The sequence below is a fragment of the Trachymyrmex cornetzi genome, unplaced genomic scaffold, assembly GCF_001594075.2.
Source record: "Trachymyrmex cornetzi isolate Tcor2-1 unplaced genomic scaffold, Tcor1.1 scaffold47, whole genome shotgun sequence".
NCBI classification, from domain to species: Eukaryota; Metazoa; Arthropoda; class Insecta; order Hymenoptera; family Formicidae; genus Trachymyrmex; species Trachymyrmex cornetzi.
In genome coordinates, this window is record NW_017299509.1 from 2038155 (window position 1) to 2110243 (window position 72089).

Below are 72089 nucleotides of genomic sequence, written 5' to 3' on the forward strand. Positions count from 1 at the left end.
ATTTGAATACACTTTGTATTAAATTGAGGTTTAATATTTCTTAGTGTTAAAATAAAAAAATAACACAATTTATGAATAACTGAACAAATAAAAATAATGTAGTTTTAAAATATAAATTCTAAGACAAATGAAAAAAAGATGAATGGGTATATGTATTAATTTAATTTAACATATTAATTTTACTAAAGAAATATGCTTCCACAACGTTTCAAAATTGTATGTCAAAGTGTTACATTGTTTAATATTATAATTTTTACATTATGTTAATGTCGCATTCTAACATAAAAATTTGAGTGTCCCCTGTTTGGGACACATGAAATATGTAAAATTTAACACAAATTTTCCAGCACCTTTGTCATGCGCACATGAAAAATGGTCGCACATAAAAGGACAGAGCGTAATCCTTTCACCGACGTGGCGTTTCGAACAGCTGGATCGGCCCGTGACTCTAATGCGAGAAAGAGGAAAGAATTATCTTCCGAATTGAGGGTACCAATAAGCAATAATTGTACGTTTAGCGACCATGCCGCGTTTGCATTCGTGTCGGCACGACAAGCCGGACCGCCGCGTCGCGGTGAGCAGGGAAGCGAGGAACAAAATGACTATATCTTAATCATCTTTGGTTATTGCCTTTCTAGACCGTGTGCTCGACTTCGCTCGTGGGAACCCATCTTGCGAATGTGGAAGAGAAAACGCTGGGATCCTTTGCCGGAAATTCGCAGCACGCATATGCTCTTATCATCCGGCAATCGATATACAAAGCGTCTACAAAGATCCACTTCGACTTCAAGAACATATCCGACGCATACAGTAGAAAAGCGGTAGAGCAATTTTCATGTTGTTTGATTGTGTAACGAAAGTTTCTGGCGCCTGTCCAAGACACTTCGATGTACGCGCCCTTTAATCGTACACGCGACCTGAGATATGAGAAAATTACGTGAAAAATATGAACACGCGTCAAATTTCGTGTTTGGGGGCGAACCGTGACGGAAAGTGATGCGTACGTGTGAGAAATCGTGTCTACATGATCCGCACGTAAAAGCATTATCGACGCCCATACCCGCAGGGTGAAACTGTCATTGATCGAGTGCGGGATCGACTCAAAAGACACCCGGTGAGGCGTGCCAAGGATAAGCTCGTTTATCGTGCCATTTCCTTGTTAAGTCTCTAAAACCGGAATTTTTTACTTATAAAAAATAATTACAGAAGCTGTACATGAAAAGCATGGATTAAATCATTGAGACTTAGTGGACATCTTGATACGTAACTTTCAAGTTCCATGGTGTTACAAACAATTAATTAATATAACGCTAAATACATAATCTTTTTTGATAACTAAAAAATATACACGATATATAAAATTAGAATTTTTTAAATAAATCAACATTTCGGTATCACTTCTCAATATAATTCAATAACTTTTTTATCTCGAAAGTAAACGATTTATTAAAATACTATAGAATTTATTATCATAAAATTGTGCAAATATATCTGACTTTATGTATCGATAAATACAAATATGGAAGCGATATACGAAGCTCGTCTATAATAGTACAATCTATTGCAACGACAAAGACATAAGCTTTAATATCTATAGACTGTTTACACAGATAGCATATAAAATACAGTTTATACAGTTTTTATATTGTATACACATAAATATAGATCATTATATTTTACGTATAAACGAATAACTCTGGTTATTATCCACCTGCGGCATTATGCTGCATCCATTTTGATCTTTCTATCTGCAGCAATGGATGGCGCCACCAACTGTTTTAAATCGGTAGAAGTAAAATCTAACAATAAGCATTCTCTCATTTGCAAGCTATACGTTATAGGATGATAAACACGATATTTTTTGCGATTACGTCATATTTTTCGTATTGTAGTAGACAAATATATATTTGAAAGATCTCCAAGAAATCCGAACTAATTATCGATTAACAAATTCGTAAGTTTATAAAACTAAATCAAGTTTGTTAAATATTTTCAAAGATATAAGAAGACAATATTTATGATAATTATAAAATTTTATAAATAAAATGTTTTCTTCCTTGTAATAATTATATGATTGAACAAAAAGCTATTAAAAATTATTTTATGACCTTTGTATGAAAAATAACATTTCAAAGAGACGTATTAATAATATTATTACCATGTCGATCTTGTGAAGATTTGCACAAATTGACATATTAATACACATATCCTCGTTTAAATAGATGACTCGTATACATCAAACGAGGGACGTGATGGAAATTCTAACGACTATGAAACGTGCTCCCATATACTCCGATAAAGTAATCTGTATGACGTTAGCGAGCAATCTCGGTTATAAGTCGGTTCGCTTTGCATTCCACGAAGAGCTTGAATTTTATTAAAACGAAAATTTTAACGGACACTTTGCTGCGTTAATGAGCCTGCAATGTCACGTTAACTAACAATGACAATATCTAATAAAAAAATTATCGATAATTACTTAAAAATATAAAAATATTTCCCGACAAATATTTCGTTTAACACATTATATACTTTGATATCGTTCTGATTTTTTAAAATTCTTTCACTTATGTACTCTGTCTCTCTCGTAATGTTTATAATATTGCAAACAGATTTTTTCTGAAACAAACTTCCTATACTCAAATAATAGGCTGACATCATTTCAGGCTATCGTCAGTATGTCATCAAAATGACGTTTAATGTTCTTTTGACGTCGAAATAATGACAAGTAATGTCAGCTTGCTCCTTGGAATATAATTACGATAATAAAATTGTAAAAAAACAAAAGTTGTAAAAATTATCTATGGAAATTGTGACGTAAAATAATTCAGAAATACCAACCAGCTTTCCGTAATTATATAGATTATAAATTTAATTATTCACATGAATTAACTGAAATAATATTTTAACTTTAAACGAAGAATTATAATAAAAGATTAATCTAGCGATTAATGTCCGTTTCTACCAACAAAGTTTAATTTTAATCTCGATGCAACTAGCTCTTCATTTTTTTTCTAATTCTTACAATTAGAACTTTGCACTATCACTGTTGTCTTAACGTTCGTCCTGATGTGGTCATTAATTGTGTCCGGCCATTTTTACATACGTAAGTTATAATTTATTGATTCACTAATTTATTAAATTTGCTGTACACATATCGTTTGTTTTTTTGACGTTCGGTTAATTTCATATAGTGCTTGATTTTTTTATCTGACTGCCAGTCATTTCACAATGATCTCATTGTCATATGACCACTTGCTTCTGTACTGTTCTATGGATTACATCGGACTTCAACACTTGTTCGATAATTCGAGTGATTTTGTAAACTACTATTCAAGCGATTGGTATGTTGTTACATTTGCGACGTATTAAATTAACGTAAGAAAAATTGTTATAATTGCGACATTTAGATTATATATCTCACCCTTACAATAATATTGTGTTCAGCATTAGAGATGATTTTATTACTATAAAAAGTGTCACATCAAAGGTTATCGAAAACACTCGCGACAAAATAGAACTCGACTATACTCGAGTATACACTCGACTTCGCCACTTCTGAAATATAAAAGCAACGCCTAGTTTTCATACCGTCACAGCTATGCACGACTTCCACTTAGTACACGATTTCTGATAGAACTTGACGACAAAATTACCGTGCAATTACGATACGCCGAACATTCGAATTTAATACTAACTCTGAAATTTTTCTCAATAGTGAAAGAAACGCGCTTCTCTCTTGGAATCATCAGTGTCATCAGGTTATCGAGCTACGACCGTTAATGTTTAAGCGGGGTTACACACCGTGCATGGCACAGTTGTTAGTCGCCCGGTATTAGTTGAGAAGGATGCGTACATTTTACACGATTCTTGTACTCGTGATCCTCTCTGTGAGCCTCGGCGAATGTTGGTCCTTCTCGAACATCGCGATGTCAATCGACAAATTGATACGACCGCAAAACACCTCGGAAGTTTTAAATGTTAACGGAAATGGCAGCGCTACATCAATGGCATCCCCGGAGGTCACGGTACAAGGAAGAATAATATTCGTACCACGAAGGAAAGTCCACTGTGAACCGGGTCATGAAGCCGATCGGCGTGGCAAATGTAGACAAGTGTGGTGAAGCTTATTTTGATAAATACTCAAGGTACATTCCTTTTAAATGCTAAACAGAAAGAAAGATTTTGTCGAAGTATCTAAAAATTTAGTTTGATACGGATCTGAAAATAATATTATTAGACTATTATAAAACGATCAGGTATACAGAATGTTCAAGCATAAACCCGGATCTACAATAGATTTTTAAGCCTTAAGCCATAAAAATGGATGAATTATAATCAATTATTCTCCTCGCATTTGACTGTAATTGGCCAATTTCTTACGACTTAAAGTTAAAACACCTATTATAAATCCGGACTGATAAGTGATGCTATGAAAGTTTTTTCTAGTAATCAATTTAAGCGTCTTACATGATTATTTTGATAGACTAACAAAATAATTTTCATCCATATAGTTAACTTTTTAGATACTTTAGCAAAACCGTTCTTTCTTTGTATACTACCATACGAACCAATATCTAATATTTTATACGATATGGATTCTAATTACTTCCTACGGAATCTGATTATTTATTTTTTCGCTATCCGTTAAGATACAGCCTTGACCAAAATATTAGGCACTTTATTAATGATTATTTAATTTTATTCTTTCTGTTTATAGTACATTTTTTAAATTAATTAGTTCTGGAGAAAAACAAGTTTAAATTAAAAATTAGGGTATATTATCGCGCATGATAATCGTGTTCAGCAATAAAAATGATTCATCATTAACATCGAAAGTTCCATCGAGTTTTATCAAGAATGCTCATAGATGCAGCAAAACAAACTTTTGCGCTTAATACATCTCTTTTAAAATCAATAATTTGAATCTAATGCATGAATTTGTAGTTTTGTACATCTTTCTTATTATACATACAGAGAAACACTGTATATTATTTTTTAAACTAATTTCGTAGAATCGTTCAACAAACGGGCCATTAACCTCGCTACACGTACTTTCAGCAGATCAATTTTATATATCGGTGACTCGTGTTCAAGTAAAGTTCAAGATTTCATCATGCAATTCTTGATATCGCAATCTCGAATCGATGAAAAATTCTGGACACGCCGGGCTGATAAGGCCCCCGACTGTCGTCTTCTCGTCGCGGATAAAGCCGGTTTGCGTACAAGGTCGATTTTAATTAACCCGCTCGTCCGTTTCCTAGTAGTTTGTTTGTGTTCATTTCGAGAAGGCAGCGACGACGGCGGTGGCAGACAGAGAATAGAGATCAATCGTCGCCGGTTCTCAATCGCGTTCACTCCTCAGCGGATGATTTTCTTGTGAAAAATGCAAGATACGAGTCAGAGTCGAGACGTGTCGAATCTAACAATAAGCTTCGTATCTCTCGCGTTCCAACGCGATGAAGCATCATCCGCCCGATAAAATTTAAAACGAAACGCTTCGTGTCGTGATTAACGAACTTTATCATTAGATAAACAGAGATAACTATTTTGAGCCACGTATTTTTGAAGCATAAGCACTCGTACGCAACAAAGTGTCGTTATTTGTAATGTGATTGTTGCATTTTATTCGAGGATAACTGTCTACATCAGCAATTTGCTATCGGTAATCGCCTGACGCCTCTTCGAGGTATGTAAAGATTATACGCGTGATTACGTATTGCGTGAGATATCTCGAATGATATATTCATTTAAATTCTTGAAAAGGTGATTACAGTCAAGAAAAAATTTATCCATGAGAATCACGCAAATATGCGATTAATTCCAACAGATTGAAAACGACGCGACGCGAGCGCAGGATAAGTTACTGAGAGGCGAGATCTGGACAGGCTTCAGTCGTTGATTGCACACTGTATACTACAGTCATACGCAACTATGAAGCTTTTATTGGCTGTAACGTTCGTGTTAGTGTTATTTTTCATCCTAACGTCGAGTACGCACGCGACCAACAAGAGCGCCTCGCGAGAAGAAAAGCGTTTTATGCGTTTCGATAGTTACAAAATCGAAGCTGGATCAATAATTAATGTTCCTATACAATGTCCACCGGACAAGGTCAAAGTTGGAAATCGCTGTCGAAACGTCTTTTAGGTAAGGGACTTTTTAAGGAGCAGAAACTCTCTTCATTACAAGTAAAGCATCAATTACTGCGTCGCACATTTGCAACGACATAAACAATATATTATTTCTATCATTAATCGTACAATCTGAAATGTCTACTTACTATCGTGTAACTTTTCTATTTATTATGTTATTTATTATTTAATTTATATTAGGGTCTACTCAAAAGGAATAGTTTCGCTAATATACTAAAAATTTCATTATAACTATAGAGCTGAAAATAATTTGTTGGACTATTAAAATAATTATGTAAAACGCTTAAACATTAATATGTAACAAAAAGTTTTAACATTCTAGCAACCAATCCTACATAATTATTTTTAAGGTCCAAACAAAATTATCTTCAAATCTATATCTAACTAAATTTCTACATAATTCAACAAAACCATCTTTTCTGTGTAAATTTATAAACAGCACTATATTGTTGATGTTTCACTTTTTGAAGTTATTACTCCAAAGTCTATTGCGCTTATGTTTATAAGTGTATCTTTTCAATAAAGATTTTTATTGCAAAATTAATTCAAATAAGTGTTCAATAAAGACTTATTGTCAGCGCATATTATAAATAAATATATAAATAAATAAGCAAGTAATAATATTTTTATAAATACTGTTACACAGTATATAACGACCTACGATGCTGACGTCAAACGCGTTCACATTTATGCCTAGTTGATTATAGCATGACGTAAACTTATTCTGACGAAGTGTAACGCTTTGAGGTTGATTTTCTTTTTGCCGGAAGTTGGTACAACTCATCAACTATTCCAGCCTACTCGTCTATCAAATGCGCACACAATCGTCACCTCGTATCGATCCCTTTCGTACTCACGTCAAACTTAAATATGCAATAACTTGCCAGATCTTTATTTATAGCGGCCACTCTATTTCCGTATACATCGTATAGCTCTTACTTCCAACCATAGAGAGATGTGTAAAATTTATATGTAAAACTCTGCGTAAAACAAATCAAAATAAACAAGATCGTGGTTTTTGTTGCAGATTCTTTATAGACAGTTGAACCACTCCTGTTTATGAAAGAAAACATCCCCGGGAAAGAGAATGATTAACAGGATTAAAAAGGAAACAAGAATATTATTCTAATTATTGGGAATAAATATCTAATTGGCATCTCTGTAGGTCTATGAAAATTATAGAAAATTAGAGAGAGAGAGAGAGATATGTATTTAATTAATTAATGATTTATGTAAGATCTATACCAGTTCATCGAATCGAATTGGCAATCGTAAATTTCATTCGAAATGCAATTAAGATGTATAGACTACAAACTAAATTATTTTGTCAAGTATGTTTATCCCTACACAAGAAATAGGCTATGATTTTATATTAAACATGACAACAATTAAATTCAAAGAGAATATAGAGTATTAAATTTTTATATACTTAAATTAAGGAATAAATAGAATATTTTATTATATTCGTGAAATCAAATTAAATTAGTTATGTTTCTTTCTGTGAACACACACGCACACAAATATATAGAAGATTATTAATGAAATATATGTATATAAATGATGTAATTATTTACATAATTCCTTTTTCTTAAATAAAAAATGTATAAGATAAATAAAATTAAAATATTCATGTATAGACAGATATACGCGTGAATATGTGTGTGTAAAACTGTTATATACCTATAAATATCACAACATGAGTAAGACGAATAAAGTACTTTAAACAGACTTGTATTATAGTTTTTTCTATCGCCTACATTTTCGCTGAGTCATAATAAAAGATTTATTGGTAATGTGCGCGTAAAATCCAGAATGTGCATAGCGTACACAATCATTTACAATAATTTGTTATCGCGCGGAAGTTTCAAGTTAACGCTCTTACGTAAGTAATCAGGATATGATTTTGACCACTAATTAACTATGACGGAGACGGAAAACCGCACTGATGAGCCTAAGTTGTATATAAATACATGCGCTATCGTTGTAGCAGCCAGTTATTAGCATATTGATGTTGCAAGCGCGTACGTGAGGAAAAGAAGAGAAACTTGACGCCAATCTGTCTGATTTCGTCTTCCTAATTTGAAATTTGAGAAAGTGATCAGGAAATCCAATATCGTCCATAATAATGGCACCCGCCCGTTTGATTCTACTGATTCTCGCGACGATAATGTTAGTATTTGCGTGCGAGGGATGGCCACTGACTTTCCCCTCAAGAAACCGGGTACCGCCGAAATGTCCGCCAGGTTATAGGCCCGCTCGTAACGGAGGATGTAGAAAGATTTTAGTGACTTCCTTGCAGGAGGTAAGTACATCCCATAACATTTCTGGATAAACACATTTTTATTCTTTTCTTATTTTTTATTTTGAAGAATATTCTACTCTGCATATAATATAATAATATAAAAATATTTAAAAAATGTTTGAGAAAAAAATATTTTGTAATTACTGTTGCATAAATTGAAGTAAATTGATTGTAATGTCCAAATATGTATTTTTCTTGATTATAGAATGAAGCAAACAATATCGCAAGACATTCTTTCCTGGAGGTGTCAAAGTAGCAACGAAATATATAATACTTTCTTCTCTCGTATTATAATATGATCGCATCTTTTGACTAGTCAGTAATATGCATTGAAGAAGAAACCAGTTTAACAAAATTTGGTAATCATCGCTCATCAGGAATCAAATAAACTTATGTAACTATGCACTACGTAAATGTTTTACCATTTGTTTATTGTATCGTGTATACTATTTGATAATTGTATTATGTACACTATTTAGATAATTTTGTTAAATAATAACGTCGGAAAAAAATAATTCTAATCATTTGTTTCCACGAATTATTCTTTTTCCTCGTATTTAAATATATATCCATTAAAGATAATAAGTGAACAAGATACGAGTATAATTAGCAATCAGAGAAACATTCTATAAAATGGTAGCATTAAATACAGCTTTGATCACAAATATTACACATAAACATTTTCTTTACTTATTTCGAAATGTTTTAAAAGCAATGTTATTATACATACGTTTAAAGGGTTCTCTTAGATAATATATTCATATATATAAGGTCCTTTCTAATTTTAATAATACTACAAATTATCAACTATTGAAATATTATTGACAAAATAATATTATAAATTTTAATAAAAGATTAGATTGTTAAAAAAAGGTGAGACAATAAAAAATACCACATTATGATTTACAAAATGTCTCAAATGTTGAAAATAATAATATATAATAACAATTTTGTTGCTCTACGTATGTCTTTAATCGATAATAAAATAAATTTCTGATTTGTTACCTATGAATGATAATATATAGTAAATAATAATATATGTACAAATATTTATTGTTTTTCATCATATTAATATAAATTGTAAATAACATTTTTTTAATTATAATAGTTTAATTAATATTTACACATTTTCCAAAATCTACTTCTATGCTTTGAATTATTAATTATTACACTATAATTGTGCTTGAAATTTTTTAATTATTTGATATAATATAATATTATAATTACCATTATCACATTTCTTTTATTTATAAAGTTTTCTTCTAATTTACCTTCCGTAGTTATCTCATGGCATTGGCAAAATACCGATCATTGAAAATTCAGTGTTAAATAAATAAAACTTCTTAGACTCGATTGTTGATAATGTAGAAAAAGTTAGTAAATATATTTGACTCAAATTTAAACAAAATATTATTTAAAAAATATTATAATTATAATAAATAATGTTTCTTCAATTCCATTAAAAATAGAAAATTATGCGTTTAACAGTTACAACTTTAAATTAATTATAAGTAATAACTTTAATATTAATATGAGAGTTTTGGAAAACAAAAATAATTATATTTTATTTTTTAATTAAAACTTTTGATATAGTTACGTATAACAGGTAAGTTTCAACTAAAAGTGTATATATATATATATATATATATATATATATATATACTCGAAAGAGTTGCGAAATATATAGGGCGGGGTTATTTTGTTACTTCTAACTTTAAACTCATGTGAATATTTACGACGAAAAATAATATTTCTTTGCACGTGCTTACAATTACATTATACAATCATGGTTGCTCCTTAAGAGCACAGCACAACCTTTAAATATTCCATGCATTCTATTCAAAAACATATATACATTACAGCAAGAAATGAACAAGAAAACTCCGCTCTATCCTATATAATATATACATTATTCTATATGTAATATTATAGATACATACTTGATAATAGCTGCATCTTTGTTACTCCAGTAAAAGAAACAACAGGCGGAAGACCATCTCAATCAATTCCAGAGAAGATATAGACACCGATCACAGATATCAATACCGAAATTATAATACGCGCACAAGAACAAATGATGCTCGCGAACGTTGCAAACGTAAAGGCCATGGCACATAAAAAAACTTAAGACGTAAGACTTAAGCAGTAAGCGAATCGACCAATCAACATGTTGATTTCGTTACTGCTTAAGTCTTACGCTTTAAGTTTTTTTATGTGCCATGGCCTTTAAGTGGAATGCGCCCTAAGTCGAACGTGTAACATCGCGAAAAATATTACGAATACTCGCGATTGTTTTTTTCTGAGCAACTATAGCAAGATATATTTCTGTGTATCAACGTTTCGTCAAAAATACTGAGCAATGAGAAAACGCTCTATCAGATGCAACGCGACTCAGTAATTAGTCTCGAATTCAAATTTTGTCAAAGCATCATGGCGATTCTTCAAGCCGAAACGGTACGCGACGTTTAGTAAAACTGCGATATTAGCGCACACCGCAATTGACGATTGACGAAGGTATGTACGTGACAAACGGCCGAACGGCGATTCGCGATTGTTTATTCCGCGCGATATTCACAGAAATAATCGCGAAAGATGTGAACAAATCGACCGACTCAAGTGTATTTCCATACGTTTATTACCACACGTTTGTCAACTGATCGAGAACGCGGCCGCGGCATTTCAAATCTATCGATGCGACGACATGGATTAACTAGCGCCATCTGCACGCGAGAGATGTAACCTCATCAGCATACCTACGAATACCTACCAATACTTATTACATTCAAAATCTTAAATTATTGTACAGATGTCTCTGTTATGTTGGTGATTCTCAAGAGTCAATAGATGTAATGATAAAATATCGCAAACTTTCTATCATTTTGACACAAAGACGCGGCCATTCTAAATTTATATATTTATATAAACGTATTTTGTGAGGAGGAATAAAGACGTGAATTATATAAATTAATTTTTTTTATAATCAGTTAATTTATGAATAAAGGAATATGTTACAAATACTTAATTTATGTATATTTTTTAGTCTATTATACAGGTTTATTTGTCGTTGGAATTTCGATACATGAAAGTGTATGAAAATATATGTAAGCGGTTCAAAATAAAATTAGTTCACATTATACAAGTAATCATTGAATAAAAAAAAATAATTTTATGAGAAGTAAATTTTAAATTTGCATAGAAAATTTTGCACAGATGAAAACAACTGCATCTAATGGGTAAATGCAATTATGCACTATGTACACTCTTCGCCATTTGACGCAAAATGTTAAGAAAATTGGATATTGCGTTATTTTATCAATTTACTTTATCAATATAGACTTTAGCGAATTCAATTAATTTATGTGCTCGCAGATATTGGCCAAATATTTACGAGTTTCCATTGCGATGCTGTTTAATATGTGCTACGTTTATTTTTATAAATCATTTTATATACGTTCCTCCTTTTACTCTTTATATAAGCGTCTGATTTATCTGCATCATTAAGACGGTTATAGATAGTTTTCCCGTCGATTGTTACCTTGAGGTGTAACGATATGAAAATTAATTTTAAAATAAGTTGATTTTATATGCAAATTTGTAAACGCCCACATTGTTCACCGAGAGCTACTCGGTATTGAAAAGCATTTACTCACCACACCTGAATTATTTTAAATTATAGTTGATGTAACGGCAAATTACAGCTGTGCAGCTTTCTCACAAATAATGTGATATCTTCCGCGATGATTATCGCTTTATTAAATAAAATGTTATCGATACCAAATGAAAGTATGACAAAATTATATTTACATCTTGATCTTGTTGATATAGATATCGTTTTTTTTTTCAAATGTAAAAATGTACTAATAACATTTACACTTTCTTACTTTAATAAGATTGACCAAAACATTTACAGTAAATATAACGTCCAGTGCCCCTTTATTACAAAAATTCAAGATTTAAAAAAGAAATTTACACTATTATTATATTTTTATTTAGATATTTAACTTGGTTATTGCTGGAAAAAATTTCGTATCGATAAATATCTATCTCATCACTCCAAATATTTATCTGTAACGCACGTTTGCATATTTTATATTCAAATTTACTCTTTAAAATATATTAATTCTAAAATAATTATAAAATATACTAATAATCGCATTAGTACACTGGAAAATTATTAGGTACATATAATAATTTATTATTAGGTACACGATAAAAATTGTTATTGCGATAAAGATTTTTTTATAAAAAAATATCCAAGTACAAGGTGTAATAGTAAAGATATGATACACAAACGAGATAAGCAATAAACTTCCTAGTTAGTCTTAATTGTAGTACGCTGCGTGTCGTATGAATCGTCGTATGGCAAAGATAAATTAGATATGACTTTTCCGCGGCATCGATTGACGCATTCGAATAATTTTACTCGAATGAAATTGAAAAGAAGAAAGCGCGTATTTTACAATTCTATGAATTTAGAAAAGTTCATTGCTTATCGCACTCGTATGTTGCATTTTTATTCGCACTATGTATTTGAATGTTTTTTCTCTATCGCAAAAACAATTTTTATCGTTGGATAAGATCTTAGGAATAAATGTTTCATACATAATTATATAAAAAATTGTCATATTTTATATAAAATATATCCACATGTATAACATTTTTTCCCTGGGATTCCAAAAGAGAAATAAGTTCTATTTTTCAAATTTTGATTTCTTTTTGTAAATCGAGAGGTGGGCAAACTGGATGTTACATTTACTACAAATTATATCTTCCGGTGTCAATCTTATTAAAATAAAAGAATTACAATAATGAAACAAAATTGAAGTAATACAGTAAACAAGCACAAGATATAAAGTTATTAAAAAAATGCAATATAAATTTATTCAAAACTAATAACAATTGAACCAATAATAACATTGTAATCGCTCGTGTTTCTCGTGTCGAAAACGCACTTGGCGGTAATAAATAAAGTATGACGCGCTTTCTTCTCAATTTCACGTAAAAGCACTCGAAGACGCGAATCGATCGCCTACGAAAAGTCATACCGCTTATCTCCGCCGGCCGCACGACGATTCGTGCGACACGCAGCGTGAGTGAGCGCGCTCGCTCGCCTATGCGTGAGGCAAGAAATAAGCGCGCGGGACGTGTTCGTCTCATCAGTCGATCGCGGTGCGGGCGCTCGGATACGCTCAGGTGTGCATCGTCGCGTGTCGAAGTCAAAAATCCGACTCATCGGCAGACCGAGCCGGTCGGCGGCAACCGAGTGATCGTTAGGAATAATTAAAGACGACGTCGACACCTTGTGCCTGTGAGGAGAACGAAGCCGAGACGTCAGAAATGCAATCGCGAATCATCGGCACTTCATTCGACAGCCAGTCGCCGCCGCATTTCATCGCGAGGATGCTCGTTCTCGCGATTGTCTGCGGCGGATTCCTCCTGGGACAAGTCGATGCGCAGTATCATGACGATCCCGATCATATAGTCTTCCCCGGACCAGTCGGCTCGAGATCGAGGGACAGGGCCCTTGATAATGAGCCCGCGAGGGGTTCCGCAGATGACAGCGATACGGTAAATTGGTACAGATTGACCCCGCCTCTGAATTAAGTCCGCGCGGTGTTGCTTGAAATTTAAATTGATTTGAATAATACCAGTTTCTTTTTCGGAGCGACCTGCGTCGAAAGATCGAAAAGACAAATGTTGATTTCTATACGAAAAGAAAGGTTTCATGCTAAAGTATCTAACAATTTTGCCAAATGAAATCAAATTAAATCAACAAAAGGATTCAACAAGAGTAGCATTTTGATGGGACCAAGCAGTTTTTATAGTTGTGACAATTAGATATTCTGGTTGATTTCACAAAACGTCGTTCTTATTAATTCTTTTCTTGATTTAATCAGGATATTTTTCTCAGTGTATAGATCCGAAAATTATTTTGTTAGACTATCAAAATAATTATAGTTTTGGCAACCTGCGAGTGTTCTCTACATTGTTATTTCAAAATAATTATGTTAGGCGCTCAAGCGATCGGTAAAACATTTTTTACAGTCTATATAATTATTTGGATAGTTTAATAAAATTATTTTTAAATCTGTATCAAATCAATTTTTTAGATACTTTAGTAAAATTTTGTTTTTTGTGTATAGTTTGATATAACTAATACATTTATTAGCGGGATATCATATATCTATTTTTGTTGATTCTCTCGACACAGATGATATCTTATTATAATCTCTCTAATTCTCTTTTTACTTGATCTTCAAACATGACGCGCGTAAATCAGTGACGCGGTTGTAACACTTTCGTTTCCAAGACTCACTTTTCGCAGTGAGACCGAAGCCATGTCGAAGGCTGAATTTGTCAATGTCGAGGTGAAACAATCGCAACGTGCGACACGGTTGTGATTCTCGGCACGATGTAAAACGTATCGCACGTCATCTTGCATTTGTGCAAATACCGGATCGATTAGCCTCGAAAGTTCTGCTGCTATTTTCTTTCAATGCGCGCATTATTACTAAATCGCGACAAGAAATGCAAGTAATAGTCCGATCCAAAAAATCTTTAGATCTGTTAGCTGCATTGGAAGTTGTTCTATATTTGTTTTATTTCAACTTATTACATCAGTGTACACCAATTCATGCAGAAAATTCTTCGAAAAAGAACTCTCTCTCTCTCTCTAGGCGCAAAAAATACAACGTGGAATAGTAAATCCACGTGCAACTGAGTAAACTAATTGCTGACTTGGGAGAAATCGTTATATCAATAGTAGCTGTTGGGCTTTATACGATAATTACAGTATCGTCACCACAGTACCTCGCTGAGTCAGTAGAGCGAAATCGAGGCTGCGATTAATAAAACATAACGGCGCCTAAGCGTTAAACCGAAGGCACAGCCTTGCTTCCTGGCAAGGTCGAAACCAGGGTTATTCCGACGAGTCGAGAGCCACCTTTCATTAAGGAAAATACCGCGACCATTCGCGGTCGTTATCGCAAAGTCGTTCGTTTCTCATGAAAGTTCTACGAGATTATAAGCGTGCGCAGATTTGGATATATCTCAAACACGCGAAACGTGCTCGAAAGTCGAGACCAGAACGGGTTCAGAATGCCGCAGTTTCTTGCGCCGAGGATTGTCATTTCCAGGAAAACCATAGAATGTCTGCAAGACGCGGAATTTTCGATAATGCAAAACGCGTCCAACCTGTTTTCCAAATCCCATGAGGCTGCGTTTACGCTCGCATGAAGAATTATGTATTTGCTTCGAAATCAAAGTAGCAACATTACTTCCGGAGCCTATAGGCATTATACATTTGTTGCACAAAGAGCTGCACTCGTTTTCCATAGATAATAATAAGGTTTACATTCACACTTCTTTTATCGAAATAGCGCATATTTATTTCTGTGATTCTATTATAGTGTATGTAATGTAAACTAGAGGTATATACTAAATGCGTGCTTTATCGATGAAAGTAAGATGTGAATGTGAATGTATTTCATGAGATTTCGCGTTAAAATTCCAGAGTACATTCTTAAACTAATTTTGTATCGATCTCGTTTCTGTTCACAAATTTAAATTTCGGCTAATCAAAAATTATTCTTTTGGACGAACTAAACTATGGAATGTACATATCCGATTTAATGAATACGTGAAATATTTGCTGCTAACAATAGGTTAATATAATAGATGCTAATGCTTAAGTCTCAAAGTGCTCGTTAAATTTGTATAAGTTATTTGCTTGTTTTTGATAACTGTAGTATAGTGATTCGTTCTAAAAACCTGTTTAAATAGTGATATCGAAGCTAAAAGCGATCTAACATCCATTTAAAGCAGTGGTTATGACTAATAGAATAACTATGCAAAGTCCCAAAGCTGATATATGTATGTACCTTTAGTTACGGATACTTATCGATCTGATATCGATTTCTCTTCCACACATATGTTACTAATAATTTTTTAGCAAAGAGAACAATTAAAAAATTATTCCAAAATTAAATTTTATATACATATAAACTAACATATTTTATATACAACGTGTTATAGATTGCAACAAATCGAGATCACTGTTGATTATGAAACAGAAAGATACATTAAAATTTGATTGTTTTAATCTAAATACAATTGATGTGAAAAAAAAGGCTTAATAGAAAGAAGCAAATCTATTTTTGTCTTAAAATTTGAATTTTTGTGTAAGGTGGATCATTGACCGACATTTGTTTTATCATTTACTTCATAGTCACACATGCATATCTCGAGTATCTGCGATCGAACAGGATGACTCACAATCTGCGGGAATACCCCGAGGAATTTAATTTTATATTTATTCTTTTAGTCAATATTTATGAGATTATATCTAGGAAAGAAATAATCGTGATTATTCTAGCCAGGTATGATCCATTAAGATTTATCGATTCTTTATTTTTTTCTAATCTTGCACGTTCGAATCGAAATGAGTGTTCTTAAGAAAATTCTATTTTATATTTATCTTAGCACATCAAGTTTTCCAATACAGCTAACGCAAGAAAATTGCTGACCGCAGATTAATAAAGCAACTGCATGGAAAGAATGGTTTTGCAACTAACTCGAGCATTTTACATAATTACTTTTTCAGTCCAACAAAATTATTTTTAAATCTGTATTTATAGTTAAATTTTTAGATACTTCAACAAAGTTGTTAGTTACTATTTCTTCAATTTTATAAATGTAAATCGCAACAATATAAGTTTAGGTTCTTTTAAAAACCTAAATTTATATGTATTGTTACATATGAATATTATCACTAAAACTCTTGAATATTAAATTTTTCGAAATACAGCATACGGAATAGAATACAAGAAACTTGTTAACCGCAAATTTGTTAACCTAACAAAGTATTTTGAAACAACTTTTATTTTCGATAGCTTTCGACCACAATCTCGGATTTTCTGCTTGGTCATATAAGTCGCAACTTATGACCCAGTGTGATCTGTGTTTAGAAGATAATCTAATCTTCTAGCAATATATATAATATATATGTAATAATTTATTTTTTAGATACCGCTCGATTTAGCAGCTAGATTAAATACGATAGATTCGTTGGAGGAATTTCTGGAGCTTCTTCACGGTGTTACACACAGCGAAAGGAGTTTCTCGTTTATGACTAGTAAGTACAATTCGATACTGCGTTATCTTTCTTACTAAATGCAAATATAAATAATGCAATGGTAAATAATAATCTTGAGGAAAACTCATCGTAGATAAAAAGGAGTTAACCAGGTTTACTCTTTATTGAATAGAAACATCAAGGATAAAAATCTTATTATTATAATTATAAAAAATTAGAAAATACGTTGCCAAACAAACATTTGGAAATATATTGATGTTATTTATCATGTTCCAACATCTCGTACAATTAAATACATTACAATTATCGTAGGGAAATTAATAGTTTATAAAGATACAAATAAAGACATCGCGATAAGATTAGTATTTTATCACCTAAGCAGAAACATAAATTAAATCGCGGCGCGGTAGATCTCTTGATTATTCCGTTGTTTATACAAACGCGTAATTATCATTGTAAACTGAGATCATGTCGTAACGTAAATCATATGTACAAATTTTGATACTTTCAGTGCATGTGGATTAAATACTGTGTAATTATAAAATAAATATTGCATGCTTAAAATATATTTTTCAACCTTGCAAGAGTTAAATGATTTTTCGATTAACACAGGAAACAGCCTTTCCGTTACAAATGAAAATTCGCGTATCCGGCCAATTGATTTCCCTAACGATGTTATCTAACCAAGAGCAAATACGTGCAATCATCGTCATTTGGCCACAAGCTTGTGCGATAGTTTTATATTGTTATTTCTTGTGTGTTAAGTGTATTAACTTAGACCTTCGAATAAACGATCTCATGAATTTGATACATGACATTAAATGGTTTTTTATTTGGACAATCGGAAATCAGTTTATTGTTGACGTAACGCAAGCCAAAATGCATATTAGGATTTTTTTTCGCTATTTCAGCCTCGAAACATTTTAAAAAATTTTCGCGATCCTCTAAGAAGTTTAAAGGTTGTAGGTAACCACCGAAATGATTTACATCCGGTATTGAGGTATTGCTAATTTGAATCGCCTCTTCTAAACTTAGCAATTTGCTTTCCTGTGTTTTATCTGTATTGTGACATACCTTGGTCGAAAGTTCCGATTTGCGAGCAACACAAGCATTTTTCTGTGCATTATGGCATTTTCTAGCAACCTTCGACGAATCGACATTATTTAGAAGCGAATACGTGATCTGCAGCTTGCATTTTCGTATCCAGGTTTTCTTTTTAATCAATGAATTTGACCAATGATATAGAGAATCTAAAAAATATAATTTAACATTTCTAATATTTATATTATTGGCAAAATATATAAAAATTATTTCTGTAATTTCATTTATATGTAATTTATATCTTTTTATATAAAGTTCAATTTAAAATATTCTAGAGAGCAATGTCTGAACAATAATAAAATATTATATGTATCCATCTGATAAATATTTTTAATTAAATTTATTTCTACCTGTTTGTGTATTCATTCGTATTAATTTTATTTCTCCATTCGCTTCCAGGTACTTATTGTTAGTCGTGTTAGCTTCAGCAGTAACAGGTCCATCTCCTTGATCACACTCTCTGTTGATGGCTCTGACGGTTGGTGCCATTTCCTCTTTCAATTTTATCCTATTAATGTTCTTGCTGACGATAGGCTGCGACTCGGGCTCGAAAAGATTATAGAGATCGCCCCCGTTAAGATCATAACTCTGATTATCCATCTCGGCGATTGCACTAAATTTGTTTTGATGCACGTCGATATTGGCATTCGTATTCTCAAGATCTGTTAAAATTAAAGTTTTTAGTTTTCCTATACATTTTTCATCTTGAAATTTACATCCGTTAGAAGCTGCTTCATGTATGGAAGTTGCATCGTTCGCATTGCTTTTCTGGTCATCACAATCTTTCACGTGGGTCGTTGACATTTCAGTCTCGTGTGAAGAACGAGCCGGTAAATAATCGCTCGTGTAAGTTCCACAGCTATTGTTCTGCTCTAAAGACCGTTTTATCTTCCTACGCAAAAAATATAGGTATGTGCGTGAGACCATCTAATAAGTATTAAACTACCTCAAATGCATTTATTGTGCACGTATCTAATAATAACATGTATGAACTAATTTTTTGAAAAAGATGTCGATTTTATAAACTTGGACAATGTAACTGATAAATGCAATTGTGAGTATACGCGTAACTTATTAATCTCAATGTCCTCACCGATTCGACTGTTTGCTTTTGTGAGGGATACCGGAAATTGGCATAATATCAGAAAATGTGTGAAAAGATTCCGTTTTATTGAACAGCATAAAGGCAGTTACTTTTTTTCTTCCCGTAATCACGTTTCCGAACCATTTGAGTACTACATCCTCTGCAAGATGATCCTTAAAACCGGGAACCATTCCATCGACCAACATGAAATAATAGTTTGCAATTGAAATTGCTTCGGCATGTTCATCGACCATTTTCCGCCTTAAAAAAATAATCCTATTTAAAAAAATAATTGTTATCTCTAGAAAGAATCTAATATCAATTTAATAATCAACTTCTAATTATATATATATAAATATATGATTTCGTTTATTTCTTAACAAGCTAATACTGTTTTAATAACATAACTTGTTACAACTGATAAATGCTACATTAATTCTTACAATAATAAATACAATATGGAAAGGATAATTTTTCTAAAAATTTAGTTGATACAGGTCTAAAAATTATTTTTTGAATCACCAAAATAATTATATAAGATGTTGAAAATAATCGCTGCAATGTCAAAATTTTCGCAACACTGCTCATCATGCTTAAAATCCAATTTATAACGTGCTCTTTATTTTCTATTTCTTACTTTTTACATTTTTCTTTGCGTTTTATCGACATCATGTTTCTTGTCTCTTCCAAAGTTCGTCAACTTTATCTTGAGTGACAGAAAATGAAGAAACAAGATAAGAGACAAAAAGACAAGAGGTAAAAAGCAGTAAAAGCAAGAAACAGGAAGCAAAGTGCATATTGTACATTAGGTTTATGTGTTTTATATATATTATTCTGATAATTCAATAAAATTATTTTCAGATTTCTATCTAGATACATTTTTACATACTTCAGAAAAATCGTACTTTTCTTGAAGACATTTACAAGACATTTGATAATTAATATTATTTACTTGGAAATTAACACATCCAATAGCTCGTTAAAGTTTTCTACGTATTACGAAACATATTTTATATTACGTAAACTGGAGACTATGTCATACTTCAGCAGTGTAAAAAGGAAAGTTTTTTCGATTACGTTTAAGATACAAACAAGGATTCTTTCCAGGTAGATTCGGAGGCGAGGAACGATCGAACGCATTGATACCAGTGCCAGCCAAATGCATGCCTGAGCTGCAACTCGTTTCTCTAAAACTGGACGACGATCCTTCGACGTTCGTCTTCCCACTCTGCACACGGATCAAAAGATGCGGCGGCTGTTGCATTAGTCCTCTGCTCTCGTGTCAACCAACAGCTACGGAGATGCGGAACTTCGAAGTAATCGATCGTTACTGAGTTAAAGAGCACGAACGAAAATGTGTATAATATTATGAGCAATCAACTCGAGAAAGAGTAATAATTGAATATGTTTTCTTTTACGTTGTCTTAAGGTGATCGTGACGTCGCTGGTCGATATGAAATACCGGGGACGACAAATTGTGCCGGTGGAGGAGCACACTAAATGCAAGTGCGACTGCAAAATCAAGGAAGAGGTAATTTGATGGCGATCGATAATTGGTGGTTAATTAATGCCTTGCTGCTTAACCGGGCCGTGTCATTTATGAGTTTCACACCTCACACATCGTCTCGTCGTTCATTGTTTCTCACGCGATTTATATGCATGCACATATGTGTCACTTGAGGACGATTTACGTCAGCCGGCCGGCTGAAAGGAACACGGGCTCCGTTTCCAAGCATCTCAACAATGCACGAAAATTAGAAAGAGAAATAATAGGCATTTCAAAGGCGTGAGTCACATTTTCCACGTGTCCATCTGCATCCCCGCTCGTCCTTCGAATGTATTGCGAAATTGACGTTTCAATTACTTGGGATATTATGTAATCGCAGATACAAAGAGATGCAAAAGATATAAAAAAAATTCTAAGATTTCTCTCTAAAATATGTGTTAGTAAGCATTAAGATCATTTGCGCGATGTTCAATGTACACAATACAATATTTAAAGATTTATTACATGTATTTTTTAACAAAATGAATTAAAATTATAGATTTTTCTATATGTATTTGTTTTTTATTGTATTTGAAAATAATACAAAAAGTTCAACGGCGATCAAAAACCTGGATCGAAAATTATTTCAATAACAAGATATATATATATATAATATTCCAGCAAACGTTAGTTATCGTCAATTTATTTGCTGAGATTTTTTTTATATGAAAAGCATATATCTCTAATTCCATTTTGCAGAGAGTATACACCTGACAAATCCTTGATCTGAATTATGAAATGAAATGGACACAAAAGTTTAAAAACAGGACATAATGAGCTTTTTGGGCATCTCATAAGACGTCTTATGTCCTTTAAATTTTATGTTGTCAGGAATAGTTCAGATTAAGAACGCATTAGATGTATATAGTCTCTGCAAAAAAGTGACTGGAATTGGCAATTTATACTTTTCCATATAAAAATTTGTCTGAGAAACAGCTTAAAATTATTTTTGCGAAAATGTTTTACGTCTTGATTTTGGTCTTTGGTTGTCTGAGAGGCTAAGGTCGTTTCTCAATATACCAATTTCGCTGATTGCTACAATTGTCGCTTCCTTGCAACGTGCGCGAACGCTCGCAAAGTGTGTCAATGCGGAGGACAAGTGAAATTCAACCGTGTTTGTACGAGTATGATAAGTGTTGACACTCTTTTTCGTCGATGATTCATGCCATGTCGTTTTTCCTTGTTGCTTTCAGCACTGCAACGATAAGCAATATTACGAGCCGCACAACTGCAAGTGCGCCTGCAACAATGTGGACGAGGAGGAAAAGTGCCTTAAGAATGACACGAAGATCTGGAACTCGACTCTCTGCGTTTGCATGTGTAGGACCATCGAGCCATGCACCACCGGATACTACTTCAACCCCAACACGTGCAGGTGTGAGCCAACAGAATAGAGGACTATCTGCTAAAGGAATAAGGCGCTCTCCTTTTTCATTGCACGTCATTACTTAATCATGATTTGCGAACGCACCGATTTATTTCTCGTTCACCTAAATATTCTGAATTTATTTCAATCGTCCACTTCGTTTTCTGCACGAATTTTCGCAAGTTTTATGGGCCTCCTACAATAAGCCGCAAGTCAGAACGTCAGAAGTCTTAACCAGTCTTAACCAAGTCGTTCAAGTTGGCTATTGGCCAACTTCACCGATTATGACTTAAGATCATTTAGAACTTGCGGCTTATTGAAGGCCTATTACTCTTTTCTCCTTATGCTTTACACGCGATTCTATGTATGCGATTCTAATATTCGCGCTTTCCTTCTATCTCGTACGTATAGGTATTTGCACGTGAGCGAAAGCACTTTCCGATTTCTTCACGTCGATGTCTTTCACTGAACGACATAATTCGCCAGACATTTTGGGTGACAATGAAATGAAAACTTGCTTCTCGTCAAAAGTTTCCTCATTGCTTAGTCATTAACTCTTCATTACTCGCGAGGGATGTCCAGAACATTCCAGCTTTATAAATTCGTTAAATTTATAAATGATATTTATATATATTATATTCATTATATTCATTATATTCATTATTATTTTTATTATTAGCAAAAATTATTTCACAATTAAGGCTATATTCTCTCCAAGAAAAATTTTACTCAAATTATATAATAAACGTAACATGCTGCTACATTTTTATTGAGTAAAATTTTTAATTTTTATCTAAAGGATGTATAAAATATGAATTTTCATTTAATCGTAAAAGGATAAAAATTTAGATATAATGCTGAGATATTAGAAACATCATAGACGAGCAATTATAAAAACCACGCGAGTAATGTAAGGTTAAACTAAAACGGCGTATACTTCATATGTGATGTATATACACTTAACTAATATCTATAATAATGTAACACTCTGGAGACGGAATATATTTGTATTCTACTAACAACGATTGCCGCTTTAAATAAATCGTTAAAAAAATAACGACAAAAATCAGCAGAACTTTATGAAAACCTAAGATTGAGAGATTGTGAAGTGTTCTACATTTTCAATTCACGCAATTTGGCACGATATTACAGCACATGCTCCATAATTATTGGCATGTAACCGCAAATGTTCCAGATGTGGACCGATAATGTTGTCTAGACCAGTAAACAGGTTTGCGCCGACGAATTACAATTTCACTGACCGTCAACCAGAAAACAGGCGAACGGTGATAATCCCTTTGGACCCATCAGATCCCAGAAGAAAACACAAGGAGGATCCTGAATACAAGTGACAAGAATTCAGACGGACACGCGACGGATTACAAGACTGCTAAAACGATATATAGTTAATTTGTTAATTTCTTTATTACATAAAGACGAGACGCCTCAATAATTCCATACCTGGGAACTGAAAGAGTTGAATATATATATTCTCTCAATTTTATAATTTAATTGTCATAATTTTATCATGATGCAAAATATGTTGCAAATTCTGTAACTTTTTTGTTTCTCATGATTGTAATATATATATAGCAATGAGCAATTTCTTCTGCGATTTAGTAGTAAAAGAAATATTACACTTATAGTTCTACCTCCAAATCGCAGAATGACATGCTTTTCTAGTTCCAAGGTGTTTTCGTACTAAACTATTGTATGTTGACTGAAAACAAATTAGGTCAAAGACATTGTGATATAATAAGAAAATGACCGCCACAAGATCTTGTTCATGTTATTTCTTTTTGTATTTATAGTTACGAAGATGAACACACTACTTGTTATTTGCCTTTATCATACGTGACATAGCAATAAATTTATAACATGTGTGACACATGCAGGATTATCAATTACATCACATATATTCGTTAATTAGTATTTACATCTAAATCATATTATAAAATTCTTGATATTAATTACAATTGGACAAATACGATTGTTATACTCAATTATTGTTCCTCTCTGATTGATGTAGAATTTATATCTTCTGTATTTATCGCCTTTTCACGTCTCTCAGCGTTGTACAAATATGTAACAACAGCAGTGTTCGCACTCAGAATGTTGCTGTAGCTTTCACTGATAGATTTAAGAGAGTTGGTTACTTTATCTAAAACATAACACAATTATATATATTAACATATAAAATCATATCATAGAATTTCAATAAGAAATATCAATTATCTGTAAGACATTTCCTATAAAGTTCTTCTTAGCTTATAGATACTTTGTTCTATTCCCATATTATCTTTCCCATCAAATTGTTATAGAAATCTCAACGAGACAAGTTTACATCTCAATTAACATATAAAATTATATCGTAGAATTTCACGTCAGTAAGAAATATAAATTATCTACTAAACATTTCTTATAAAATTCCTCTAAATGAACTATGAAAATTTCTACTATCTCATTTTATTCCCATTATTCATTCCATCAAAATGTCAAATAAAATCACATGAGAGAGAAGTTTACATCTTGATCAATATGCAAAATACCGTATAATATATAATTTCACGTTATTGGTAAGAAATAGGAATTATTTACAAACCATTTTCTATAAAATTCCTCTAAACGAGCTTTCTAATACTTCATTCTATTCCCATTATCCTTTCTATCGAACTGTTATAGAAATTACACGAGAGAGAGATTTATATTTTGATTAACTTACCGATAGAAGACACAATGTCGAAGATAGCTGATTCCTTTGTGGACTTTATCCGTTTTACTCCTTGTTCTTCCATTATGTCACCTTGGCATTTCACGCCGCTGTCAGTTATTACACTCGATCCGTGATATTTTCATAAAACCTCAAAAAGCTTGTCTGTTGACATCTACGCGATGGTCGTGATGTCGTGATGTCAACAGCTGAGAAAAGGCGCGAAAGCGATTATCGCCAGCCGCGCGGCGCCGCCATGTTGCATGCGATTGATCAAGTGCACGCTTGCGCAGGTATCGAGTGTGACATATCGACGACAATGACAAGTAATTTTTAAACGACGATAGTTACAATATTACGTAATATGATTTATAAAGGGAAATATTCAATCAGTTAAAAAAAAAGTTGCTCTCTTGACAAGCTTAGTGATTGTCCTTGTTACGTGCAACGTTTCTCTCTATCCTTCTCTCTCTCTCTCTCTCTCTCTCTCTCTCCTTTCTCTCTTTCTACTCGAAAGGTCACATTCCTTTTTCCCTTTCCAATATCGTTTACACTCGCGAATGCTTTACTTGTGCAATCAACGGAATAAAAAAAGTGATAACAATAAATATTTATCTTTTTTAAAGCTATACATTCAATATATATGCACACGTGATCTTTATTTTTCGCTCACTTATCCTGTGCGAGAAACATATAAATAGCATAATATAAATGTTATTATTTATAAAAATTATACTTTTTTGTTAATTATTAAATTGAGATTATTTCATGCAATTGTAACGACTAATTTTTAATAAAAATCTCATCAGTTGAACAAAGAGAAAATCCGTTTTAGTACATTAAGAGTCATCTAACGGATTCTTGAGCTATCAGTCAAATACTGTAACTCATCTTGTGCTTGATAGATGGCATGTTAATCCAAAAACGTAGACGATATAAAGGTTATTTTTAGACGCTGAGTATGGCTACGTAGTGATGCTAAACTTTGGAGTAGGCGCGTGAATTTAACTAACAACGGTAGTAGACGCATTCCAGTTTTGGCCAATACTTTTTTGTACGTATATGTATCATAATTAAGTAATAATTAATAAGAAAAACATTCTCGAATTCAGAAAGTTGTTCATTCAATTTTGTTTCTGATTCTGAATTATGATTTATATAGATATTTTTAATTTTCTCCGAATCGCTAATTGTGTGTTTCTTCTACAAACATTTCTCTGATTCTCATTCTTACCAAAATTTTTTTAAAAATCCGTATTATATATTTCTTGCAATGTATATTATAAATACTAACAATGAAAGACATGCGATGTTTAATTATGTTAGTGATGAAGAAAAGATAAATGTAAGTGTGCTGCACGCTACAATCATTTAGATTATACAAACGTAATTGAATTTTATGGAATATATGTATATACATGTATAAAATATACATATATATATACATATACAATTATAATTTATAGGTAGCGCGTCATGGTACTTATATCTTTGGTATAAAAAAATAGCATCAAGGAAAATATATGTAATAAAAAAATAATACGATAATACCGATAAAGTGGTAGATATGAATAAAAAAGTACGACAAAATGATCAGAATGCGACCATTTTTGGGATAATTGCCGACATATTTCGCCTTAACATAAATTTTAATCGTAATTTTTTAAAGAAATGGGATTTTAATAAACTTTAATTTGTGGATCTTCTACATAAAAATTTCGACATAAAAGTTTATTGATTTATTATATTATTTTTATTTGTATCTCTGTATTAAGTATTATATTTTTATTACAATTCAATTAAAGTCATGCATGTTTCTTTTAATATTTTTATAGTATGTAGATTTGTAAAATAAAAAATATTTATAGACATTATACAATATAGATATTATAATATATATAGTATATATAAAAAGATTATTAAAAGAGTCCGCGTTTAATATTCTTATTTACGATATTCTTTATTTTTGGTACGCAAGTAATTAATCACGCACAATGTCAGGATTAAATTACTACCCTCTGTTGCAAGGTTATTCCCGATTATTTATAGCATCTTCGAAATTCCACGGAAGCCGAAGATCGTGTCGATCGGCATGGACGGTTAAATGGCAATTTTGTAATTAGAGGTTTTACAACCGACCCCCGTGCTGCTCGCGCTGATTACAGGCTTGAATTTCGGATATTTTTACCACGCATAATTGATTCGCGTTCGTGATTTAATGATAAGAGCACGGACGAAACTACGTTTCTTCATTACGATTACATCGCGGCTGCGTATTCCCGACTACAATAGCGCGGAATCTCTATAAGAATCAGAATTAATCATACTCGCGTTTAAAGCTCGATTCCGCCCGGCGGGAATGATTATTATCTTGTGCCGGAATGAGTCCTTGCTTGTTAAAAGAAAAATCGGAATTGCTCTCGGTGCTTCTCCAGAGTCAATTACATTTAAAAAATATTAATTCAATATAATAAATTGTAATATATCGTATTCTATAATTCCTGTGCCAGTCTGTTAATATTAGTAATTACAGTGAGAGCAAAAATTATTCATACAAGGAAATTTTTTATTAAAAAAGTCTTATTTGTAGAAAATAAACATTAATTAGCTATTTTATACAATGAATACATTCTGTTCTAACATATATAAATGAGCTTCGCATGTATTTCTGATATTATAGCTAAATTTCTCGACTGTACGAATTATACTTTTTGAGCAGCCAAACAATGTAATTTTTAATTTTCGCTTATTTAAGATGATATATTTTCTATAATTAATACATATCTTTTTGGTATATATAATTTTAAGAAACGTACAGCCTATCTTATACTTTATGAATAAATTTTAATTGTCAATTATCCAGCAAGAAATAATCATCAATTAAACGTCGAATCGACGTCGAATTGGTATTTAAATCATCGTATCGATATCGATTCGACATCAATTCGATGACTCATTTCTCGCTGGATAATATTTAATTTTAAAAAATTAAGTTTTTTCAAAAATATTTTCTCTATACGAATACTTTTTGTACTCACTGTAAATATTACCAGCTGTTCTCTCTCTTTCTCATCTGCTGCCCTGACTATTGAATTGGTATGGTTTATTTCAAGTTAAGATTTTTATATGTTTGCATTTAAAATTGTACATTTACAAAGGCTGAGAGAATTAAAATTCGAGTGATATAAATAAACAGCTATATGTATATATACGCAAAAATATATTTATTAATTACAACACACACACGTATATAAATATATATATATATGTATATATATATATTGCTGCTTCATCTTGAAGTGCGGTGTGTGTGTGTGTGCTTCCGAACCAATTATTTATTACCAATAACACATACACATATAAATCTGTATATACATATATCGTTGCTTCATCTCGAGTGTCGCCTTCGAATAAATTCGGGGGACTTGGAACCGACGCGGTCGAGATTTGGTACGATACCCGCCGATTAATCATCGGGGTTCCCTGATATACACACTTAAAAGTTCCTGGCGAAAGGGACAGAGAAACGGTAGCCGACTCGGCCCGGTCGGCTCCAACCAGCTCCAACCGGCCATCCGTACCGCGGCGCCATTTTTTTGCGCCATCCGTTATAATTGCCGGGGCCTTGTCACTTTTGCCGTGGCGCGGCGCGGCCCGCGGGCCCCGCAGTGAGGTACCTGGTATGTGCGTTGCCCCTGCCCCTACCCCTCTCTTACACCGAGGCGGCTTCCTCAAAGAGACCCCGGCAGGGGGATGCGAAGAGAGGGATGTGCAACGAGCGAAGGACCAGAAATCAGGTGCACAATGTCGACTATCTCCGCAACTGTGGATATTCCTCTCGTCTCCTCCAATCGTTTCGAACGAGATGCCGATGTGTATAGACATACGACTCAATATTATATAGATTGAAACGGTTCGTAGCGCTACTTCATTTGTATCATGCTTACATTTTTTTTTTAATTTATCAATTAAATAAGGGAGAGTAGAGAAATTGCAGATAGGGAAAAAGTTAAATAGAACTGCCAATTAATAATTCATTTATTTATCAATTAATAAGTTTTTATTCAAAAGCATACTTTAGTTATTTATCTTTAAACTACGATAATTAACATTTATGTATTATCAATATAAACTCTAACTTTAAATAAAAAACGAATCCCTTACCGCGTCTAGAATCATCCACTGCCACGCGAATTTAGTATTGTCTTTTGTTTAAAATTATAGTTTATGTTAATAGTACACAAATGTTAACTATTGTAGTTTAAACTGTTTAAAATTAATATCCTTTGAAAAACAAACTATAAATGATAAATAATTATCGGTTCTATTATATTTAACTTTTCCTTTAGATATTGGTAATTACCCAATTAATAGTTTTAATAAATTTACGATATATAAATTGATGTTTTTTTGTTATTAATAAGGAAATATTGATAATATTGATATTCAATCGTCAACGGATTCTCTCGGAGCTTCAACGGTGCTCTGGTTGGTTTCGCAAACCGGGTAACACTTAAAATTCAAAGGCGATCGGCCGGCCAGTGCCGGCAAAAACTCGTGCCTCGCCTGCGTATTTTACGCCACTTTCTTGCGTGTACGCACGCGTGTAGGTATCTCCCTCCTTGTTTCCTCTCTCTTTCCTTCTTTCTTTCTCTTTTTCTCTTTCTCTTCCTCCTATTACCGCGATCTCTCTTCAAGGACTGCTGCTGCACGGATGGTCCAGTCCAGCGACAGAGGAGCCGGCGAAGAGAAAAGTTCGAAGATCGTAACACGGTAGCTCGAGCAACAAGGCGGTGGGTTTAAATCACATTAAAGCATGTCTAGGCATCTCGCGGGCCATAAGCCCGGATTATGGACGTCGCTCGCTCTCTGGACGTGAGAAATTCCACAAAGTAACCCGACGTTACCATAGGGATCGGTCGATGGAAGACGATCTACGAATGGCTGTGGCGAAGGGATTGTCGAACGTTTCGTACATCAAATTTTGCGTTAGGTGTTTACATTATTGCTGAAACGCTACGTACTATCTATATAGAAAAAAAAACGGTTTTGTTGAAGTATTTAATTAAAGTTTTGTTAAGTACAGATCTGAAAATAATTTTGTTGAATTATAAAAATAATTATGTAAGATTCAAGCTGGTTGCTCCAAAATTTGTACAGCATTAATTATGCTTGAATTTCTTATATTATTTTGAAAATTTAACAAAATTATTTTCAGATTGGTAGCTGAATTTTTAGATATTGCAGCAAGATTGTTCTTTCTATTGTATGGAAAAAATTTTGCTAAAGTATCTAAAAAGTTAGATACAGATCTAGAAATAATTTTATTTTATGAACCATTACGATAATTGTATATATAAAATGAAGCTAGTCGCTGGAATATGTTAAAACTTTTTGCGGCATTGTTATCAACGTTCAAGATCACAAAATTATTTTTATATCTGTACCTACTTGTCGATCGGCTCGGTAAAGTATACCTATAAAATTAAAAGTGAACATGTGAATCTAAACTAAAAATCTCGTTTTTGGCTCTGGTCTTTTACGTGGATTTGGAAAGTCCGATGAATCTTGCGCGAAAAGGAACCCATCAAAAGGATCGAGCTAATCAGCTATAAGAACACTATAATCAGTTGCTCGATACGACGAACACCCATCATCATCATCTTTCAAATAAAAAGAAGACATCGCACCGTCGAGGATACACTCACTTTCTTCCTGCTTGATTTGAAACCTTAATTGGAGCGGCAAAAGCAGTCCGTATCGAAAACACTGTAATCGGCAACTATTTTCCTGCCTAAAAAGCGATACCTGCGTTTCCGCAATTCGCCCAATGATGTCCGGGTTTCGTAAAAAGAAAAGGAACACGCGTACTCGCAGCTTTGGTGTTTCGTGAAAGATGTGATAGCACGTTACGCCCGTGGATTATGGTAGCGAGATAAATCGCCTGGCATAAATATAACGGCAGAAATGAGGCTCATACTCTCGACTCTTTTTTTTCACGCGTCGCATAAAAAGTTGCCTTCACCGAAATTACACCGGTATCGGCTCCCGGTTACCAACGTACAGAAGCATCGGGCCATCTATCTATCTACGAAGAAGGGGTAGGAATGGAAGGAGAGGGAAAGGGTGTAAGACGAGATAAAGTGGTCCTGTGAAACGTTACGAAACAACGTGGGCAGCAGAAAATGGCGTGGGCCGCGACTGTCCGAGACCAGGTGAAACGTGTTTGTACAAGATACGAACTGATAAGCCGTCACCGAGAGCTCAACAAGAGGGTTCGAGTCACCGGTTAAAGCCCATTAGGGAAAGTGCATTTATTACACTTTCCCTAATGGATGCTTGAAAAGACTTGTGATTCTCTTAAAAAATATCTCTACTTGAATTGTAATCAATTTTCTTTCATCGACGTTAGAAAACTATTAAGCATCAAGATCCGCTTCAGTCGAATACACGATTTTTTCTTTTATTTGTATTATTCACATAGTATTGATACATTTTCTTAGGGTAAGACGGTATAATTTTAAACATAGTTCATTTCGTTCAGAAATATACCATGTTCGAAATTGTATCTCTTTATCCTATTTTTTTTTATTTATTCTGTCTGGAAATTAGTATACTAATATAACTTCTTCGATATAACGCGTGCTTTCCTGTTTTCCGTCATAAAAAGAATAATTTTACTGAAATATCTAAAAATTTAGGAAGATACACAGATTTGAAAATAAGGATTTTATTAACTTTATTTCATACAATGTACCAATTTTTTTTATTACGATCATTTTCGGTTTTCATGAAGAAAGATATATAAGATATATAGAAATAAAACGATCCCCGACGTATAATCATAAAAAGTAGTTATGTTCTCCTTTTTAGATGAATGAACAAAATCATTCTTTTCGTGTAAGGATATACGTCATACATCATTACGATAGCGCTTGAAGCCCAACTGATTGTGAGATTTTATGGTGACAGATTCTATCCGACAAGTTAAGATCAAAATCTGATTTACAGTTTCACGGACACGATTTTATCGCGTTCACACAAGTACAAGTCTATTCGGAAATTAAACGTTCATAGGAAAAACTTATGCAACGACAGGCTCCGATACGTGCGTTAAGAAAGATCGTGAGCTCTTACGACTCGTTTCAACCATGAGCCAAATGAATCATAAATCGTGACGAAGGGATTATGAGAACAATACTCTTTCGTTATATACGCATCGCTGTCGCTGGAGATAATCGATGATCGTTCGCATAAAATGAAAAAGTCTATTTAAGGGGCTTCCATATAGATAGGCAAATCGAATTAGAGTAAATTGTGTCGCAAAAAGATCGCAGGGTGCATAACGAACACTTATCAAGACGATTCGAGATGGAGCAAGAAATGGAGTACGCGCGAGAGAAGTGCAACAGGAGCAAATCGATCGTTTAAGTCGGGATTCGAAGCGGATTACTGTTGAAGTAATAATAACGACCGAGATGATGGGTGTGCGTGCGTGCGTTCGGCTGTGTATATACATGATACACGAGTGTATGCCGAGACGATGACCGCGTGTGATGACTTCTGAACTACGCGGTCCACTTTTCCTCGGTACAGACGCGCGAGAAAGTCAACAGCGTGAACGAAGAAACGAGTTCTCTTTACGATAAAAATATCAAAATTAAATTTTAAAGTACAAATAAATGAAGAAAACCATATTCGGTCAAAGCAAATGTTGGCGCTTAATAATAATATTTCTGCATAAATCTTACAATTTCCAATTCGAATAAATTGCACGCCGATTTTTTTTATCAGTTTTGACATACAGTTCTAAACTGAAATTGACGTATATCGTTGTATCACAAATCAAATCACAAATTGACAATTTAATAATACAGATATTAATAAGCATCTTTAATTATTGTATAATAACTGGAACATATATATATGGGTCCTGGTCACTCAGAGAATGATATAAAAAAGTGTTTTCTGAAAAAAAAATTCAATGCGTTATATCTAACAAGATTTAAAAGCAATAAATCCTATCAATAATATTTTATATTTGTTTTTTTCAAATAAATAAAATAACCCTTATATCATATATGACATTAAAAGACTTAAAGAAAATAAAATAACAAAAAATTTTAATGGATTTTAAGGACTTATATGTTTCTTTAGCGCCACAAAAATATGTGCGAATTAAAATATTATAAAAAAAATTATTGCAAAAAATATTGTCCTTAAGCATCTCTCTTAATTGAAAATAAGAGAATAAAAAAAATAATTAAAATGAGAAAATATCACTGACTTCGATGTATACAAAAAAGAAAGAGAAGTTTAGAGAGATATTTTTTTGCTTTTCTACTAATATAAGTTCGATATAAATATTTGTTTTGATAGAAAATTATATCTTTGCATAGGAATCATTTTTCGTTACGTGGAATTAATGTCGTTGCGTAGAGCTCTACGATAAAAAGAGATATGGGAGAAGATAAAGTATAGCGAGGACAGAAAAGAGAGAAGCGGTCCCCGTTGACTGTGTAAAAATTGAAAAAAGGCGTAAGAGCGGAGGCAGCGTGGAGAAGTACCTGGGTGCCGAGAGGAGAGCGGGACAAAGAAACCTGCTGTTTACAGACTACTCGCGTCTCGTACGCACCAGCTGTAAATTACTACGTGTCCCAGCGTAATGCTAGCTTTTACTATTCCCAGGACGGGGCAGAGTATCTGAGATCTTTGGTATCATCGTACAAGAATGAGATACGCATGGAAATAGTAATCGCGAGTACGTCTGGACAGTAAATCAGGAAACGAATGAGACGCAGTCACATTCTGAAAATCGACGCTCTCACGGTGGTGTAAAGTAGGTATTTCTGCACTCTCCGAACTGATGTACATCCTGCGCAATAAATGGGAAGTGAAACATACGTTTGTTTTACTTCAACTTATTGTGTGCAGAATGTAAAAATAAAAACCAGTTCAGAGAATGCAGAAATAAAAACAGACCAATTACCAAATGCGATAATAGTAACCAACCGTTTGGTAATAATTGAAAATATATAAGAAAATATTTGGAAAAATAAAATTTAGTTAATTTTGGTTATATTGTCGAACATTTAATTAAAAATCTATCTCACTCAAGTTTTAGTAACTATCATCCAGGTGTAATAATCATTAGCAGACTTCTTTAGAGTGTATAGAGGAGCTATTCTCACGTCTCTCTTCGTTCCTTACGCGTGCCGAGCGAAAAGAGCGTGCGCGCGTGTCCAAACGTGCTCCGGCGTCGCTGATCATTCCTCCTTTATTCGCAATCAGCGAACGCACCGCGTGTCGAGGCTTCCATTCGACGAGACTACCGTTCATTACGCCTTCGTTACCGAGCCTCTTTCTTTTTCTCTAGCTGTCCGGCTTCAGTATTATGCGCCGGCTGCACCGATGACATTAATGATCCTCGCACAATAGGGAGTGTATGCCCCGCGCATTGTGCTGCTCTATGCGAAAGCCGACGCCGGACGCGCTCGCGGGATACTCGATAAGTGGCCGTTCACCAAGGAGATCGCCGATGCTCGTCCTTCCTTTTTGTCCCGCCTTCGCGTTTCTACGAGTCCCTCTTACAGCTTCATCGAATCTCGTTCTACCGCGCGCTGCCATGCCGTACCTATACTCTTCGTGTATCTCGCGAGAGATCCTCAGCAGTGTATGTTTAAGGACAGCACTCACCCACGCTCGTATCGAATCTCGTCGCATACGGAGCAGCGATACGAGCAATACTCTATTCAATACAATTTGCTTACGAAGGAAGAAAGCAAGAAAGGAAGAAACGCTGAAACGGACTTGAATCTTCCCCACGCAGCAAGAAAGAGTAAAAATATCGAAAAAAACGAGTGCACTAAAATAACTGCACTCAACATATATAGCCTACTTGTTCCGATTGTGAGAAAAATATCTGGTTGAAAATGAATCAGAAAATTCGGATTATATCAATCAGAATTCCAGTTATCTCAATTAGAATTCTAGTAGATTTAACTAACTAGAAAATTCTAATTCGTCCATTTCAATCATTTTCAACCAGAACCTAATTAATCCAACCAGATGTTTTTTTCTACGTACCGTTTGTTAAATCTTCACCGCATGCACTCATATAAATATTAAAAATGTCCCATATTATCAATTAATATTATAGAAATATTTTCTATTGTGAAACATTAGGTTTTAATGTCGGACTTACAATTAGCAAAATTGCAACACTTAGACTGTATAAAGTTCAATTATCTGATTCCCAAATGGATTAGAAATAATAACCGTGTTCGACCGGGCCAGTTCTGCTATATGTATAAGTTGTCGCGAATTATGTTTCAGTACGTAACAGTATGTTTCACAATCAGTAATATCAGTGTTAAGTTATGCAGACTACGTTTCTTCCTTTCGTATACATGGCATATAATAATTATCACAGACACCTTCTCAAATATAATTAGCGCATCCAGAGCGACGCGTCTTATGGCGAAGTGAATTTTACGAGCCGCGCAGTAGCATTTTTTTTCTGTTGACGTTAAATCAGTATAAAAGAGATAGAGAGAGAGAGAGAGAGAGAAAGGAAAAAAGGCGTCAACAACAGAGGGTGGCAAGAACGGGGCGGGAGAAGATTTCAAGAAGGGAATGATCCAAGAGATCGCGAGTTTTGTGGATCCGGATTCGACGGTCGAATTCGATCCTGCATCTCGCGTGTCGAGACACGCTTCGCTCAAGTGTGCTTCTCTTCTCTTCTCTTCTCTCTCTCTCTCTCTCTCTCTCTCTCTCTCTCTCAAGTCTCCCTCTTCGTTGGTCCAGTCTCTCTCTTCGCTCGTAATTTCTTTCTCTTATTCTCTCTGCGCGTCCCTCTTTCTCTCTCGCGTACACTCACCGTCGTTCTCGTTCACTCGACCAAAACAAAAGAAGCAACCGGACCAGCTCGGAACGAGAAGCGAAGGGCAGGCAAGAAGGAGAAGAGAGAAAAAGGAGGAACGAATCTCGGGGCAGAGAGAGAGAGAGAGAGAGAGAGAGAGAGAGAGAGAGAGAGAGAGAGAGAGAGAGGGACCGAGCATAGCCAGAGGGACAAAGAGAGAAGCGGTGGACGGAGGGAAGCAAGAGGAGGAGGAGGAGGACGCAGCAAGAGAAAAAGGAGAAGAAGCGTGAGGAGCAACAAAAGTAGCCGTGACGCGGTACAAAGCGAGCAAATCGAATGAGAGGGGCCCGAAGGGGAAAAAGACGAGGAGATCGGCCCTTCAGGGCAATGCAGAAGGGAATGGGGAGTGCACGAAGAAGAGGCAAGGATGGATGGAAGGAGGAGATGGCAGGGATGTAAGCTGGAGGCTGTCGTACCTCGTCGTACCACCGTCCGCCTTTCGTATTCACGACAAAGCTTCGCTTGACGGAAATTGACGGAAGGCTTGCACGCAAAAATCAATCGTACAGCAAAATGGAACTGGAAATAATAATCTTGGAGAAATCGACAGTTAGTTAAACGTTTTTCCAAAAGATATTCCAAAAATAGATTTTGTCAAACACTTTAATTTGTGATATTGTTGTTTCAGTGTTAATATAATTGCGTATCACACAAGTCCGATAGTAATCGGTGCGTAATTTATTTGTCTAAAAGATATATGTATTTATAATTTACATGCATCAAAAATAATATTGCTGAAATACATAAGAATGTAGCTTAATATAGAGATGTAAAAATAATTTTATTAGAATCATCAAAATAATTATGTAGAATTCAAACTGATTACTGGAATATTAAAACTCTTTGCAGCATCGTCATTAAACGTTTAAACGTTCTACATAATTAATATGATTGTTCAACAAAAGTATTTTCAAATCTATCTATTAAATTTTTAGATACTTGAGCAAAATCGTTCTTTTCGTACAGAAATATTATTAAGCACCAAGATGTAGACTTGACCGTATTGATACTTCTTATTTATTTGTGTTATAAAAAATACTTAATATTGTCTCTAAGAGATAAAATGCATACATTCTAAAATTTGTGATACTGTTAGACGTAATTCACAAATATTGATATTTGTTTATGATATCTTACGATGTCGCTTCTCATGTTGTGCTGTCTGTTTGCGGTTTACGCTCGGTACAAAGACTTCCTGCGCGAACGTTACGTTCGTCATTGAGTAGCTTCGAGGAATTCTTGATGAATCTTCGTGCCGCTGCTGCAGCGAACAAGTTCAAACGTGTCTTTCGAAAAAGAGGAGAACGCGTTTCGCAACAAAGATGTCCCGATCGGAAGTAAAAGAACAGTCGCGTAATTGATTTCACAGAACTTGAATCTGGGTTAAATTCGCGAGGCCGAGGAACGACATGTTTATATTTCGACGAGTTTCACACGAGAATCGACACATATCCCATTTGAGCAGCATTTTTTTATTGGTACGGTAATGTAAAAAATTATGTATTTAATCATTCGAAGCTGACGCTAAAATCTATAACACGGTTACTAATGCTGGGACTATAAGACCCATTTAATTTATGTTAATCAAAAGCATTAATTAATTTCAAAAACCTAAAATGACTCATATACATAAAAAAGAAAGAATATTAAGTATATTTTAATATGAATAATCCGAATTTGCAAATGTAACAAAGGACATTAAATTGTTTGACATTTTTGACAAAGAGTTACATTTGAGAGAGAGAGAGTGGATGTCCATTGTCCAATAAATCCACCGTCAATTCCGGTTAATATAAAAATTCTTACATTACCTGAATAAAGTGCAAGTGATAATAAATCACATAAGCAGTTAAAAGTGAGTTTTCCGTAAAATAAAAAATAATAGCCTGCAGAGAGAAAGAGAAAGAGAGAGAGAGAGAATCTAATTGATGACTCTTCTTCCCTCTAGAAAGGCGAACACGTATTAATCACAGCTTGCATCCGTCATTTGCGCTTCCGCTTATTACTGCTGCCGCTGTGGTAGCTTCTGTAACACGATGGATCGCATCCGTAGAATGTTCTCCATATTTGATTCCTTCACCTTTTATTTTTTATCCACCCTGGCAGTTACTGCCATCAATAATTACAGAGAAGGTTTTGCTTCATATATAAAGATCAAAACAATTTATTTAAAGTTCATATCAAATAGTCATTTAAATAAAACAATTTACACTGTTTACATATTTTACTTATAATAATGAGATTTGAAAGAGATATTTTATCTCTATTGTTACATTTCATGAATGTAACGGAATTATTATAATATAACGATAGACAAAGAGATGGTAATATAAGACAACGAAGGCAGCGATCTTTGCACATCGTAGGTCGGTACGTCCCTGGACCAGCGAAGAGCAGGAGAGAAGTAAAGAAGAGGGAAGAAGAGGGGACGAGAAAAAAGCAGAACTGGCAAAAGAGGCAAAACTGCGCACGTTGCATTACTCTCTTTCTCTCGCTCGTCGTGTCTTATCCTCGTCCATTCTACTCCCCTCATCGTATGCTGTGCTTTGGCGTCGTCTCTATACTGAGTCTTATTCTCGGTCTTATCCTCGTCCATTCTACTCCCCTCATCGTATGCTGTGCTTTGGCGTCGTCTCTATACTGCACGATGTAGTAATGTACAGTATGGCAAGACATAGTACGATAACGCGCGTGACTACTTTCCTCCTCTGCATTAGTGTACGAGTATAAACTCGTAACAACAGGTCGAAGCACTTTGCAGCATCTTCCCGGAACTTGGATTTCTCACGATCCTACTACAAAACTCGTCATGCTCTTCCCCACTCGACCAAGTCTATGTTTAGTATTTCGTGTGACAAAACGTCATTGTTTCCGCTTTTTTCACGGAACGAACGGTTTTGTTAAAGCTTTGTCAAAAATTTAGCTATATAGATACAGATCTGAAAACGACTCTGTTGGATTAAAATAGTTACTCAATAAACTGAAATAACATAATAATGTTACAATTTCATACTAAACAATGTAAATGTAATATATAACATGTGTTACATTTATATAACAGTCATATTGTAGAGTGTGAAATTATAACATTGGTGTTGTTTAAATACTGCAAAATGTGTTAACGTTCCAACTTTCATAACAAAATTATTTTCAAATTTATATCTAGCTAAATTTTTTAATCTAGTAAATACTAGTAAATACTAGTAAATTCTTTCCATGTTTACTTTATTTAAGGAGAAAGAGAAAGTGAGTATAACTCCCGTTACTTTAATTTACAACGAAATATATAAACAAGCCCAAAGTAGCAGAACGACGAATAAATCTTTAAGAGTATCGGAGATATTAAAAAAAAAATGCTAAATCGTTTTGCAAATGAGCCAAGACCTCGATCAATCTCATCGTTATGGCGTCGGCGTGTCCTGCCGTGTTTCGTCCGTGTCATCCTGCGTGGCTTAGGCGTATACATATAGCGATGCACTGAGTAAACCTGATAACCAACGGATGTCGAAGTTCCTATCTGGTGAGAGCCGAGCCTGCTTTGTCAACGATTCACGTGCGTTTCCTAATCTATGCCAATCTATGCGCTGTCACCTGCAGACATGAGGATGATTTATTTAAACGTTTACATCAAGACTTCACTCAATATTCCCAAAAATGTTATTTTATTAAAAAATATTTTCAAATATATTTTGCTAGAATTTTTATTGCGCATTTTCTCGCTTTTGACGTCACAATCTGTGAAATAATGGTGGACAGGAGCTCTTTAATGTTTCATTATTTTTTGTACTTTAAATAAGTGGAATGCTCAGAATAAATTTTACTTTTATAGTTATATTTTTTAATAATATATACAGAATTAATTTATTTTTTAATAGTTTGTATACAGTATATACAAAGTTAAATTTTTTTTATATTCTTATGAGATAGAGGAATGTAAAAATAACGAACTTCAACACACTTCTGGGATTCTTTTTACTTTCGTTTTCCAAAACAAACTTTTTAAGATAAGTATGCATAGTGTTGTAGCCACCTACTTAAAAATTAAAAAAAATATTGCAATCATATTCGAATGGACAGCAACTTTTTTACGCAGTCAACTTGCTAAGATTTATTTATCGGACGCATGGCGTCCTCATTTGCATTAACGGTTTTAAGCAGAGTCGTAAAAAAAGTTCAGCTACAAATCGTAGTATGTAGGTACAATCGAAAAAGGTACAACTTTTTACACAATAAATTAAAGTTGTGTAAAAAAAAATGAATGATTTCCATATGAAAATATTTTCAGTTACAATAATTCAATTTCGTTCAATTTCGTAGATAGATTTTTTTACATATTTATATATAATCGCTTCGTGTAATTTTCTGTAATTCAGATAATATTATTTAACAACGGTAGATTTATTTTTCGTAAAAGAAGATGCTTTTGCCGCGTGCGCGCGAAGGTTCATTTCATAATCTAGCGTAGCGTGGGGCTGTGTAGCTCCCTTTATTCCTTCGTCCGTGAGTAATATGAAATATGGTAATTGGCGTCACCGTAGGGATCGGAACGGTTGATTTAAATTGCCTAATTGTAAGTTCCTCTCGTTCCACGTCTTCTGGGCAGAGCTGATCGGTAGTTGTGTTCTCCGCGCGGTAGCAACCGCACGTAATAGCATTCGGAAGACATGGGCAAAAAGAAGGGGAGAAGTCGAAGGAGAGGGAATATAAAAAAAGAGAGAGAGAGAGAGAGAAGAGCGGGAGGGCAGAGAAAAAGAAGAAGATGCGAGAAAAAAGTCGCGCGAGAGAGGCTTATGACTTGGTGGAGAGAAGGAGAGAGGTGAAGTGAAGAGGGACACATCACACAGGAGAGATTAAAATCGAAAGCGAATCTTTCTCCTGCTACCAGCCCCAGACGGCATCCTCGTCCCACTGACTGATTCACCATCTTTATTCGCCGTATCTACCATAAATCAAGAGAATTTTATAAAACAACTCACAATCAGTCTCTTTTCTCAAAATAGGGTTTTTATCTCCAATTCTTTCTCGTTGAGTACAAGCCGATTAATCGAACGATTATCATTCTCAACGTGTAGTATATAACGTAGTAAAATATATATTTTCGCAAATCTTCTTCCCGTGACGAATAATTCTTATTATATCTCTAAAATGAGATTAAACTTAAATATTAATGCGCACATGGTCTGAGTCACACAATCCGTAACTCAACCTTTCTGTCTGCGAAACAAAATCTCTCCGAAGCTTATCTGAAACTTTATATAACATGGCGAGTGAAAAATATTTTTTAAAGCGCTGTCAAGCTATTACTTAATTCGCTTCACATTTCGTCCACGTGTACGTAGGAGATGTCCCGCTTTTAAAATAATGCACGGTCATAAAGGAGGTTTATGGAGCCGAAGTCGAGATTAGCTCTAGGTCCTTCCAGGACGACGGCAGGACTTAAAACCCGCATACGGGAGGGAGGTCCGCAGCGATTTTTCTCACACGCACGTCGCACGGTGCCGCACACTTTCGGCTGCGATCGTGCACGAACTCAGGCAATCGCTGCGCGAATCGTTGCACGGGATGATTTGACGTAATCGCCTCTTGCCGCGAAAGGATTCGTGGCTACCGCAGCACGCTTATATCCTGCCACCGTCGTCTCGGCTCTCGGCCCTCGGCCCGCGTTCTTTTACTTTATTTCCTCGTATGCTTTCTCCTGACTCCTGAACGCTCGTCGTTCGCCCCCGAGGTCGCTCACGTTGCTCGCTTTTTCTCCAGTCGTTCGCGCCTTCGTCTATAAAAATATGTTTTGCTGGACGAAACTATTTTTTATCTTATGGAATGTTCCGACGGTCAAACGTCTTCTTTCAGAGGATCTGTCTCACTTTCGACACAAAGATCATACCATAACGTGAATTTTTCAAAATAAAGGAAACAGTTTTGCTAATATTTAAAAACTTAACTAGATACGGATTTGAAAATAAAGTCGGATCATCAAAATAATTATGTAGGGCACTCGAGCAAAATGATAATGTTGCAAAAAGTTTTAACATTTTGACAATTAATTTAAGCGAGGGGTACAATAATTGCAATTGCTATAATTTTATTATAATTTATAGTCGTTTTCGGTGCCAATTATATTTTTGTTGGTACATATAGAACTGTAAATTATTATTACTAACACTATAACAAATGACATAAAAAATGGAGTTAGTTCTTAATCATAATTATTTTGATGATCCAACAAAGTTATTTTCAGATCTGTGTGTGTATCTAGTTAAATTTTGTAACATTTTTTTCGTATGTTTAAGCCTATTCTACAGCCTATTATACTCTTTGTTTCTTATTTCTTGCTTTATATCTCTTGCTTTTTTCCCTCCTTTGTGACCGTTTTAACAACAATTGTATGTATTTCTTGCTATTGTTTCCTATTTCTTTCCAAGTTCATTAACTTTTATCTCTCTGGTGACAGGAACAAAAAAACAGAGAATAAGTAAAGAGATAAGATGTAAAAAATAGCAAAAAACAAGAAACAGGAAACAAAAAACACATTGTAGAATAGACTTTACAGTGAGTGCAAAAAATATTCGTACAAGGAAAATTTTTCTAAAAAAGTCTCATTTATAAAAAAATAAACATAATTTTAAAATTGATCATCGGATTGACTGACGCAACAAGCTTACGACCTGCGTTCTGCGTCGAAAGCTGTTCAATATTAGTTGCATCGCAGCGTCGCAAGCGTTCAATCGAGCTAGCTCGGCTCCTATTAGTCCTATTGGAATTTTTGCAACACGTTTGCAACTATATAGAATCACCAACTTTATATAGATCGGGCTTAAACAGCTACATCCATTCGATTCAATTCGTCGTATCCCGGAAAGATGTCCCGCTACCGTCGTAAAATCCTCGTGGAGACACTTTAACAGCGAGGTCGTCTACGGGACGAGGGATCTCTAGCATCTCGGATTTGTGATTTACACGTCGTAAAGGACGCGAGCAAGATCGTGCAGGTCCGTGCGTGCGTACGCACGGGCTATATCTCTCTCTCCCTCTCTCCTTTCATCTCCCCCTCTCTGTCTCTTTCTCTTTATCGCGCGCGCGTATGTTTACGCATATACACGTCCGTGTAGCACACGGCACAATAATAATCCTGTACTCCAGAGTCGGCACAGTCAGCGAGTCGGTACGTTGAAAAGGTTAAATTGACATTACACACACGTACGCATCATTTGCAGAAAGGTCATAGGTTCGTGTGGATATATTTAGAGTCTTCGAGACTCTATTTTTGTTTTCACGGAGATAACTTGCTGAGATATTCGAAATCGAGTTTATTTGCTAATAAATTCGATTAATTGAAAACGAATAGATTATACCGATTGTTTGGATTATCTTAAGAGAAATATAAAATAGACGTGAGCATCTCTTTAGTTGCATATCGTAAAGAAATTGTGGGTCAATTTAAAAAATTTCCAATTAATATTGAAATCGGTGACTTATATAACGAGCTACGCGGTAAATTACAAAGTCGTTGGTCCTTCGCTGTCAATCCGCTGTCAATCAAGTTGACCTGTTAAATCGATTATATCGCCTGACAACGTCTGACGTAGGAAATAGTGACGTTTCTAGACGAAGGATTTCCGATAACATAGAATTTGAATAATATAGAATTTGAAAGCATATCAAAAGAGGGAAGAAAGAGAGAACGAGAACTCTCTTTTTCTTTTTCTCTCCTCGCACACTCTCGCTCGAATCGTATATCAGAGATTTATTGGCGTACGGATTTGCATTTTAAATAATATGCGAAGTGATACAGGACGTTAAGCTGTCCGAAAAGAATATTCCGCCTTCTACGCGACTATTATTATCTCTTTCCCCGCGTGAATATTCTTTACTTTTCAAGGACGGATATTGCATACGCCCTTCACGCGAAATAAAAATTCCATGAGTGTATGTAACAATTTTTTATCATGTTAATAGAAATTTCAAGCGACAAATAATTTTCTTAAAAAGACACCTTTTATCTGAACGAATTTTGTGTAAAATTTATAGAAAAAAAATTAATATAAATTTTGTTATTTTTAAATAGATTGTCTGTAATCTATATAACACGAGAAAGTAATTTCTAAAGAGTATTTATTAGAAGATATATCATATATCTTCTTATAAAAGAAAATTTTATTTTTAAGAGAAAATATTTCTATATGTTATATCATTTATAGACATAATAATCCGCAGAAATTTCAGATAGTACTTCTCAATAGGAAGATGCGCATAAATCATCTTTGGACTGGGAGGACTTTAGCAACATCGATAATCCTACTAATAACCACAACCAGTTGCAGCCTATTAATGCTGTTGGCACCAATACAAAAAATTAATAAAAAAGAAGTGATAATCCTACACGGGATGAAACATATAATGCTTGAGACAGATGTTTCATGCGAAGAGCGCGATTATCTGATAAGCTACGAGTTTTCGAGAATCGCTTATTTTCTGTAGAATCCTCATTAATCGTCGATACGTGCAGAATTATTGAAAGAAAGAGACAGTAAATATTAAAAAAGATAAACGTTATTATACATCAATTTCTTTAAGGGGGGAAAAAAACATAGACTACGGCAAAGAGGGTTTCCTCTTTTCGCCCCACTTCTTTTTTCAAATTATAATAAATATGATCATTATTGTTAACATTATAGCAATAATAATAATAATAATAATAGAGCTCTGATCAGCACAAATTATAAAGCCGTTAATTAAATTGAAAACACGGATATTCATAGTACTTAAAAATAATGACAAAGCGTAGCCGCGACTGCGAGAAGCAATTTCGAATTAAATAATATTAATCCAGTAAACTAGAGTGGGTATAAAGAGAATGACGCCAATGCATGTGCCTAATGCTGATTGAATCCGCCATTAAGATTGGATCCTTCCTGTTAGTTAGAAAGAAGACAACATTAAAGAAAGAAGAGGTTAAAACGAGGAATTGCGTTATAAATATAGGCCATAAAATGGCGACTTCCGGCTAATTGGCGTCACTCTCTTTATACCCACTTTACAGTGAACAGCAAACACATATATACAATATACATATATTCCGAAATAGTGTTTCTAAGAATCGTATTCTGAGGTTAGTCGGGCGCGCATGTTTACACAATTCATTCAATTTCGCCGAACTGTTTTGCTCGGTTCTTTGGCTCGTGTCACATCTATCGAGACAATACAACACAAAGTGCTTGCGTGCGTATGTAAACGGTGGAAGGTGTCGAGACAATACGAGTGAGTGCTCTCGTGCGTGTAAGTCGGTGAAGAGCTGTCGATAAGAAACATGCAATTCCTTAGAGAAATTTTTAATTTAATACTGGATTTGTTATTGAAAGAGAGTGATTAACTATATACATACTCTAAGTAATAAAAGCACTGACAAAATTTATTTGTTTAATTTTCATTTATAAATTTTTTAGTTTTACTAGAGCATACAATTTATTTATCTTATTAATCTTCTCCGCTTTTTATTCTGTGAAATCGATTTGCGAAATCAATTAATTTGGCTTCTGAGATCAGAAAAAACTGAGTGGAGTTCTCAAATTTAAACTGAATCGATTAATTAGAATCCTAAACATCAAACTTAGATTCTGAAGGTTGTAGAAAATAACGTGCATAATATGTTCTGAAAGAATTATATTTTTGGATATGAGTCGCTTGTATTAAATTTCATTTAGCATTCAAACTTGATATATTTTTGTGCGGCAGCAGTAAAATTTATATCACAAAGCATGTAATACACGTATCACTTACAAATTACGACATGAGATATCGTCTTTTTTTTTTACACAAGCTTTTCACATAACACCAAACAAATAGATAAATAGAACTTGAATAATCAATTTCGAGACAGTCGAAGAAATCATCTTAACGAACTAGTAGATTACGATATAATCGTTGAATGTTCATCGGACTATCGTGCAAAGGACGTCCGCGCTGTGATGGTAGTGATAAATGCGCTTGTTACGAAAATAATCTTAGCCAGAGGAGAAACGACCGCATGCATCGCTAAGATCACGCCGGATCGTGACTAAAAATGATGATGCGGGTCGAGCTTCTCTTGCCTACGGCGAATCGGGATCGAAGCACCCCGGATGATCGGCTGTACTGGTCTTCATGGTCGCCCAGATGCATCGGTCGTGCAAAAATACCTTGTTCGCACGCATTTAGATCGAGAATCTACTGAGATTGGCGCTCACCGTACACGTTGCCAGCGAAAGTGGAATCTCCCTGTTTTTACCTCCATCCATTAGGCTGTCAATAATACCAAGTTTCTTTTTAATCTCTTTTTTATCTCTATACTCCCCAATGTTTCGTAAAAAGCTTCTTTTTTAAAATTATTTTTAATTTGAATACCAGTAACGACTTGACATTCTTGCTAAAAGAATTAGACTTCAAATTCAAAGAATTTATGATAAAGATACGATTGCGGATTTTCGGGCGGATAAATTAAAATCTTTGAAATGTAAAGGAATTATTTCCATTTTTTGCGGTCATCTTATCCGATATTATCAATGGTAACGAATGTACGTGATCGATAACGATGCGATTGTCATTCCGCAATTGCATATTTATATTACACGTCACCGTAATCTCGGCCATGGTGTATATAAAGTGTATCATTACTGAAAATGCTTGATTATTCTTTAAGCCATTCAAGAATATACTTCAAATTATAAAAGGCAATTACGCCAACTATACCTGTTTTTGGAACAAAAATTTGATTAGTTATTCCTCTCCTTGAGTGTAGTTGTTATATTATTTTATTACCATTATACGCAATCATACATATTATATTCTTATCACAGTCTTGGTTTCGAAGGCAAAAAAAGATCAAATCCTATGGAATTATCGTTTGCACGTGATTAAAACGTGCTGCGGGTGTCAATATATTATCGATGTTACTTCTTTCGATCGTTACAGCAGGTCTAGGTGGAATATCGATGTAATTTATCTTCTTGTTATTACCGTAACTACCGAGGTAACTAGTCGAGATTATTATTACGAGTAGAGAATCTGGTCACTGGTGCAACATGTTTTTTTATATTGTTTCTCAATGTATTATCGTAGGTGCATACTGCAACGCTAAGCAGATAACTTGACAAATAAAAGTCTGTAATATAGCTATTAAATGTATTTTTTATAATTATTTTTAATAAATATTACCAAACATAATAATAACTGTAACCAGCTGTTTGGTAATAATTATAAAAATAAGATAATATTTAGAAAAGTTCACTTTTCATTTTTCAAGTTAAATTCATAATGTCAAATTATATCTTATTTAAATTTATCTTTAATCATTTTTATAGTCGCCACTGCTTCTATTTAATATAATTTGACTGAAACAATGTAGTTAAACTCAAGAAAATGTCTTTTTTTATACAAATTTAGTTTATCATTTACTAAATATGTGTCAATATGGACGCTATTCATTTTGGAATAAACTATAACAATGGATTAATTTACATTTTAACATACATAGAAGTTTAAAATGACGGAATATAACCTAAGGGATTGATATACCGCTTCTCTTTTTTTATCTAACAGTAAAATTAGCGTTCAGTTAATTTTGGTTATATTAACCCAAACAGTACAGATAATCATTCTAACAATACTGCAATAACATTGCAAACGTTGCAACAATGTTGTAATAATGTTGCCGCAAGCTCTTCTGTGCTGTATACAAATCTCAACATTAACATGTGATTGAAATTATTTTATCAAGCTTTTTGCTATCTATAAGGCTTAATGATTATTATTATCAGACATTTTTCAGTGTAATTTTATGGATATATTTTTAAACACAGCGTAGCCAATCATGATTTTCTGATGGACGTCTTAGTATAATATAGCGAATATGCGCGCTTTATCGTGCCTTTTATGTATAATCGAGATAATTAAGATAAATTCACGGAGCTCATCAATAATGATGCTGACATCGTGCGGTGCTGGTAGATTAATGGAGCGCAGTATGAAATTTACCGATATAATATTCATGAAACACGAGGAAGACCTCAGTCTTCCGGTATCATTTTTCATCCACGTTCGACAAATTTGCGCGAAAGGGACAAAACGCGGCGCTTCATGTAAATTTGGAAGCACGATCGCATCACGTTTTCGGAAAATACAACTTCGATCACGCAAGCTTGATGTTTGCCACTTTGACGCGACTGCTCGTTAATCTGGTAGGGTTTCTCAATAAACTTGGCGATTATCGTGATTGCCGGTATGAGCGGGCTGGCTGAAGGAACTGCCATCGTCCATCCCAAGGCTAATGTATGTACATTAATGCGCACATGTGGCAAACTCCAATGCGTACGTATCACAGGTGTAAATTGTTACGATGAATTACTCGAGATACGGATATTATCGAAAAAAGTATTTCCTCCTCAGCAATAAATACAATCATTATCAGAACGACCGAGAAACTCTTGCTTCGCAAATATAGTTTCTACACGCAAAGAACAGTTGAAGTATCTAAAAATTTAGCTTATAGATACAGAACTGAAAATAAATTTGTTGGACTAGCAAAATAATTATGTAGAATGCTTATGCTAGAAAGTCAAATTTTTTAGGCATTGTTTATCAATGCTTCATCTTGAGTTTTTTACAGAATTATTTTGATAATTCAATAAAATTATCTTCACCAGAAAAATATTTATAATAATAATTTTAAATAATTAGTGCCTTCGTCCTGAGCTGCGTTCTAAAACTCGACTTTGTTAACCCAAGTATCATTTTATCCTTGTTGTTCGCCGAATGTTGAACAAGGATAAAAGATACTTGAAATTGACAGAATCAAGTTTTGGAACGTACTCCTGATGACTATAAATATTCGTTGCGTAAAGACTTTTGCACACATACGCGTATATATTAAAGTGTAGATTTTTCAAATCTTTCAAAACGCAAATTATATAATGGACGCTTTGTTTAATCTCTGTGGGATATAAATCATACGGACGATAAACAAACGATTCATTACAAGAGCCAGGTGTATGGAATGCACGTAAGGCGATCTTCTATAATAAGTTTACGATCTACTATAACTTCAGTGCGGTTAATTACACGTGCGTGTTCCTGACTCGTAATTTACAATCAGGACAGAGAGACAATAATTATTAATTATTTCGATAAAGCAGAAAATTCTGGTGGGATACGAATTCTTGAGATGCAAATTCTAAAAATAGCAAGACATGATTTATAAAAGATAATTTTATAATAGATATAACTTTGTAACACAAAAATTTCAATCTCGTCTTCGATAAAAATGCGAACGGAATACAGCGTATCTTTTCCATGATAATTATGTCTGCACATAGTTGATTTTAAAGCCCATCCTCGGTTTCCTGTTCGAAATCTGGCGTTTCTTGTAGGTGGTTCGCATCTGTCAGATAAATTATAGCTGTGCTGTTTAAAATCACGTTTTCACATCTCGGTGGTAGCAATTTCAAGAGCAACTTCTCAGCTATCACAAGTTCTTGCCTAAGGCATTGCGATATACTTCATCACTTTTTTCATTCTCGTCTTCTTAAATTCATATGTACCCAGTAGATAATAATTTACCTCTGGAAATATGAAATACCTACCTATAAATGATTACCTATAACATATATGATTGATCAATGAGTAAAATAATTGTTGATATTCGAACTGCCCTATGTATTTAGAAATCAGCAACACACGCTCTCTCTCTCTCTCTCTCTCTCTCTCTCTCTGTTATTATCAATGACATTAAACTCTTATTATCGATAAAGAACTGTTTCATGAAATAATTACGCAAAAGCGATGTTACTGAAGGCGATTAATAAGTGATTTTAAATGACATCTTTTTCGTCCATTGCATCTGAAATTTCATCAACAAATAATTTTGAAAACAGAAATGCATCATTTTTCGAAACAAAGTATATCTTTATTTCTTATCTTAATTAGGTGCCGCGTCGAATTTCTTTGCGTCACTCGATCGACTCCATAGCAACATCGTGGCACATGAGCAGGTACTGCTCGGGATGATGCAGGTCATTTCCCGGTCAACGACCGTCTGTAGGGTTGCACCGGACAAAAACCGTTCCCTTCATAATGCAGACTGTGCCACAAAGTGGCTATCTCTGTTGTACAGCAACATAGAAAGTTTTGTCCGTACCCATAGCTTCCCACAGAGTAAATACGACCGTCTAGAATAACTTATCGATTTAAAGTACTATTTTCCCATGTTGCAAGAGGCTATTGTACGCATATTTGTGCATCTAATTTCTTTATTATCTATCCCGATTTCAAATTTTTAATAAATTTATACTCGGAAAGTACAATTTTGCTGATCTAGTATCTAAATTAAGCACCTATTTAAAAATTTAGTTAAATCCAGATCTGAAAATAACTTTGTTGGATCATTAAAACAATTACGTAGAAATCTCAAGCGTGATGAATAATGCTGTAAAAAAGTTTGACATTCTAATAAGTTTGAGCGCGTCTTACATAATTATTTCGATGATCGAATAAAATTATGTTCAGATCTATATCTACATAGCTAAATTTTTAAATATTTCAACAAAATTATCCTTTCCACGCGAAAGAAATATTCATCTGTTTGAAACTCTTTTTTTTAGTTACGGAGCAAACGTATTTCAAATAATTACTTACGTATGATTTTACATAATTAAAAAGTTGTCTTGATATGCAGATACAAGCCAGTACATAAGCTACATTCTTGATATTTCATTCAACAGGTGAAATTGCATCGTGGTATCAAAGTAGAGCTTCAGACACTAGCAACATTGTGCAACGCTGAAAGCCCACGGTCAAAATTTTTTCCGGCAAAGATTAATTCAGTTTTACGACCTATGTGGGATGATCCATGGAAATTTTAACAGCCGAGAAAAGTGTTACCCTAAGAATTCCGACCGGTTTTTTTTAAATCTAACCGTCCTCCTATGACAGGAAAAATTATATCCCGGTAGAAAATAGAAAAAAATGTAGTTCTCCCATATAACATGCTATAGTAAAGCTTTCAGACTACATTCCTTTATAATTAGGTAATTATAAAGACGCGTTTTACCCCTACGGAATTCCACTCGCAACATTGTTGTGACAGAAATAAATTTTTGAAATCATGATCATTTTATTTATTTATTTTTTGTTTTGAATTGCTAAAGCGGGATTCTCTAAGTAAAATCGGCGAATGATGCTATATAATCATTCGAGACACGTTAAAAATCGCACTTGGATCGTTTTGCAATTCATGCAGGCTTCAATTTCATATCGGGGTAAGAAGCATCGCAGATATACGATCCGACGACTAGCGGAGCGAATTGAAAGAGAAGGAAACCTTAGCAGGACCTTGAACCGAAATTACTTCGAGGAATGCAATCTCCTAACCTCGCGCAACTCTTGGAAGAAACTACAATCCAATGTGCACGCCGCAAGATGCTTTCAGGATTTTGCGTTAATAAAATCGTTTGCACATATGCAAGAAAAGCGGAATTTCACCATTTTTTCTTGCTATTTTTCTTAATTGTAAGAATTTCATTTTTAACTGCTTTTATTGATATCCGTTTCTTCATATTTTTTTTATTTTAATATTATTTATATTAGATTGTAAAAGTATACGGAAAGAATTATTGTGCTGAAATATATCTAAAAATTTAGACGTAGAAAAATATAATTTTACGAAAGATGATAACTCACAATCAGTTTATTTTTTTCTTTTAAGTTTAATAGTTATCTTTAACAAAGGATATTTTCTTGTGTGTGATAATCTTAAAATATACCTACTCATTACTAAAACACTTGTCATATGTACTAAAGACAAGAATTTTCCTTTGAAGAAATTATAAAATTTTATCGAAGAAGCTATATTTTTTTTTATGTATTGCGTGTTTTTTTCTTTTTTTAAAAATATTTTTTTAAGGATGAAAACTATCCATAGTTTTACCAAAAATGAATTATTTATTATTTTATCTATGTTGACCAGTTCTTATTTTTTTTTGCGCATAGCATCCATAGACGTATAAAGGAAAATTATAATAATACGAAAGATTTTGATAAAAAATATGAAGTATTAATAATTACAGAAGGAAATAAATGAGCGGGTCACGAATTAATTGTTTTCTCTGCAATAAATCTTCTGTTTTGGCGAGACGACTCGAGATTGCCTCGTGCTGAGTCGATAAGTGGAAGCTTGATAACGATTTGTATGTATACGTGTTAGATTAAGTCTTATCACGATGCTTATATGAGTATAAAAAAGACCAGTAACCATCTAATCTTACAAAATGTCCATAATGAATAAATATATACATACTTTCATTATTACTTAACTCTCCGGAGCTGATGGGTTTATTAAATCCATTAAATTATACATTTTTTTGAAAAAATATCAAACAATTAAATTTTTTTTATGTTACATCTGAAAATTTGTATTATTCTTATTAAAATATATTTAGAATTTCTTCTTTTTTATACAAAAGTTACGTATTTTAGTTCCTTGAAATTAATTAATGTAAAATAAGAATATCTTTTAAAATAAATTACATGGGTCCTACAACGAGAGTAATTTTGTTACAGATTTTGGCGTCAGTTCTGGGGAGGTTAATAATATCTTACTCTTTACAAAAGAAAGAGCTAGAAGAACGCAAGAAGCAGAACAATTCGTATTTACGAGAATTTCTATGATTGTTCTAATTATTTATTATCCAGAGAGAGAATTACGGAGGAAAGAAAAATTTACTGCGCGATTATCGCGTACTTGCGAGTATTTCGAGTAAGATGTTTTTATCGTAAAAGTCGTAAATCTCGTAACGACGAAAGTCATTAAGCATCGTGTAAATGGTTGGGAACCCTGCGAATAACACTGCAAGGCTTCTCGCCTCCCTTTTCGACAAACGCCATTATGGTCTCGGGGAATAACACGGGGTCGACGGCCTTTTCGTAAACAGATCGCTTACGCTCAAGGCCGCCAGTGTAGTACGTGATGCACACAGTCAAGATTTTCGCATGCGTTCCCTGCGCGTGCAGAAACTCGCAGAAACTTACCCGCAACGGTTCTCGGTCAGATAATTCTTCTTTTCACAAGCTGCGAGGACACGGAATTCAAGCTCCTACACTTCGAAGATTAATTAACCGATTACTAGTGTTAATAAATAAAATAATGTAATATATCAGAGCGATAAAACCAAAACAATCGTAATATACAAAAAATGTCATTCGATAAATTTAATCTTCCGTCGGCTATGTAGAATTTTACACCTTCCGCCAACAATATGAGGCTCTATTCTCGAAAAGAAACGTATACGAAAGTCTAGGGAAACGTTACAGTATACGTTACGTATACTATAGTATTTTCCTAGACTTTCGTATACGTTTCTTTTCAAGAATAGAGCCCCTGAATATTTGAGCTTCAGTGAAAATTTTTACGTTGTGTTCCAAACTATACACAAATATGAAAAATTAACAAGTTTTTCATATTATAGGAATTTGATTGTATTTTATTTATTTTTCACAGATTTAAATTTATTTATTAGAATTCCAAAATATCGACTATATCTTCAAAGTCCAATGCAGAATTATACCTTTTATGCCTTATGTACGATTTTAGTTTACACTTAATTAGATTAAAGATTCATTTTCATAATGTTGGTATTCATTCCACATACTCTCCAATGGATTAACTCAATTAATTTTTAATTATATATATTGTATGTATCTCACGATATTTTTATTCTACAATAAAAGTAAACGAGGACTGTAAAGCTAGTTAAAGTTGTGATTTTACATCTGCTTATATAGGCAAACATGATTCTGATTACGTAGCAAATAATGATCTTGTAATGATAACAAGAGAATTAATCAGACAACGCGCTATCATTATAAGATTATTTGCTTGAATTTCTAATTAATAGCGCATGACTGATTTCGAGAAGGCGTATTCGCGCTTTTAAGTACAGAACCATCCGTGACTCACGCACGACTTTTCGTGGAGATGCTGCATCAGCGGCTTAGCATTGGAAGTAACGATATGGCGGCAAACATATAAATGGTGTAATTTTTTACAACGCGTTGTGCGCGTTACATAAAAGATCTCTGTGATAAACGTGCTATATAAAGCGCAAGACGCTAATGACAACCATTATTCGATTACTCTCCCAGTTGTCAGAAGGAGCCATTTGAGCTTTAAATCTAATTGTAAGAAGAAACCTGTGTGAGTGAAACTTTTTCGTCACTTATGTTCTGCCAATTACAGAAGCATGTGATTATTTGTAAGTTATTCGTACACGTCAACTCAGTTTTGCTTAACTTTTTAATCCTTAGGAGTAACACCAAAATTTGTAATACAATTACTGACTCTGTAAGATCCATCTAATTTATATTAATTAAAAAAAATTAATTAATTTCAAGGAACAAAATGACATAATATTGAAATATAACTAATAAGTATATTTCAATAAGTATAATCCAAATTTGCAGATGTAATATAAAGAAGATTGAATTGTTACTTGACATCTTTAACAAAGAGGTTCATTGAGTGAGTCCAAAAGATTCACCATCAGCCCTGGAGGATCAATTATTTATATTAAGCCTCATTTTTAATATGTACTCATTTGAGCTTCCGAGGATAAGAGAAAATTAACAACTAATTTCATTATATGTATACAGTATATTATAAATTTACGAAAGTGGTTGATATAATTCAGAATGAAAGAAAATAAAGTTCTGTATCTAAGAAAAAGTGAAATGCAGGAAGCAATAAAAAATTAACGCACTTCGCGTTGAGTAACGAACGAAGAAGTATATTATTATTTATAGAATTCAGTACTTTTTCCTACTTTATATGTTTTATTACTTTGCATTTTTAAGATTGTAGTCGCGTTTCCTCGCGACTTGCGCCTTCTTTGCAAAGACTTGTGTATAAAAACATCGTATTTTTGTAACCAGCATTTTTCTCAAACAAGACTTACGATTCTACCGAGAAGTTATGCATTCACCGCGGTTCCCGGAAGATCTGCATTCAAATTGCATTCGTCCATCTCGCTGGCAAAATTTATTTTATGCATATCTTTAGGCCACATGGGTACTTCATATTCATTGCGAGAGACGGAAGTATGTGCATGGGCGTATTCAGGATTTTAGACAGAAGGGGGGAGGGGGGGGGGGACAAAATTTATCTCTACACAAAACTTATTAAGGGTATAAAAATTTATCTCTACACGAAACTTGTTAAGGGGACATTCCAAAACGTCCTCTCCGAGGAGGATTTTACTCGAAATATATACTATAGTATATAGAGTAAATCTTCCTCAGAGAGAATTAAGTATCTTAGGCTACATTTTGGAATGTAGCCTAAGATACTTAAAGCTAATCTTCGAGAATCTTCATCGAACATCCTTAGGAATGACACGTAAATGACCACGCATTGATCAATGAGCGTTTAACTTTTCGTTATAAAAATCATTCTCATAATTTAATTGTTTCTCCTTGCCAAAAAAGGGGAGAATCAAGACAAGCGTTTTTTCTACCCCTATTATGTACGCCCATAAAAATACGAAATTATTAAAGCTATATTGCGTTGATAAAATAAATGCCGGGTCGGGAAATAATTTCAGCCAATGGTCAGCGATGTTTTAATGAGCACATCCGTGCAACCGGTCTTCTCGCGTGAAACTGTATTTGCCAAAAAAAACGTATTTGTTTTGCGATTATAAAACCAGATACAGAATTGACTTACATCGCTGTATGTAAGTAAATAATAAAATATGTTTGAAATTCTCGGATTCGCTTGATTATTAATATTATTTTTACAAAACAATTAAACCAATTTTATAATAATAATTAATAAATAAAGTTATGATTTGTATTTGATTATTAACTGATTAATTTCTCTCAAAGTATCGGTTCCATCGCCAGAAACGTAAAGAACATGATAATATCAATCATGCGATTTAGTCAGCGAGAGAACTCGCGAAGATATCAATTCGCAGTTTAGTTTTTCATCCTCGTTACCCGATATCTTCTCTCATGGATCGCGTGGAGCATGTTGTTATCCTCTGGTGCTGCTCTCTACGGTTCCTTTTATTGGCCGCTTATCTCCGACCGATGATGAATCACCCCGGCCAATACGACGCTGTTGTAAGAGAGGGAGAGAAGGAGAGGAAGCAAGATGGCTGGAAAGCGCAGCGCGGAGGATCACAGTGATGCTCTGCGCGCGATCATGACGTACGTGTGTTGGTGTACGCGCGTGTATCGTGAAATGGCCGAGGTGCAATGAGAGATAGAGAAGAAAAGGAGGAAGGTTGGCAAAGGAAGAAAAAAGAAGAAAGGAGAGGGAGCATGCAGAAAGAGGGAGTGCGAAAGAGAAGAAGAAGAAGAGAGAGGGAGATAGAGAGAGAGAGGAGGACGGAAAAAAGCAGTGGGAGAGGGACGCATGAGCATGGTGTTGACCGGGCTTTGAACCCTGGTCCCACTATAGTACTACGTCGTAGTACGGAGAGCTTGTCGGGATTAGAGTTGGTCTCTCCTCCCTGGTTTACCGCACTATGAACCTTGCTCTCTTCCCTATGTTCTTTGTTTCGTCGACAAGTTTCTTCTCATACCTTTCACTGCCTTCAAGCCAACGAAGAAATCGAAGAATCAACACATTCATTAAGTTAACCCTTTGAGAAGACCGGAGCTTTCTAATAAACTTATGGAAGATTTCCACTTTCTAAAGATTTTCAGGATCCCTGAATTTGATTCTGGTATTAAAATTTAAAAATTCAAATAAAAAAAAAGTAAGCTGATGATTCTGAAACTTGATTTTAGGATGGTATGTGTGTGTGTGTGTGTGTGTGTGTGTGTGTGTGTGTGTGTGTGTGTGTGTGTTCTTGATACCTTCGGATTAAATGTAGCTTGAAAATATCGAATTTCAAAAGGACAATAACCTCCATGAAAGAGAATTTAGTGTTCATAATCAGAGTTTGAAAGTCGGTTTGGAAATCAATACTGATTGTTTACATAGCACTGATGAGCTTTAAATAAGGCAAAATTGGAAATTTGATGTTACCCCTATATGAAAGCTCTCTAAAGCCGAGTTATATGATAATCAAATTATTTCTTTTGAAATTCCGTCTGCTACATTGAGTTCATTATTTTTAATTTTTTATTTTTGACTTTAGATTCGAATAAAATATCAAATTATCCTATAAAGTCAAGTTTTATTAAAATTGACTAACTCCAAACTGGGTCGTCGATCCATAAATGGTTTTCATTAATTTATTTATAAGATATTATTTTATAGAATATTTGATTATAGATTTTACGTCTTGTATTATAATCTAAGAATATCTTTGTAGGCGAATTAATGAAAAAAATCGAAGCAAGTTGTAATCATTAACACTGAGTTTTTAATCTTTAGAAAATATTTAATCAATGTGTCTATTATGCATAGAGTTATATATATATATATAGTCAATAAAGCACTATAAGCGCGTGTATTAATGCATAATTTACTTTTTAAAGTTTAAAATTTTTAAACCTTTGCTCATAGTTCTCCTTACTCTATGCGAAGCTTGATATACCTAATGTTCTTATAAACTAGAATATCGATCGTCCTAAAGAAGAAAGGAACATACTGCATCCGCATCCAACCTTTCCCAACAATCCTCTTGCGTCTATTGCGATGTCCGGCGCGATTATTCGCTCAAGAGCAGGTCAAGCACCCCACGTCTCATCTCCCTGTCCTCTTGCAAAGGGTTAGATCGTTCTCTCGGTGAGGAAAGGTATTTCCCCCCTCGCTTGTCTATCGAGTACGTTGAACCCCTTCTTCCCTCCGGCGTTCGACGAAAGCGCAAAAAGCGCTTATCGCACAGATCGGAACTACCGCGCTCCCTCCGCGGATAAGACTCGCTTGTTCGTTGAAGGGATTTCTGCCGAGTCATGGATGCACGTCGCACGATGCACGGCTCCGCGATGCACCGTGGACGGACGTGTGTGTGCGTGTTTCAGACCCCGACCCAGCTCCTCGTCTTGCGCATTCACGAGAGGAGAACGAAAGAGAGAGAAAGAGAGAGCTTGAACTGCAGGTAACTACCGCTCTTCTGCTTTTACCTTGAAGAGACCGACGGTAGGGGATGGGATGCATCTACCTTAGGGATGCATGACGGGGGTGAGACGCGCGGGAGGGAAGGTGTATACGGGCAGGCAGGCAGGGAAGGTGGAGGACCCGTTGCACTGACCGGGCTTTGAACCCGCTATGTAGTAAACAACAGGTACGTTGCACCCGTACCGCAATTTGTAAGAGCCGAAAGCATGATGAACATTCTCTCTCTCTCTCTCTCCCCTCCCCTTCCCCTCTCTCTCTGTCTCTCTGTATCTCGTCATCTCTATCTTTCCTTTGAGGAGTCGCCGTCCGAAAATAATGCCGAAAACATCTTCGAATAACGGCCCATGAAGCTTCTTCCACGCCTTGTCTCCCGCCTCTTGAATTTCTCGCTTCCTGCTTGATTCGAGCAGATTGGGAATGGGCCCAGATTAGTTGGCTGATGCGACTCCTGGACATGAGAACCGGGATCGGTAACACGGAACAAGCCGGGCGATTTGATGACGGCGATTTCGAATGAAATTCGTTGAGCTTGGACTGGGTCAAAGTTCTGCGTATTGGGCAAACGAAGACTCGTTTACTGAATTAATCGTTCAAAAACCTGACAGCTGCGTGAATGTATTCGTTTCATTGGTATTCGTAAGAGAAAGAAGAGACATTTATTATTCTGAAAAAGCAGTGTTTAGGTTAAATTATCATATTTCTCTACAAGATATTTTTATTTGTTTTGGGACTTATCAATTTTGCTAGTTTATATCGTACACAGTTGTGCTCATCTACCAGAAAGCGAAACTATCGGTACCAAATGAGGCCAAGCGGTATCTGCGCCTAGCGTGACAACTTCCGGTTTGCAAGACTCTCGAGTTTCGATAATTACAGCTCTGTAGGATGATAGTATAATATATTCTAATTTTTTTTTTAGCAAACGATTTTTCGTCGTAAAAGTACAAACGTCTCGCAATATAATTTAAATATCAAATATAATTGTTTTATTGTTTATTATCTTTTTTTAATATTTGAACGAGAGTCCTCTCGGTAAATGTACGAAACTAGTTTGCGCGAAAGAAACAGAATGATTATATACCAAACTAATCTAAAAACTCCGTCGGTCGTTTTATCGTTGTAACTCAGCGCCAGTCTCGATGATAAAGAACTCATAATTTGTAAAAAAGTAATTATAGTTACGAAAATTTTAATTAATTAATTCTCAGATTTCGTTATGATGATTCGTAGCGACAGTTAGATATTATTATTCGCGAAGTGTTTTTAATCGACACAAGAGATTCTAATTACTCAGCATCAAGAACCAAGCTGCCAATTTTACCGACATATTTAGTTCTTCTATTCACCACTGAGCGCGGATGTTGCCAGAGAATTTTATTTTCGAATAAAACTACTGAACTTATAAAGATTTCAATAACAATAAAACACAAATGCGTGGTCAAGTAGAGAAAAAAGACTTAAAGAATTATATCTATTGATTTATAAAATCTGTTTTAAATACATCGTCGTGTTTCGAAACGAAATATCGTTCTTTCTCGGAATTACTAAATGTCAACTTGTTAAAAAAAATACGTTGTTTACAACTATTATCGATATAATTAAAGATGGTTTGTCTATACAATATCAGCTAAAAGTATCAGTCGAATAATCAGCCAAAAATAACTAATATCAGCCATATCATATTAGCCCGTGAAGTCAACTGCAAAAAAACAGAACAAAATTAATTTGGCTTATAATGCAGCAAAATTACCATACTTTCCTGCAGTTTAGGCCAATAACTATTAAACGAGTGAGTGGATGTAAATAAACTTTTGTATAAATATTTATCATTGTTTTATTAGTATATATATAACATTTTTTATTAATTCATAATATTACTTTTTTATTGAATCATGATCTTATATAAGAATCAAGAAAAAAATTAAATAACTTTTAAACTAATAATAAGAGAATTGTGCATAGATACTTTAAATATAATAATAGAACAATCAGTAATATTTTTGTTAAATTCTTAATATTTTGAAAATAGGTACTAAATAAATTCATTGCAAATTAAGGCCGCAGCACAGACTTTTGCATAACGCATAACACATAGTGCATAAGCGAATCAACTAATCAGAATTTTTTTCCTTTCCATCCATTCCATGGAAAAGAAGAAGAATTTCGATTGGTTGATTCCCTTATGCACTATGCATTATGCGTTATACAAGAGTCTGTGCTGCGGCCATTAAAATCCTTATAACTTTGAATTGCTTCAGTAAATCGATTCTGGATTTTGTCATAAATATCCGAACATATGTCAGAACAATTTGTAAAATTTTTGTTAAATTTCTAATATTTAAACAATAAGTACTAAACATCCTTAATCTATAGTGTATTTAAATTAAAAATGTATTATCCTTCTCTTTCACAAAACACTATAAAATTACCAGTTTAAGCAAATCACAGGAAGATTCAAATTACCAAGTCAAGGTTCTTTCGAGGACTCTTTACAGCTTAGTAACAGTCGGAACGACAATTGTAAAACTACTTACACTTTATAGATATTCGTCGCGATGGCATGATAATCATCTTAGAATCGTTGGACAAATTATAACAATTATCCTTGAATTTATCCTGTTATAATTCTTTTTTAATCTTCTGCACTGCATATCACTCACAATAAACCGGAAGTCTCGTGCATATTGCGTTTACTAAGAAGGCGGTCCACTTAGTTGTAACGGGCGCCGTCTTAATATATGCGTGCGAGTAAATTTTAACATCCTATATATTTTTACTCTATATTTTTATATATTGTGAACACATAAATCACTGGATATAATAATGACGAACCATCACCGTAGCGACAAGTAAAAAGGATCCGACAACTACCCATTTATTTCCTATTATGGGAGATGCAGTCGAGTGCACGCTGCAATTTCCGCGCATTTTTGTGAGTGTCCACCGAATCGAACTTTACGCATCGATTCCCTCAATGAAGATTCGGTAACGGAACTGCTACTTCCGATGAAAATTAAGCACTGATCGCACTGGCTAATGTTCTCGTATACATCTGTCAATTTATTTAATAAAATATAATATTTGTATAAATATTTTTTTATATTAGTAGCATAATTTTAAATTATCGTATTTTTATAATATCGTTCGACAAATGTTCAAAATTAAATGAAAAATGAAGAAATTCGAAAGAGGACTAAAACGAATCGTCCTAGTTGATCGTGCTAGTATAAATAAATTTTATAAACATATATTAATAAAAAAAATCTAACATTCTGATTTTTAATAAAGTTCTAAGTTCTTAATTTTTAATATATTGAATCTTCAAATTTTTTTTTGTTTTAATTTATTGAACTAAAAGTTTTTTAATTACAAGTATTTATTTTTGAAATTATTTACACAACACAAATACGAACGATATTAGTAAACATTTTTGGCGGCAATCTGAACAACTATACTTTCATTAAGAGAAAGCAGGTTCATGGGACCTGTCTCTAATTCATTCAAGAACCAGTGGCGACATGTGAACGTATCGTCTAAAAATATTGCCGGTGGACTGAGCCTGAGGTGCGCCTAGCAACAGAGATTGCATAGAAGCACAGCTACAGTGAACGCGCGTGTTTCTACGTGCCGCAACGAGGACACGGGACATGAAAAAAAAAAAAAAAGGAAAAGAAACTGCGGAGATAATCGTCGCGGCTTCGCGTGATATCCTCGCCCACGATTTCGACAATTAACAAAGATTAAGCCTTGTATATTGCCTTTTCCACTTACGTTTAAAGTCTGACGCGGATGACATTGAAATACAAAAACACAGAAATCTTTTTTGACAAATTATTTTGATGATTTTTTAAGTTTATTTCAGAGAAGCTGTCGTTACATTATAAATATAAATATTTTTTAATTAATTGAAACTAGCGTCGAGTTTATGTAAAAATCAATCAATTGTTATTGTCGATCTGTAATATTATTGTAATATTACACAATATATAATATTGTATAACGCCTGTAATAAAAATCTCAATTAAATAATATAATAAATTTTAGAAAGATTGTAAAACTTATCGATTGATATGCAAATGGATCGTCCAATTAGGATCGCGCGTTCTGGGACCACGGATATTTCGCATGCAATGTGTCGGGATTTTTTGCATCAACGACAGTAGTCAGTTTGCATTAATTTACTTGCAAATTTGACGACGCGAGATGCAACTTAGCTTGCACTTTATAACGCACGTATTGCCGTTTGGTCATCGATGAATAGCATCCGCAAACGCAACATTCACAACGATATCTTCGGACCCGCTAATTATATTCACGACGCAACTGTAATATAAATCGTAATTGATGCAAGCGGTACTTTTTATTGCTTCAAAATAATTGTATTAAAATATTTTGTAATGTGTGTGAAATATATAAAAAAAATTCAAGAAACATTTTGTAAATATATTTGCTTAAGGATATATTACATGTATTTTTTAATAAATGTGTTAAAATTATGAAAAAAGTTATAGATTTTTCTAAATTATATTTTAAAGTAATACAAAAAGTTTTTTGACGGCAATATGTAGATGTTTTTAAAAAATAATTAAGATAAAATTAGTAAAATGAAAAAATTTTTATTTAAACAATAAAATAGTATTGTTAAATATAAATATTGACTTCATTGAACTGTTTCGTTATATGTATATATTTAATTCATTTTTTTACAAAAAATATAAATTTCCAACTTCAGTTATTTTTTGTGTAGATTTATACATCTGATATATCCTTAAATTCGAAAAATTATGAGACGTTAAAAAAGAAAAATTATATGAGAGATGCATCGACTACGAAGATATTGTATTTTTTAAAATAAAATATAATTCCAATAAAATAAAGCGGTTAAATAAATTAACCAATTAATAATGAACTTTTCGAATTGAAAACAGATAGTGTGTATTTTTTAACAGAAATGTCTTTGACATATCCGCTTGTGTGCATTATTATTATTACGTTTTTATGGAAAATAAGCTGTATCGTTCTATGTAATGCACAATGCGTAATTTTTCATGGTTGACTTGATATTATATATTGGCATTGTCAGCCAGACTCTCCGCGCGCGTCATGTCAGACGAATTCGACCGTTACAACCGCAAAATTGGCTTCTGGGCAGAAACTAAGGGACGTAAAGGTGAAACAAAATCACTTACCAGTAAAGCTTTCCGGCCACCTGTCCGGGATTGCCGGGAACAAGTCCTTTAGATACCTCCAATTGCACCTGCCACGGTTTTCCAGAATCGCTGGATTCTGCAAGGTTTTTGTACCGCGTTGTGGTAAAGAAGAAGGAACGTATACTATTATCCAGATTTTTCCGTTGTGAAATGAGATAAATTGTTTTTTGTTCTTTAAATATTGTTATAAAGAAAGTGAAATAAATGTAGTTTACACATTATAGTCACGATAATTTGTAATAATATAATGTACACTAACATATTGTTGCATTCATAGAAAAGCGACATAACATAAAATTAGTAACTTTTCAATACTGCAAACACTGCAATCCTGATATAGGGTTGTATAAATTTTATTCTTATCAGAATTGTAACTTCCATAAGCAATGTATTAACAAATGTATCATTCTTTCACAAAAATGTATTTATGTTTAAAGAATAGGTTTCCTATTATTATCTCAAAAATACCAACTTTTTAATTGCGTCACTTTTCAATCAACACGATGTATCATGATGTGTGAGATTGACGTTTGAGTCGAATATTTTAATAAAACCGTACTCTTAAAAAAAAGAATACATTTCACACAACTCAAAATTAGCAAAAACTTCAGTAGAGCATATAAAATTCTTTTTAAATTCTGAAACATTTTAATTAGGATAGTGATATACATAACTTTACTTTTACTATAAAATAATTTTCACAAAAATAGATATATATATTATGTAAGGATATGATAAGAATTAAAAGAGAAAAGAATGATAAAACTTTTTATATAGATAGATCTTTTTTTAATAAACAATTGGGGTCACAATTCACTTATGTTAGTTAGTTAGTTAGTTTTTTAGACTCTCTTATAGTTACAGTTTTTTTTATATATAATTATACATCATATAATATTGTCGTTACACATATATAATTTTAGTCGTGGAGTATCGACTGAAGGTGAGGCATGATTCACTAGGTGGCCTCCTGTTCTATCTTTTTCTTTCATCTTTCATTCCGTAGGACGTACTCTCATGCATATACCATACGCACGCACACGCACACACAAATATCGGGAATTGTCGACTTGATCCGTGATTTCTAATTTTTTATACTCTACTACGTGAGACACTTTTCAAATGTCTGTCACAATTTTTCGCTATCGCATATACATACATAATCTAATTATTATAGATAAGAAGTACACGCTAAGTTATGTTTACTGAGATCATACTAATACATCACAGGGTTACATAAACATTAGATTTTTCTCTTTTGCTATTTTTTTTTTTGAGTTTTCTCCACGACAGGCACCACGCGTCGCGACTTTCTCAGATCTTATGAGATTCCAAGATTCTTAAGTTCTGTTCTTTTTTAATCCAACGGTGACACCGTATACTGTAGAGAACCCTCGATCACTAAGCTTTAATTTTGCAATATATCATTAGATGAAAAATAATTTTTTCACTAAGCTCGAAAATATTATCACGATCCTGCCGCGTTTTCGAGTAAGTCTATTAGAAAAATGTCTTACGCAATCAGAGAAAAAGAGGCAACTCTTATATTGGTGGCAACTATACAAGTTCTATATGTAAAATTAATGTACAATTATTGCAACTATAAAATAGTTTATTCAGTATGTATGTGTGTATATTAATTCTACATAGTACAAAATTTCTATAGTTGTCACTTACATAATTGCTATCGTTGCTATCACTGTTCTTCTCCGAGTGCGTCCATAGTGACATCGTCAGATTAAATTGACTTACTTTTTGTTTTTAATGATTTGTTGTACTAATATCAAGATCGTGAGGTGCCGCATCTTCCGCGAACATAATCAATGATAGTTATTTTTCAATCCGACTGCTGTTTTATAAATTTTTATGAAATTCTGGACTTTTTATTCCGCGCGGAAGAAAACGAAATATTGTGATCAAAGCGTACGTTTAAATTTTATTTATCTGTTTTCGTCGCTTCTCTCCCACACGTTCAGTATTACGGGCGGGCTTTAAAAAAATAGCTTGTAACCACCAGTCGTATTTTTGGATTATAATCTCAAAAAGGAAATGGAGAGCAGGAAAAGAAGTATCAGGAGCAAGATACGATAGGATATTTGACGAGGATCGCGTTAATGGGATGTTGACAAACAAAAAGTCGTGTATGATAAACAGCTACCATTATGAAACTCAATTAATATACAATTAGATAGTACGCTCTAATATTTTACGCTTCATAAATTCGTTGTCGACGAACGAAATAAACGCTCTTTTTACTATTTGCACTGGAATTCTTCTACACTCTGAAATGCTTAATTGTCGATCTCCATGATGCTTGTCAAAGAAAATGCTTCTCTTTGTACCAATTACGAAAATAAAGTATTGCGAACTATATTGATTTCTTGTTAAATGCTTGAAATTTCTTATATATAACTTTATTTCTTTTGAAATTACACATATATATATATACATAACGACTAAAAAAAAGTTAATGCCATTGTGCTGAATTTTTAACATAACGGAGATATACCAAAATCATTGATATTTTTTAAGATTAAGTTAAATTAAATTTTTATGTAAATGTAAGCTGTTACCAATGTAACATTCAATATAGTTTGTCTAAATCAATTGAAATGTGGCAATTTAAAGCATTGAGGTTGAAAAGCATTGTCTATAAATGAATATCCAAGAGAATATTGCGGCAAAACTGAGGAATCCAATTTTTAATCGAAAGTCATGTAAAAATATTAAAAAAAAGCTTGATATTTTAATTCGCAACATCAAAAAGAAATGAAAATGATGATATAAAAGAGGAAATCAAACCATGTTTTTTCCGTAAAGGCTTTATAAGGATTACGTGTCTCTCGTATTATCTGCCGGAAACGAATGTGATATGGGAGGGAAAAAAAGGGAAGGGAAAAAGGAAAAAAGGAGATGATGAATCTTCTTTTTTTTCTGTATTTAATAGGTAGAGAAGAAAAAATCACGAGATGATTTGGCATCGGCTGTACTTTCTTAAAATCGTACAGGAGATCAATGCTTAAACTTGGGTAACAAACTATAGCTAAATTATATATTTCTCTTCTTCCTTAAAGCTGGTCGCATTCTGACCACGGAATCGCAACCGCTCTTTTGCACTTTTCCTCTTCATGTTTTCGCAAGACCATGTCCGATTCGTGTTTGACAATTTCAAACAAAAACTCGTGAAACTTAATATGGAAATTTGAAGTCAATTCTCAATATCGCACACATTTCAAGGACACAGCATCGAAATTGGCGCGATATCTATCACAGAACTGTTTTTAAATAGTTTTTACATAATTTTAGAATTTTATCACCGGGCAATCACGAGTACCGAACTTCCATGGACAAGCTCAAACATCCTCTTCCATTAGATCCAATGAATACGCGCGATATACTCTGTTTTATATCTTAGAATCTAATCAGCTCTAATCCCTATGAGAATAGCCTATATAAACTTACATGTATTTCTTAGCTTCTTTCTCTCTTTTTTCCCATAATGTGTTTGTGTAACGACATCGTTTAAACATTTTTCTACGAACGTTTCAGAAACAAACAATGAATATATTACATTAATTAATTTGGACACAAATCATATTACTCTTTATCTACAATCTAATTTTTATATTCTCCTTAGTATTACTTATTCTATATTCTAATACAGAAAATGATGTGACACATATTATAAAAAATAGCGACGAGAGTCATTCTCTTTTCCTCTCTCTTTCCCCATCAAGCAACCTTCGCGTTTGACTCTCTATCTTATCCTTTCTCCCTCGTCTCACGTTCTTTCTTAATCGCTGTTACTATTCTCATAATTCTCGTGGTATTACAAAGCGATACGACAGACGAAGATATACATGATGGAGAACGGCGTTACTTCCCGGTTCTTATTTTTTCTTATTTTTTTTTTATTCATTCATTTCGCCTGCGCTCATGGCGGATAAAACTATATGAATGGCACAGCCAACGCGGACCTCGCACCTCCTGTCAGAGTCTCTACCCTCTTCTTTCCCCGTTATTCCACACGGTAATGCAGTTTCTCACTTCCGGTACTGTTTTCCCGTTGCGTACAAACGAGGTGGAAAAAGGCGACATTCGAATAAGAAAGCTGAAGGATTTTTAGCTGCGTATCTGACCCGCGTTGCGAGCGATCTTCTCCGGCGGCTCTATCATGCTCTTTGTGGTGCCGTTCAGGCTGCGCTTACGACTCTTCATATAGTCTGAAACAGACAACAAAGAAAACATGTCTTTACATAACCGAGGTGACAGATTTGTCGAAGAATAGACTAAAATCTAAAGGCAAACTGTCGTTTCGAATAATATTTTAATTTCTAATTTCAAGTCGATTGACTCGCCAAAGAGTACAGTGAAACATCGCGTTTTGAAAAGAATAATTTTGTTGAAGTATCCAAAAATTTATTTATACACAAATTCGAAAATAACTCATTTTCAGATGTACATAACTAAATTTTTAGATACTTTAACTATTTTTAGATACTGAACATATAACAAATTTTTTCAATCAAAACGCCAAATATTAAGAAATATAATGATAACAAGCAATTATATGTATCTTTATTAATCCTCTTTTGCAATCTAGATCTTTTTTGACGCAAGCAAAGCATACAAATTTCTTTCTCATTTTCTATTTTTATTAAACAAAAATTTTTAATTTAAATTAAACATTATTCGATAATGTAATAGAAATGTTGGCAAGTAATTTTGAATTTTTCCACATTTTAAAAAAAATATAAAATAGTAAAAACTTGGATTGGACAAAAAAGATTCAAACTGCAAGTGGAGGGTTAATAAAAAAATTAGTATGTACATAAAGTAAAAGAAAATTGGAGTATATCATATCTAAGGGTTAAGAGAATTTTTTAGAAAGTAATATTATTTATTATATATATATGTAGTTCTTTTAATTTATCTATATTTATTATTTGTATTTATTTATTAATATATATTGCATCTGGAGTAAGTCAAAGTATCTCGGAACGCATCTGGCGGACGGACAGCGTAAACAATTCGCAGCTTATCTTCAGCTTCGATTTCTTATAATCGCATGCAATGCCACTTAACCTTATACACAATCCGGCTTATTTTCCCGACCGCATGTATGCAAGCAAAATCTTTCCTCTCTGATAACCTTCGAAATATTATATCGTACCGTACTCGCTAATTATATCGCGAGATAAGAGCGCGAGGTCAGGATTTTATTATGTTTATTGCACGTTTGAACGCAGTTGCAATTTTCAGACAAATACTTTCGTTACCACGAAACGAATATCAAATTGGACTCGTGACAAAATTTCGCGCAATTAAAAATATTTAAGAAATGGAAAAACGATCGAGTGCACGAAAAATATATAAGTAGACAGGATATTTGAGAATCTTTAAAATACATTTAAAAAATTCTATTTTTTATATATAATAAATAGTAACATAAAAATTCATACAAGTCACTATATTTAACAAATTTCAAATAAAAATATGATCAGTGAGCTTCAAAAAGGAGCTCATTGGACTGACTGGACGTGACTCATAAACGGATACACCCCAAAGGTACAAAGGCACCCCTTTAGAGTACCATTTGGCGAAGTTTCCACGCGATGAAAATAGGTGCATCTGTCCAATTCTCTAGTCAACCTTCCTATACTTTTGTCGTTTGTCGAGGTACGTGATAAAAATTATTAAAATTACACGAGCATCTATGTTTCATTCTTCTAACACTCCCCTTATTTAAAATCCTTATTAAAATTCTTTTACTTATTATTTTAAATATTTCAGTTATTATTTTAAATACTTCATGGATATATTTTATTGTAATATATTATATTATAGTCTAAACATTGCCAATCTCTGTCTCACAAATCTGATATGTATACATTTTTTTTCTAATTATCAAACAAACTTAAGAATGTATTACCGCAAATTTTTCCAGATTCAAAAGTTAAAGTCATAATAAGAATACAAATCGATAGGGGATTTCGCAATTATTTTTCTGCGCGATGCTTTAAATATCTGGGACGAGATATGCGGGCGCTATCCTGATTTTAAATGCCGACCCTTTTGCAACGATCCGTCTGCCGCCCCTGGGGTTCGTAGACAGGGGCACGCGATTGCGTGCACAGCTGATGCCCCCCACGCGTGCAAACACTCGACGTACACGCGTCACGCGGAATACAAAGGGCTCGAAAAGGGGGCTAGTGCGCTAGTGGGGGTCGGAAAGGGAGATGGGGGTGCACTCGGGGCCAGCAACCCCATATGGATTTCAACAGCTGACCCACGCGGCTCATTAATAAAGTACGTTAGAAATATCGTTCGGCGCGGCGCCCCCATGGCTGTATCCGTAAAGCAAAATACGTTACGAACTCGTTACTTCCTCGAATGAATTAAGTGGCGCAGATAGGAAACCCAATCGGTTCCCATCCTTCTATTCTACACGTGTGTACACGATGCTCCGGAAGTTGCGCACTTCCTTTTAGATAGCAAAAGACGAACTAAGAAAAATGACCATTTCAATACTAAAGTTTTCATGAGAAACGATTAATTAACGAATATTGATCTGGAATTAATATCCAATTTTTTAAGACACTTTGGATTAATATTTAATCTTTTATTCGAGAAAATAAGCCAAAGATAAAATGAGATTAATGAAAAAAGCGTCGATGCGTCATGAATGTAACGGTAGACGACGAATGTCTCTCCGCTGACTTGCAGTAAAGCTTAGTTTCGCTTTTTCACGCGATGTAGTAAAAATATAAACAAAGGCGTCGCGTGCTGGCGCAACGTGAAATGTGTTTACACGTGTGTACACGCGTGCGCGACACATGACGAGTCATGTCCAAAAATAGTTGCGTCGCGTGGGTGGTGTGCATGGCCGAATAATAAATGGAAGAAAAAAGAAACAAAACTAGATTGTGTCAAGTTTTTACTACTTCGACAAGATGGCTGTGTGGCAACAAACACGCGATGTAAAGAAATTGGAATTTCGTCCAAATATTCAAAATCACGTAAAAATAAATTTTTATGGCGAGGCAACGTTTTACTATTTTTTTACGTTCAAATTCAATCTTTGTACATTGGTAAGAAACAGACGTGAGACAATAATTCCATTTTTACCTTTTTTTTTTAAGAAACTGCAAATCTCTCATCATTAGATGCTTATCTCTCAATCGTTATGTCACTCAATTATGTATTGACTCAATCTTTCCTCATCTTCGTACAATCGATTAATCGTTATCAAAGAAATTTCCAAAGGACGGTGATTAAGTTCAAAATTAGCACCGCAAATATAATGATACACATCGCTCGCGTGAACATATATATAACGTAACGTCAAAAAAACAATATTTTGGTGCGAAAATGATAACATGTGTACGGGTGGATCGTGTATGCAATTATGATTAACGATACGTTCCTTCCATTTCGAGTAGGCCTTCTTGCAAATATTATTGCAAGTGCATTCTCGGCGCTTCCCCCGAATAGTATGAAATATTTACTTTCAAAGTAACATGAGACAGAGATTTATCAAACTTTATAATATTATTAGTTACTAATTGTTTGGCGTTCCTCTATTTAAAATTCTACATATTAGTTTAGTTTCTCTTATAGTTCATCTAATAATTTATTTTCTTTGTAAAGTTAGTATCTCAACTTAAATAAATTTTTTATTATAATTCTGAGTACATCCCGAAGAGTTTTAGAGGTTCTTCCTAAAATTAAAAATAGTTCTGGCGAGTTAAATAAAAAAATCCAAAATAAACACTTGGGTTGCCAACTCGACACAAAACGATTTTATTTTAAAATTTCTGAAAAGATTTGAACACCGCACAAATTTATAACGCCCATTCTGCCTTGCTTTGTAGTGTTATCCCAAAATCGAATTTTGCGCGATTTACTGTTGACATAAACATCTAATGCAATATTATTGATTGTGTCATCGCTCGCGGTGTAGACGTACGAGCGTGATTCCGCTTAACCGTGAATAAAAGTTTTTATACTATCAAAGCCTCTCTTCAACGTTATCGCGGCACGCGATAATATAGTTCTGATAATGCATACATGTTGCGTTTCGTTTTCAGAATTCGGTTTTATTGACACAGAAAGCGGGAAAAAATGATCGTGCACTCTACATACAAAACGTTGAAAGTTATGTAGACTATTAGTGAATATTAAAGAATAATGATAATAAAGAAAATGTGAAAACTAGTTCAAATGAATACTTTGCGCCGTTTTGCTCATTGTTGTGAGATATAATATATTAAACGGAAAGAACGGTTTCACTAAAGTATTCAAAAATTTAGATCGATACAGATCCGTGAAAATAATTTTGTTAGACTATTAAAATAATAATTATGTAGGACTCATGATTGCTAAAATGTTAAAACTTTTCGCAGCATTGTCCATTTTGTTTGAGCGTACATGATCATTTTGATAGTTTAACAAAATTATTTTCTGATTCCGTATCTAACTAAATTTTTAAACATTTCAGCAAAACC

General features: G+C 33.9%; 3 protein-coding genes and 1 long non-coding RNA gene across 4 annotated transcripts in view; 2 read left to right on the forward strand and 2 right to left on the reverse strand.

Moving 5' to 3' along the window:
* Window positions 1–3287: 3287 nt before the first annotated feature.
* Window positions 3288–7549, forward strand: LOC108764999 (uncharacterized). The gene is made up of 3 exons (XR_001940299.1): window positions 3288–3344; window positions 3719–4148; window positions 7180–7549. It is a non-coding gene; the product is annotated as an uncharacterized LOC108764999 (long non-coding RNA).
* A 6172-nt stretch (window positions 7550–13721) lies between these two features.
* On the forward strand, window positions 13722–34206 carry Pvf1 (PDGF- and VEGF-related factor 1). Its single transcript, XM_018513694.1, has 7 exons — window positions 13722–14022; window positions 17479–17587; window positions 20841–21049; window positions 21163–21264; window positions 22473–22654; window positions 23841–24446; window positions 34196–34206. The coding sequence occupies exons 1-6, from the start codon at window positions 13792–13794 to the stop codon at window positions 23995–23997; spliced, it is 990 nt and encodes a 329-aa protein (XP_018369196.1). The 5' UTR covers window positions 13722–13791; the 3' UTR covers window positions 23998–24446; window positions 34196–34206.
* LOC108765127 (uncharacterized) lies at window positions 17864–20871 on the reverse strand. Its single transcript, XM_018513693.1, has 4 exons — window positions 20826–20871; window positions 19743–19994; window positions 19000–19541; window positions 17864–18798 (listed from the first exon to the last, which is right to left on the reverse strand). Exons 2-4 carry the CDS (start codon window positions 19985–19987, stop codon window positions 18323–18325), a joined length of 1263 nt encoding a protein of 420 aa, XP_018369195.1. The 5' UTR covers window positions 19988–19994; window positions 20826–20871; the 3' UTR covers window positions 17864–18322.
* Window positions 34207–67469: 33263 nt separating the features above from the next.
* Window positions 67470–72089, reverse strand: part of dap (cyclin-dependent kinase inhibitor dacapo) — an 8482-nt gene continuing 3862 nt past the window's right edge. The window contains exon 2 of the mRNA XM_018513643.1: window positions 67470–67805. Coding sequence (XP_018369145.1) covers window positions 67705–67805 — 101 coding nt within the window. The 3' untranslated portion in view covers window positions 67470–67704. The remainder of the gene's footprint in view (window positions 67806–72089) is intronic.

What these genes read in the sequence shown, in the direction of transcription:
- LOC108765127 (XM_018513693.1), bottom strand. Translation starts at nt 19,987, where the DNA reads ATGGTCGATGAACATGCCGAAGCAATTTCAATTGCAAACTATTATTTC. An exon ending in AAAAGCAAACAGTCGAATCG is followed by an intron (nt 19,542 to 19,742) that starts GTGAGGACATTG and finishes TTTTTTGCGTAG; the next exon opens with GAAGATAAAACGGTCTTTAG. An exon ending in ACGAATGAATACACAAACAG is followed by an intron (nt 18,799 to 18,999) that starts GTAGAAATAAAT and finishes TATATTTTTTAG; the next exon opens with ATTCTCTATATCATTGGTCA.
- Pvf1 (XM_018513694.1), top strand. Translation starts at nt 13,792, where the DNA reads ATGCAATCGCGAATCATCGGCACTTCATTCGACAGCCAGTCGCCGCCG. An exon ending in CCGCAGATGACAGCGATACG is followed by an intron (nt 14,023 to 17,478) that starts GTAAATTGGTAC and finishes TTTATTTTTTAG; the next exon opens with ATACCGCTCGATTTAGCAGC. An exon ending in TTCAACCCCAACACGTGCAG is followed by an intron (nt 22,655 to 23,840) that starts GTGTGAGCCAAC and finishes CAAATGTTCCAG; the next exon opens with ATGTGGACCGATAATGTTGT.